Genomic DNA, 70,301 nt, shown 5'->3' with positions numbered 1-70,301 from the left:
GGTTTACAAACACCTTTTCCCTTCAGTTCCCCACAACAGACAACTACTATACAATATAGCAGTTTATAAAAAGGGAAGATAATACATAAAGAAAGGTTAAAAATGCTTCAGCAGTAAAACTTAATAACTTCTCAAAAAGTCAACATTTAAAAAGCATTAAATACCACTGTCTATTTTACAAAAAACAAAATGAGACACGAAAGCAATAAAACTATTAAAACTGTTAAAATATAAAACAAAAAAACAAGATTAAGAGATGTAACATAAAAGCTACTAACCAAAAAACATGAAATTCTTGGACCTATCTTTCAAAGATAGTAAGCATAATCTCTCAGGTCTTAAGTTGGACCTAATTAGTCTGGATGGTTCAGTAATAACAGATTACGCAGCAGAATTTACCTTCTGGTCGGGAGACAGAATGAGTACCATTGACTAATAATATCTAAAAACATGATGCAGAGCTCAGTAGAATATGAGGTATCCTGTTTCTATGACAGTGACCATTTTCTACTTATCGTACGCTGTCCCATCCCTACTAAACCACTCCGCTTATTACAGCGATATGAAGGCACATCGAACAATGAAAACTGCATTTCTAGAGTTTAATGGAATATGAAGACAGATAAAGTTATCTTTTCGGCTCTCAGTCCTTCATTAACAGGACGGAGGAGTTCCTATTGAGCGATGAAAATTCTATGTCTGTTTGTACCTTTGATACCCTTGTAGAGAGTTTCCATTGAACAGTCTCCAGTCTGATATTCCCTTCACATATCTGAAGACATGGCTCTGGAAAGCTCATCTGTAACCACTATGCCACTATTCCCAAAGGTCAGTTCTCTCCCATACTCAGCGCACATTCCAAACCACAGGTTCTTGACACCCATCTCTCCATACCCATGCCCTCATTTGCCACCACAACCTCCCACACAACACACACGTTCAACCACATGCCCTTACAGACTGGGCAGCTCCTTCTCTTCCTCTTCCCACCGCCAAGCTCTAGTACCTGGTGTATTCCTAGATACAACGGGCTTTGCCCCTAGTATCCCAGGAAGGCTGAAAGCAGCTTGTGTACTGATGGTTCTAGGTAGATAACTACAGCAGCAGTGAACCGAGTAGAGCAGAAGGTTACCACCATTTGGCAGACAGCACACTGTGTCAAGTGCAGCAAGAACTCACAACAAGCTTCTATGAAAAGAAAGCGTTTTATTGAGAAGTTACTTCAGACACCTAAACTAGAGAAGTCAATTCTGCCAACTGTTACATTTGCAGACTCTTTTCAAGAGGGTTCTCCCGCCCAAAACTTGAAGGTTCCCAAGGGAGGGGGGAGAGGAGCACCAGGTGCAATAACCAGGGAGTGTTACTTCTCGCACGTCCTTGGGCAGCCCGGCGCCCACTGACAAGATAACTACTTTTGTTACACAGAGCAGGCCTTGCTGGCCGGTTCAAAAGACAAATAGTTCATAGCAAATCATGATAGCAGGGTACAGCAGACAAGTTTCGTTTTCAGGCAGACAGCTAAAAATATAGAGGGTCGAGGTTACATAGAGACCCAAAAGCTAAAGGTAAAATGCAGGCTAAGCAAACATGGAGAAACCCAGGCCAATCTAATAATTCATGGCAACGAACAGGCACTGATCCTGACACACTGGCTATAAGTTTTACATATCAGCAAGCTGAAGTGTTTCTTACTTTCCTTGCAGCCAAAGCAAAGTTTTATATGATATGGTCCATATGGTCAGAGTGGAGGTTAGAACCACATAAGATCTCAACAAGGAATTTGGCCCTGGGTTGAGTGTAAAGTTAAAGGTCAAATATGTTATGGGGTAAATCCTCCAGAGCTTGTGCACCACAAATACAAAAACTCTGGGGTTTTTTGGCATACAGGTGTAACGGCCAGCCACTGGCTATAAGTTTTACATATCAGCAAGTTGACGTGTTTCTTACTTTACATCACTGCCTACTGAAGATGACTCTCACAGTCTTTTCAGGACGAACAATTATAGACTCAGCAGTATGCCAGAAATACTGTGAAGACTTATTGCTAGGTGGTCACACAGCACATTTCAAGTCATTGCATACACCACCTCCAGGATCCTTATGACACCCCTGTTAAGTAGGCCAATGTCATGCTCACCATATTGTAAATGAGGGATGCGGTATGAATTATTTTGAAATATTGATTTTAATTTGCTTTGCTGCCTGCTTGGTTTTATGCTGCTTGGGAGGAGACCTTGTCAGAACATAGATTCAGGTCCGTGGCCATGTTGGTCTGAACCAGAAGAAGAAAATTTGAGTCCAGTGAATAAAACTGTGTGTGTCTTAAAAGTGCCGCTGGGCTCATTCGTGGCAGAACACTTAGCATTTCTTTTACTTTCCTCCCCCTTTTTTGTTACCTTTCTCCTTTACGAATAGCTTTGAGAATAAAGCCACCCCCCACATTTTTCACCTCATAGGTCACACACATATCAGTAAAACATGTACACCATAAGTACAAAAAACTTGGATCTAATGTATTTCAGCCTATAAGATCTTCATTAGAGTCCAATACAATAACACACAGTTATAAATCCTTATCCATGGGTTGTGCTGAGCTCAAATCTGTCCCAATCAGCTTCACTGGCCGCCACCGCCAAGGACGCACTGGACCCACAGCCACCTAACAGGTAGGAGGGCAGCTGCCCGTAGCCTCCACAGTGCCCACTGGCCGTGATGCACCTCAGACCCTCCGCCTTCGGGGCTGGGAGGTGGCTGAGCGGGCGGGAGGCCTATCCATGCCTCCAGTGGCCTGATTCTCGCCCCCCCCCTTTCTGCCGCTACTACCCACTGCTTTTAACACTGCAGCAGGCTTCGAGGCTACTGTATATTAGCAGCTTCTCAGTGGAACAGGATTCCTCAGGAGGTGGTGGGTTCTGAGTCTTTGGAAATTTTTAAACAGAGGCTGGATAGCCATCTGACGGAGAGGCTGATGCTGTGAAGGTTCAAGGGGGTGGCAGGTGACAGTGGATGAGCAATAAGGTTGGGAGTGTCCTGCATAGTGCAGGAGGTTGGACTAGATGACCCAGGAGGTCCCTTCCAACTCTATTATTCTATGACTAGTAATCAAGCCCGCTGTAGTCACAATACAGCGGGTGCTAGGCAAGGGGGTGCCCGGTCTTTATACCCTGTTGTTTACTACCCAAAGGAGCCTCAAAGAGGTTTACAAACACCTTTTCCATTCGTCACTCCACAATAGTCAACCTGTGAGGTATGTGGGGTTGTGAAAGATCTGAGGGAACTGGGAATGGGCTGCAGTGACCCAGCAGGTCTCAGGTGTCTCAAAGCATTTTCCAATCGTCTTCCCTTTCTCTCCCCATAGCAGACTCCACATGAGGGAGGTGGGGGAGCAAGCCTCACAGGGAAGCTGGCAAACTGTGCACTCTCTGTGTACAGCAGTCTTGACCTTAGTAAGGTTTTTTATACTGTTTTTTTATTTGCCAGGCCGAGGTTATTTGCCAGGCCAATAAGTAATTTCAGTTACTATGTGTCTCCAGACATTTACTTGTTCTCTATTTACAGTTTCAGGCTGTAAATATTTATTTAGATCTTCCTGCACGTTCCAGACTCACAGGACTGATGCCGGTCTGCCTGTCTGCGCCCCAGAATACAAACAGTTGCTGGTAAGGGCTGGCCATAACCCATAGGCCAGGAGGGACACCCCTGCACCACTCTCTACCAACTGCAGGCAAAAATGGCTCATTTGAAGGCTGGACTCTGAGGCATTGTACGATTTTGAAGTCCCACCTCCAAACCTCCGGGAATATTTCCAACCCAGAGGTAGCCAACCTCCAGGTGGGGCCTAGAGAGATCCTGGAATTGCAGCTCACCTGCAAAGCATAAAGATCAGCTCCCCAGGCAGAAAGGACTACTTTGGGCAGGGTTATGGTAGAGAAGAAACATTTAATGCCTCCCACACAGGTTCAGATGAAACAGGAGACAAAAGAAACTCTGCAACAGCATCCAGTTTCGTCTGCAAAATAATGCTGTGCAGTAGGCCTCAAATGTGCAGAGAGTTGCAGAGAGGCTTGGCTGTGTCTAACCCCCGGCCAGAGCAGTATTTAAAGTGAGAAGGGGCTTTTAGGCCTCCCTGTCAGCCAACTGTTTGGCGGACATGACAGTTAAGGCAGCCTTGGGGCGAAAAGGGCTGGCCTCTGTCCAAGCCTCTGTTCTCATCCCCCTTGGCAGCCCTACCAACATCCTCTCCCTGCGGTGGTCAGGGGCAGACTGGCAGTGATGTCTCCAGATTTTGATCCCGGACTCAGCCCACCCCAACACCCCTTACTGTTTTATTAAGAGGGACAGATTCCCTTTTCACTGTTGTCAACACACTGTTTGGGATACTTGTTGGATAAACATTGTTTAATGGTTGCCCCCCCCCATTCCTTCATATAGTTTTTCAACAATATTCTGTTTTAAAGAGGTGGCAGTTTGAAGGGGGATCTGCCACATCTCTTTTTGCAAGGCCAGATCCTCTACAGAGGTGCTGTGTTTTTCAATGAGTCGGCAGGCAGAAATTCTACTTGTGTGGTTGCCTTGCTGATGTCCCAATAAGCAAGAGGGTGCCCTCCTGAATTTTAGGCTTTCTAGCATCTTTTAGAAGCACAAGAGGCCACGGGGGCGGGGGGCGGGGGAAGATGTGGTAACTTAACTTACCAAATAAAAGCTGATTCACTTTTTTAAACTGAGGTTGCCATGTTGTTCCTCTGGTCTTGCTCCTGCGCAGGTAAAATTTGGCCTGATGGGTAAGGTGGACCTGAAGCAAGTCTGAGTGCTGTTTAAGGCACAGCAGCCACGCAGGGCATGGGAGTGGTTGGTCCCTAGGCTTCCCACACCTGGACAGGAGCAAGGGAGGAAGCGCCTTCGTGTGTGTGAAACTGACTTCCTCTAACCATGACAGGAAATGACTGTCAGGTAGTTCCTGGAAGGATGACGCATGCTGCCTTTCCGTGCTTTTGCAAGGGAAGTCAAAGCTGTTGCAAGTCAGTGTGTGGTTCTCTTTGGGAAGAGAGGCAAAGAAGAGCACTTTAGGTGCAATCAGGCTTCGGCCTAGTTCCCCTGCCCAGCCTAGCCCTGAGTGGCCTCACCTTGGCAAGCGTCCCATGCATGCCCAGTCAGGTTGAAACAAACACACAAATCTGCCTTGTACTGGATCAGACCACGGGCCGGTCAAGGCCTAGCCAGCCAGGGCCCTCTAGGGCAGGGGTAGTCAAACGAGAATGAGACGAGAATGCTGGAAGGGAAGGGAGCATGTGAAGGGTGGGCGCTACTCAAACAAGAGCTATTGCATGCTCAATCAATGCCTATCCCAGAAAGACGAAAACACTGCAGGAGCTCTAAGAAGCCTATTTGGATGAACAGAGAACTTCAAGAGGAACTAAGAAAGAAAAGGAAAATGTTCAGGAAATGGAGGGAAGGACAGAGTTCTAAAGAAGAGTACCTACAGGTTACTAGGCACTGTAGATCATTCATCAGATAGGCCAAAGCTGAGAGTGAGCTAAGATTGGCCAGGGAAGCCCATTGTAACAAGAAAAGATTTTTCAGTTATGTGAGGAGCAAACGTAAAGTAAAGGAGGCAATAGGCCCACTGTTGGGTGCGGATGGACAAACTCTAACGAAAGATGCAGAGAAAGCAGAAAGGCTTAGTGCCTATTTTACATCTGTTTTTTCCCACAGGTCAAAGTGTTTAGGCACATCTAGAGATGGCTGTAGCCAAAGGATAGTGTCTGGGTGGCAGGTTAACATGGATAGAGAGGTTGTCGAGAGGCATTTAGCTGCACTGGATGAGTTCAAATCCCCTGGTCCAGATGAAATGCACTCGAGAGTACTCAAAGAACTTTCCAGAGAACTTGCACAGCCCTTGTCCATCATCTTCGGAACCTCTTTAAGGACTGGAGATGTCCCGGAGGACTGGAAAAGAGCAAACGTTATTCCGATCTTCAAAAAAGGGAGGAAGGATGACCCGGGAAACTACAGACCAGTGAGTCTGACCTCTGTTGTGGGGAAGATAATGGAGCAGATATTAAAGGGAGCGATCTGCAAACATCTGGAGGACAATTTGGTGATCCAAGGAAGTCAGCATGGATTTGTTCCAACAGGTCCTGCCAGACCAACCTAGTTTCCTTTTTTGACCAAGTAACAGGTTTGCTGGATCGGGGAAATTTGGTTGATGTCATTTACTTGGATTTTAGTAAAGCTTTTGACAAGGTTCCCCATGATGTTCTGATGGATAAATTGAAGGACTGCAATCTGGATTTTCAGATCGTTAGGTGGATAGGGAATTGGTTAGAGAACCGCACTCAAAGAGTTGTTGTCAATGGTTTTTCATCAGACTGGAGAGAGGTGAGTAGCGGGGTACCTCAGGGTTCGGTGCTCGGCCCGGTACTTTTTAACATATTTATTAATGATCTAGATGAGGGGGTGGAGGGACTACTCATCAAGTTTGCAGATGACACCAAATTGGGAGGACTGGCAAATACTCCGGAAGATAGAGACAGAGTTCAACGAGATCTGAACACAATGGAAAAATGGGCAAATGAGAACAAGATGCAATTTAATAAAGATAAGTGTAAAGTTCTGCATCTGGGTCAGAAAAATGAAAAGCATGCCTACTGGATGGGGGATACGCTTCTAGGTAGCACTGTGTGTGAACGAGACCTTGGGGTACTTGTAGATTGTAAACTAAACATGAGCAGGCAGTGTGATGCAGCGGTAAAAAAGGCAAATGCCATTTTGGGCTGTATCAACAGAGGCATCACATCAAAATCACAAGATGTCATAGTCCCATTGTATACGGCACTGGTCAGACCACACCTGGAGTACTGTGTGCAGTTCTGGAGGCCTCACTTCAAGAAGGACGTAGATAAAATTGAAAGGGTACAGAGGAGAGCGACGAAGATGATCTGGGGCCAAGGGACCAAGCCCTATGAAGATAGGTTGAGGGACTTGGGAATGTTCAGCCTGGAGAAAAGGAGGTTGAGAGGGGACATGATAGCCCTCTTTAAGTATTTGAAAGGTTGTCACTTGGAGGAGGGCAGGATGCTGTTTCTGCTGGCTGCAGAGGAGAGGACACGCAGTAATGGGTTTAAACTTCAAGTACAACGATATAGGCTAGATATCAGGAAAAAGATTTTCACAGTCAGAGTAGTTCAGCAGTGGAATAGGCTGCCTAAGGAGGTGGTGAACGCCCCTTCACTGGAAGTCTTCAAGCAAAGGTTGGATACACACTTTTTTTGGATGCTTCAGGATGGTTAGGGCTGATCCTGCATTGAGCAGGGGGTTGGACTAGATGGCCTGTATGGCCCCTTCCAACTCTATGATTCTATGATTCTATGATTCCTGGTCCCCCCCCCCCCCCTTCTCTCTGGTTCTCAGACGTTCCATCTCCTTGCCCGCCACTCTTTCCTCTCTCGCAGTCGTCCCACAGCTTCCCTCCAAGGGCTCACACGCTGGCTCCGCTCCTGCAACTGAGTGGGGAGGTGTGCGTTTTCCTTCCCCTCCCCTCTCACTCTCCAGAGTGGCCCCGGTTTCTTTCCTAAGTCCGGGGACATCCCTATTTCTTTTCTCCTGTCTTCTATGTCAGCCCCAGTCTCTATTCTTCCATTTGAAGTTGCTCCCACCATTTTAGAGACCACTTGTCCGTGGTTTGCACCAGCGTGGCTCTGTCCCTCATTGTGTTTTCCAGCCGTTTCTCCTGCAGGCACCCACGTCCCCGGACACAAAGGCATTGTAAAGGCATTCAGGTAATGCAAATGAAAAGAGAAAGGCCCACAGCAAAAATGAATGAAGCAAAAAGAGACACAGCGAAAACACCGGGGTGGGGCAGGGAAACAAGAAACAAAAAGGACATATTTCTATATCCCTGATAAAGTAATCGACTGAACAAACCTCCTCAGCATTTTAATAATTCTAAAGTGGTACAAAGAATGCTGAACTATTTTGCTGTAAAGCATATGCATCTCATATTCTTGTCTCCATGATCTGGAATGAAGAATTGTACCACTGTCCTGTGTACTAGGTGGTCCCTGATTGGCTGGGATAATCTGTTTGCTTATGCCAAGTCGAAGAAGAAAGGAACAGCTCTTGCTTGTCTCTGGTAATGTCATCTATAGTCAAGTATGAGTGGCTACAAAGTGTTGTGCCATTGTCTTGTCCATTATGTGGTCCCTGATTGGCTGGGATCACCCGTGTCCTTCTGCCAAGGTGACGAAAAAAGCAACAGCTGGGTGAAAAATTATAGTGAGGAATCAACAACGATGGGATTTTAAAAATCGAATATAGGGAGCAGCCTCTATTCTGTTAAAATGGCTAATAAAAAAATCCCAAACTTGAAACTGGAGAATGTGGACATTTCTCCTTGGGATTCTATTTCTTTAGAGGAACTTGTTGGTTCTTCTTAGGCCCAGCTCCCCACTGCAAGTCTCACATCATGACTGAATAATCGTAGTCTATGCCTCGGGTGGTGGTGTGGCCCGATGGCGGGCTGTACTCCCAGTTGGAGATGCTTGGCTGGTGTCCGTCACTCCTGTGCCGTCTATGCCAAAGCCTAGAAAGCTCGCTTCGGAACTTGACACCCACAAAGGCGTACACCAAAGGGTTGAGGCAGCAATGGATCAGACCCAGGGTCTGCGTGAACAGCAGTCCATAATCCAGTGCCTTTTCCCAGGCACAATTTCGCCCCAAATGACGTTGCCGGTGCAGGGTATCCAGGAGGAGGAAGATGTGGAAGGGGGCCCAGGAGACAACGAAAAGGACTAAAATTACCACCAGCAGGCGCAAGGCCGGCAGCTTGCCGAACAGACGGGCATGCCAAAGCCGGATGAAGATTCGGCCATAGCAGAAGAACATGACCAGGAGCGGCAACAGGAAGCCAAGGAAGAAAGAGGTGAGTCGCAATCCCAGGCGCCAAGATTCAGCTTCTTGGGCCTCGAAGCCAAGATGGCAGACGTACTGTCCTGCCTGAGGGATAAAGGACACGGTGCGGAAGTGCACCTCCACAGCCGAGAGGCCCAAGCAGATCCCCCAGACCACAGCAGAAGCCAAGTAAGTATGGAAAAGCTTCCAACGGTGGTACAGCTGCATGCCATAGATGATCGCCAGGTAGCGTTCCACGCTGATGCAGGCCAGGAGGAAGATGGTGCTATAGCTGTTCATGGATGTCAGGGTCCCCATGAGCTTGCAGAGGCCCTCTCCAAAGATCCAGCCCCAGGTGAATTGGGTAGCCCAGAAGGGGAGAGACATCACCAGAAGGAGATCGGCCACAGCCAACTGGAAGAGGTAACAGTCAGCCAGGAGCCAAGGGCACCGACGTCTACCCAAAACCATCACAACCAGCCCATTGCCGACCAAGCCTACCACAAAGACCATGGACAAGACTATAGGGCTGAAGATGCGAGTAAAGTTGCCCACCTCACTTCGAGGACATGGATACGTGTTGGGGTCAATGTAATCGTAACCAGTGGAATCCTGGGGACAAGAGAGACATGAGTTACTGGTGAATCTCAACAAGGAACAAGCCACTGACAAATTCCCAAATCCTAGTCCAGCACTTCAACCCAGCATGTCCCAACATGTTTGTTTTATATTTTTACTAGTAATTAAGCCCACTGCAGGCTGAATGCAGCAGGCGCTAGCGGGGCGAGGGAGTCGCACGGGTCGTGGCGGGACAGGGACGGGAGGCGAGGGGCAGCTCGTCCAGTGTCCACCCTCCCCATGGCATACCGTTGCGTTGGCGGAGGAGGAGATGGGGCAGGTGAGGGTACAGCTGTTGAGGCTTTGGGGCCGTCGGCGACGCTGGAAGTCTCCGTGGAGGCGATGGGCCGAAGGCGGGTGGGCGGAGTGGCTGCGGGGGCGGCAGCCTGTTCGCGGGCCGTGGCGACAGGTAGAGTGACAGTGGGTGGCGGGGCGGGCCGGCCCCGGGCGTGTGGGCCGGGGCGAGTCGTTCTTCATGCGGGCGGCTGGCGGCGGCACGAGGATGATGGCGGGCGGCCATCCCTGGCCGTGTGTGAATCTGGAGGCGGCTGGAGGCCGGATGAGGATGACGGCGGGCGGCTCTGAGTGGTCGGGCGGGGAGGCACCGACAGCGTGGCTGGAAGGGCGCGGCTGGAAGGGCGGCGGCGGCGCACAATCGGGCGAGGTGGTAGGGGGGAAGCTCGCAATTGGTCCCTTGGCGCAGGACTGACAATCGGAGGGCCCAATCGGCAGGCACAAAGCGCCTGCCGATTCGGTCCTCCGATTGTCAGTCCAGAGGAAGGGGCCTATGGGCATCCTTCCTCATCACGGACAGGGCCCGCCTTGGGTGGCCTTACCGAATTATTTCATCCGTTCCGCTAGGAGCAGGTTAAAGATACCTCCCTTCCTTATGGCTCTGGGCAGTTTACATCAGCAGTCCCCAACCCCCGATCTGGAGACCAGTATCTGTCCGTGGATCAGTCAGTACCAGACTGCGGCTCCTCCTCGCCCGCCTCCCTGGCTGCTGCCTCAGGGGCTGCCCTGCCACTCTGCCGTTGGCTCACCTTTGGTGCTCTCCAGTGGTCACCATGGCTGGGGCTCCCCCTAGAGGTGGCACTGCACAGCTGCTGCTGGCAGCGCCCCCAGCGGGTGGCGGGAAGTCAGGGGCGCCGGTGGGAAGGCAAGTGGAGCAGGGGCCCAGGCAGCAGCGACGACATCCCTGAGCAAAAGACTACCCCCCCCCCCCCGGCCTCAGTAAACTTGTCAAGCGTTGACCGGTCCCTGGTGATAAAAAGTTTGTGGACAACTGGTTTACATAAAACCTCACAGGGTAATTACAAGGAACATCATAACAATCATAATATACCATATAACATATCAACTATGGAGGATCCAGGTAACTATCAACCTATCAGCTTGACATCTATAGTTGGCAAAATTTTGGAACATATCATTGAGCAGCTGGAAAAGGGGCTGTGATTTCTATGACTCAGCACAAGTTTCGCAGGAACAAGTAATGTCAGACAAACCCTATCTCTGTTTTCGAAAAAGTGACTACCTTACTGGATCAGAAGTAAACTGTGGACATAGTTTGTCTGGATTTCAGTAATGCTTTTGATAAGGTTCCACATGATATTCCTGCTGACAAGTTGGTAAAATGTGGTATGGATCCTAAGTCAGGTGAATCGATAACTGGTTCACATTGTACCCAAAGGGTAATTGTTAATGGTTCGGTATCAACTTTTAATGGTTAATGGTTCAGCATTATCAGGAAAAAAAATTCACAGTCAGAGTAGTTCAGCAGTGGAATAGGCTGCCTAAGGAGGTGGTGAGCTCCCCCTAACTGGCAATCTTCAAGCAAAGGTTGGATACACACTTTTCTTGGATGCTTTAGGATGCTTAGGGCTGATCCTGCGTTGAGCAGGGGGTTTGACTAGATGGCCTGTATGGCCCGTTCCAACTGCTGGTAAGGGCTGGCCATAGCCCATAGCCCAGGAGGGACACACCTGCACCACTCCCTCCCAACTGCAGGCAAAAATGGCTCCTTAAAGGCTTGACTCTGAGGCATTGTATGATTTTGAAGTCCCACCTCCAAACCTCCAGGAATATTTCCAACCTAGCATTTTCCAATCGTCTTCCCTTCCTCTCCCTGTAGCAGATTCCCGGTGAGGCAGGTGGGTAGAGAGCCTCACATGGAAGCTGGCAACCCTAAGAGGAAGACTCTCTGGGCACAGCAGTCTTGACCTGAGTAAGATTTTTTATACTGTTTTTTTATTTGCCAGGCCAAGGTTGAAAAATGTCATTTCAGTTACCATGCTTTCCAGCCATTTACTTGTTCACTATTTATAGTTTCAGGCTGTAAATATTTATTTAGATCTCTCTGTACTTTCCAGACTCACAGGACTCTCCAGCTTCCTGCCAGCTCTGTCAGTGTTCTGAGACGATTCACAGTTGGACATGAAAGTTAGGACAGCCTTGGGGCGAAAAGGGTTGGCGCAGCCTGTCCAAGCCTCTGTTCTCATCCCCCTTGGCGGCCCTACTGACATCCTCTCCCTGCGGTGGTCAGGAGCAAACTGGCAGCAATGCCTCCTGATTGCCCTGGAACTCTGGTCTGTCCTTGTGAGGGCCCAATCGGAAGACGCTTTGCGCCTTCCGATTGGCCCCTCTGCTTGTCAGTCTGGGGCCAAGGGGCCAATCCAGGAGTTTTGATCCCGGACTCAGCCCACCCCACGTGGAGAGAGCTACTGGGGAGAGTTGCTGCTGACCAGGTGAGGCTATTGTTCTGCCTGGGTGAGGTGATTGCTGGGTAATTGTTGGGAGGATTAAAAAGGGCTGCGCTCGCGAGCCTTTGGCACGAGACAACAAGGGCGAGAGACAAAGGGCTCTTGGCCTGTGGCCCTTAGCCTGGGGTTCTTGGCCGAGCAATTAGAATCAGTAGATTATATCAGTAGATTATATTTCCCTAGTACTTCCACTGCCTAGACATTACAATGGACCTCCAGGACACTCATCCCATCATCTGCAGTGAGTGTGACATGATTGCCTTCCTCCCAGAAGACAAGATGGACTACAGCTGCCCCAAGTGTAAGCTGGTAAGACTTTTGGAGGAAAAGATTAGGGGATTAGAAAACAGAATTATTACTCTGACCCAAAGTAAGAAAGGGGAGGAGTTCATAGTCCAGAGCTCTGCAACTTGGAATAAAGAGAATACAACCAGTCCTGAAGAGGATAAGGAGATTGACCACAATAGGGAGCCTCTGCAGGCAGTTCGGAAAAAGACTGAACGGCGAAGGGTGAGAGTTCTCGGGGCCTTTGGAGCTCCAGAATAGATTTCAGGCCCTTGCAGAGGAGGTGCAAGGGTCAACAAGGGAAGAGGTCCCAAAACAAAGTCTAAGACAAAGGGAAGAGGCCAAGGGGACAGAAGGAAATGGAGTTGAGAAGAAAAAAAAAAGGAGAGTACTGGTAATTGGAGACTCCCTGCTAAGAGGAATGGATCGCCATGTGGCTGGGTCCGACCCCTTAACCCGAGAGGTGTGTTGCTTGCCAGAGGCGAAAATTAAAGATGTTTAATTTTGCCCAAACTCCTCAAATCTACAGATCGCTACCCATTTGTGATGGTCCATGTGGGAACGAATGACATGTCCCTGAATACCATCGCTCCTATTAAAAAAGACTATCAAGATCTGGGGAGGAAGTTCAAGCAAATGGGGGCACAAGTGGTATTCTCTTCAACCTTGGCTGTCAAGGGAAGAGGAATGCGTCGGGAGAGGAAGATAATGGAGGTGAATCACTGGCTGCGTAGTTGGTGCCGGCAGGAGAGATTTGGTTTCTGGGACCATGGGATAGGCTTTGGTAGCCTGGAGAACAGGAGGTTGAGAGGGGACATGATAGCCCTCTTTAAGTATTTGAAAGGTTGTCACTTGGAGGAGGGCAGGATGCTGTTTCTGCTGGCTGCAGAGGAGAGGACACGCAGTAATGGGTTTAAACTTCAACGATATAGGCTAGATATCAGGAAAAAGTTTTTCACAGTCAGAGTAGTTCAGCAGTGGAATAGGCTGCCTAAGGAGGTGGTGAGCTCCCCCTCACTGGCAGTCTTCAAGCAAAGGTTGGATAAACACTTTTCTTGGATGCTTTAGGATGCTTAGGGCTGATCCTGCGTTGAGCAGCGGGTTGGACTAGATGGCCTGTATGGCCCCTTCCAACTCCATGATTCTATGATTCTATGATTCTATGATTTCAATTTTGTTCAACATAGCAACTTTAATGGAGCCTTTAGGTAGGTCATATTCAGTTGTGTAAGGGTGTCAGAGGGGGACCAGTGGATTTTGTTTGGTTGGTCGGCCTCAAGCAAATGTCTGGTGGAGGAGCTCCCTTTTGCAGGCCCTGCAAAATTGTGGGAGAACCCCTGAAACATTCTTCAGGCTTTGAGAAACCCCAGAAGTGGCATGATTGTGCAGAATAGGTTTGGGAAGCAGAGCTGTGTCCTCACTCACCTGGGGCCCCTCTCCTCCCTATCCACCCCAGGCCCATCATTGGCCATTTGGTTGACATGACCATATATGGTCATATCTCCTGATAAATGATTGAGAACTTTAAAAAATATATTTAAATTAATTAAATTCCACCTACTCAGGAAACCCTTCCAGGGTCATCAAGAAACCCCAGGGTTTCACGAAACCCTGGATGAGAAAGTCTGCTTTAACCACTACACTACACTGGCCTCTGAAGAATTAACTGGCGTTGGAGTGAGCAATTCATCATGCATGGACATTGGAGAGGGGTTGCAACATTCCTCTAATTGGGTATAGGTGTGATTATCTTGATTAGGACGCCTCTCTGCCTTAACCTGGATGCAGCCCTCTGCTCCCTCCTCACTCTCATTTTGTCCCCTCCCTCTATTCGCATGGCCTTCCATGGATCCTCCCCCCTTACTTTGTCCTCTCCCCATCTTCACATGGCCTTCCACAGACTCCAGTCTCTCTCTGCAGGCCTCTCCTGTAGAGGCAATTCTCCCACACACCCCCACACACAAGCAGGCCATTAGGGATAGAGAAAGTACTCTTTTTGCCACATCATAGAAGAACTGGATTTACTTGAATAAATGCATTTTTTACTTTTTGCAGTATCCTTTTTTGGAGATATATTTATTGTATTCAGGATCACACTTCTAGGACTGGGCAAAACTCCTTTAGGTTAACCCAGGGGTAGTCAAACTGCGGCCCTCCAGATGTCCATGGACTACAATTCCCAGAAGCCCCTGCCAGCGAATGCTGGCAGGGGCTTCTGGGAATTGTAGTCCATGGACATCTGGAGGGCCGCAGTTTGACTACCCCTGGGTTAACCAAATAACCCCATAAATAAAATATTTTGTTGTTTTTCACATTCTACGAGATCTTGTCAACATCTTAGTTCAAAATTCTTGAATGTAGTACTCTTTAGATTTTGGAGGGCTGTTCATCAAAACCCTCACTCCGCCCCTAAGGCCAAATAATCTTGGATCCATTGGAGATGCCTTTGCTCTGCTTAGGCCTTGAGCTACAAAGAGAGGTTTGGTCTTCTCTAGTAGGCATTGCCAGTGTTTTGAACTGGCTTTGCTCCCATCCACAGCCTCACTTGTGTTAACAACCAGCAAAGTCATTACTTGCCTAATTTCAGAAGCAGAGGCCAGTCAAAGGCACGAGCCCTGTGAGGTTGCGATGGGAAATTCCTGGAGATTTATGGGTTGAGCCCAGGAACGACTGGGATTGGGGAGGAGAGGGCCTTCAATCATGTAGAACACCAAAGACAAGACCTTCTGGCATGCTGGGAGGGGTGGGGTATAAGTAGAAAAATAACTGACTAAATAAATAACTAAATAAATAGACCTTATGCTCTGCTTGAATTTTTTGGTCACACACAATCAGTATTACAAAGTTGAAGCTAGTCATTACCTGGGAGTCTAGTCTTCTTTTGCTGACATTAAAGAATCTGAATACAAGAACTTCTCTTCATGTTTAATGTTAACCTCTAGTAGGAACATAAGAATTCTTCTGTTTACTGTGAGATTTATCGAGACACAGTTTTCCCCCTGTTTGTATGCAGACCCTGGAGCTGCCAACTATCCAACCTGAAGACAAACCATTTGATTTGGGTTCCCTGCTTCTTCCTTTCCCCGCTTTGGCTCAGAATTGTGTTCCCTGCTCTATATCTCCCAAACAAGGAAGGGGAGTCACTTGAGGAAGACCATCTGTACACAAAGGTTGCTCTGGAGCAGGTGGATCAAATTTTATTCCTGAAATGGCTCCTGAATCTTTAACCGGCACAAAACAATTGAGAAGACCAAGTCTTCCCTGGCACGAGAGGTACAGTGAAGGGGGGCAACCTTAGCTTTGGATATGGTTGCCAGCCCTGGGTTGAGAAATTCCTGGAGATTTGGGGTTGAAGCCTAGGGAGGGTAGAATGCCATGATGTTCAGCCTCCAAGGCTGTCATTCTCTCCAGAGAGAACCAATCGCTGTCATCTAGAGATCACTTGGAATTCTGGGAGATCTCCAACCCCCCACCCACCGACCCACCTCCCATCCCCCGGAGCCTGGCAACCCAGGTTTTTGCATAGCAGCATGTTCAGAGGTGGAAGAGCAGAAATGGGTGACCAGTGGTTATCAACCTGGGGGTCGGGACTCCTGTGGGGGTCGAACAATCCTTTCACAGGGGTTGTGGCAGGTGGAGCAGCTTGGCTGGGGGGGCCCCGCCACTGTTGCCACTCCTCCTGAAGGCACCCGTCAATTTATAAACAATTTATACACAATCATGACCAACATGAGGAAGTGTATTAAAGGGCCATGGCATTAGGAAGGTTGAGAACCACTGGTCTAGCAGGAAGATAAATTCTGGTGGGCTCCTAAGAGCTGGAAGAACCTACCTCGTAGAGTTCTTTGGACAAATTGAACATGTTTGCTTCTGCTGCTACAGCCCCCGAGTCGTTTTTCAGTTTGCCTTAGGTGAGACAAGATGCCGCTCTCCCAAGGCCTGGGAGGGAATGAAAACAAAAATGTGCAGTGATGTAAGAACCAGCCCTCGCTGTTAGGAAAGCTTCCAAGAAGGGGAAGCAGAGAGAGGACAGCCTGCCTGTTGCCACCGTTTCTACGTGCTTTTTAAAAATAAAGTTAGACCTGCTCATATGCTTTGAAGGGAAACTCAACACTGGGAACCTGAGAGCCACCTCTGCACTGCCATGCCATGCTAAGATCTGTGGCAGCTGCTGCTTAGAGATCCAAAAGGCAAAGGGGACACCTTATGCTTTTGAACTAGGGATAACATGCCATTAAGTCACAGCGGATTTATGGAGACCCTGTAGGGCAGGGGTGGCCAAACTGTGCCAGCTGGCAGGGGCTCATGGAAATTGTAGTCTATGGATGTAGAAGAAGAAGAAGAAGAAGAGTTGGTTCTTATATGCCGCTTTTCCCTACCCGAAGGAGGCTCAAAGCGGCTTACAGTCGCCTTCCCATTCCTCTCCCCACAACAGACACCCTGTGGGGTGGGTGAGGCTGAGAGAGCCCTGATATCACTGCCCGGTCAGAACAGTTTTATCAGTGCCGTGGCGAGCCCAAGGTCACCCAGCTGGCTGCATGTGGGGGAGCGCAGAATCGAACCTGGCATGCCAGATTAGAAGTCCGCACTCCTAACCACTACACCAAACTGGCTCTCCATGTAGTCTATGGAGAGCCACAGTTTGGCCACCCCTGCATAGAGTCCACCCTCCAAAGCAGGCATTTTCTCCAGGGGGGAGGGGCTGATCTTTGCAGTCTAGAGAGAAGCTGCAATTCCGGATGCCCTGGTCTCACTTGGAGGCTGGTAGATGATGGCTCTGTTGCAGAAAAGTGGACTATGCAAATAATACATAACAAATAGATTAGCTAGCTTAGAATTAAGAGGGAGCCGGAGATGCCCTGCCCCCACTGGCAGGAGCTCATGGAAATTGTAGCCCATGGACATCAGGAGAGACACATTTTGGCCAGCCCCACTCTGTGGCATTGTACCCTACTGAGGTCACTGTCCTCCCCAGGCTCCGTCCCCAAGTTGTATCTATGAATTTATGCACGTATGTATGTATGGATGGATGGATGTATTTATATTTAAACTTGTATATCACCACTCCCAGGAAGCTGGCACATCACGGTTCACAAAAGAATGAAAACAGTATACAACAAAGTCACATCATCTTTAAACCGACTAAATAAAACGCTAAGGGCTGGTGGGGAGGAGTTAGGGCGGGCTCTGTCCGGGGTAAAAACTTGGAGGAGTGAATCAGGAGCCGCAAAGCGGATCCTGATTCGCTCCTCCGAGTGTCAATCCTGGACCAAGGAAGCAATGGGGAGGCGCGCAAAGCGCGCCTCCCCATTGCCTCCTTGCCCGCCAAGGCCTCCGCCTCAATGCGGGGAAAGGAGCAGGGCCCTGCTCCTTTCTACCCGCACACCCACACAACTTTGCCTTCTCCCGGCCGCTGGAGCGGCTGCGCCACCTCGCTGCCGCCGCGCTGCCGCTCTAGCGGCCGGGAGAAGGATGCCGCCAACATCGACGCCGAGACAACGCACCCGCCACCCCCACCAAACCACCGCCGCCAACACTCCTACGCTACCCACCCACGCCTCGCCACCAACCTTCAACGCTTTCTCCCCTCTTTTGTGACTTCGCCGCCTCACCAGCCTCCCAAGACGCCCCAAGATGGCCGCCGCGGCAACGCCCGGGTAGCTTCTTACTGCGGGAGGTCAGGGAGAGGGAATCTCTCCCGATGCGCGGGCGCGGCCCGCGGGGGTGCTGGCCCCAGCCCTGCTGCGCAACCACACCTCACCGCCCACACAGAACCCTGTAGCAGTCCCCCTGGGGACGGCTAAACCCTTCTAGCGCCCATTTTATTTTCCTGTAAAATGGGATTTAAATCTAGTCTGTAAACCGCCCGTGGTGCCGCGGGCGGCGCCATGGACTAAATAAGACAGTAAGAGGTTCTGGGGCGGGATGTGTCCGGGATGAGGAAGGGTCCAAATTGGACCCTTCCTCATGACAGACAATCAGAGGGACCAATCAGCAGGCGCTTCGCGCCTGCCGATTGGTCCCTCTGATTCCCGCCGCCAGCAACTGCGAGCCGCGCACAGCGCGGCTCGCAGTTGCTCCTTTGCCGCTGGCCTGAAGCAGCGTCAGGCCAGGGGAAGGCTCCAGAGAGCCTCGGGTGGGGGGGTGGCCCGGCCCGCCTTCCCCTGGGAACTGCGATGGCCGAAGACCAGCAGAGAGCAACCAGGACCAGCGCAAGGTTGGTAAGTGGACCTAGGGTTCTGACTGGCCTTGTGAGGGAGGACCGCGGCGCCGCTTCTCGGGGGGGGGGTTCTGAGAGAGGGGGTGGGTGGGTGGCTGAGAGTGTGTCCCTTACCCTTCCCCCTTCTCCCCTTTCAAACCCCCTCCAAAGACTGCAGGTATTCCCCCCCCAAACCCACACTCACTGCTAGCGCCCATTGCATTTAGAACTGCAATGGGCTTGATTACTAGTTAATAATAATCCTTAAAACAATCCCCAGCATCAGACAAAATGGCAATATATACATTTTAACATTAAAAACCTTATCACGATTTGAACCATTGGGACTGGTCCAGATGTCAGCTGTGATTGGCAGTTCAGTGGAATAACACAGGGTTCCTGGTGCAGTCTAATACCGTGCACAGGAACTGGGGGGGGGACATCCCAGGATCACCACCCAACCCTAATGGAACGTCTGGTAGAAGAGCTCGTTTCGCAGGCCCTATGGAGTTCAGACAGTCTCGTCAGGGCCCTCAGCTCTGCTAGGAACTCATTTCACCAGGTAGGGGCCAGGACCAGAAAGGCCCTGGCCCTGGTTCAGGCCAGATGTGTTTCCCAGGATCCCAGGGCTCTCAGCAAATTCATACCCACAGAGAGCAGTGCCCTGCAGCATGGCAGAATACTGGAGGAGTCTGACAAAATCTTTTTGTACAGCCAGAAAACAGCACAGTTGTCCATTTCACCCCATCAAGGCAGAGAAGACGCACTTCCTGATCCTGCCCCCTTTGACCCAGCCACAGGACCTCCATTTTCAAGGGGTTGAGTTTCAGGCAACTCTTCTTGACCCATCCAGCTACTGCTTCCAAACAACTGGCAAATGTTTCGGGGGGGGGACGACATCTGGCCAGCCAACCATCGGGATATAGAGCTGGGTGTCATCTGCTTACTGATGACAACCCATTTCAGAATTCTAGACCAATTGGGCAAGAGAGCGTATATAGATGGTAAACAAGGTGGGAGAGTGTCCTTACCCTTGTGGCACATTGCACGGTATTGCAAAGGGATCGGACATCTCATCTTCCACCGTAACCCTCTGACCTGTTCTCAAGATAGGGGGCCAGCCACTTAAGGGCTGTTCCCCCTATCCCTGTGTCAGCGAGGTGATGGACCAAAAGCTCATGGTAGACCACACCAAATGCATCCAAAAGATCTAAAAGCATGACAATGGCTGACCTGCCTTGGTCTATTTGGCACCGGAGATCATCCATCAGGATGACCAGCACAGTTACCACCCCATGGCCAGGACGGAAACCCAACTGGTATGGGTCCAGGGCCCAAGTTTCTTCCAAAAATGTCAGGAGCTGGTCCACCCTTTCAACTATACTGGTTGGTAGCTGGCGGAATCCCACGGGTCCAGAGATGGTTTCTTCCAAAGAGGGCAAAGCACCACCACCTTGAGTTGCTGAAGGAACTCTCCCAAAGAAAGGGAAAGCTTCACAATCTCTCTCAGGGGATCACCTATCTGCCAGTCTTGAGCAACCGGGATGGACAGGGATCAATAGAGCAAGTGGTTGCCCTCACTAACCTCAGCAGTTTGTCCACTTTGGACATAGAGAGCTGCCTGAAGCCATCAAACCTAGTCCCCCACAACGGCCATGGAGCTTCCAGTTCACATTCTGTATCAAGCATGGCAATAAGCTCATGGTGGACCAACCTTATCTGCCAAATAGCCCACTTAAGCCTCACAGCCTAAATCCAATTTACTACTATTTTGGTGCCCTACATTGAGGGCAGTCAGAATCCTAAATAATTGGGCCAGGTGAGAGCTGGTGGATGTGATTTCTGCCGAATAATAATCACACTTCATGGCATTCACTGCCATCTCATACACCCTCATAAGTGCGCAATGAGATGTTCTTGCTGCCTTGTGGTGAGCCTTCCGCCTCACTCACTCTAGCCATCTAACCGCCCTAGAATCATAGAATCATAGAATCATAGAGTTGGAAGGGGCCATACAGGCCATCTAGTCCAACCCCCTGCTCAACACAAGATTAGCCCTAAGCATCCTAAAGCATCCAAGAAAAGTGTGTATCCAACCTTTGCTTGAAGATTTCCAGTGAGGGGGCGCTCACCACCACCTTAGGCCGCCTATTCCACTGCTGAACGACTCTGACTGTGAAAATTTTTTTCCTGATATCTAGCCTATATCGTTGTACTTGAAGTTTAAACCCATTACTGCGTGTCCTCTCCTCTGCAGCCAATTGGAACAGCATCCTGCCCTCCTCCAAGTGACAACCTTTCAAATACTTAAAGAGGGCTATCATGTCCCCTCTCAACCTTCTGTTCTCCAGGCTGAACATTCCCAAGTCCCTCAACCTATCTTCATAGGGCTTGGTCCCTTGGCCCCAGATCATCTTCGTCGCTCTCCTCTGTACCCTTTCAATTTTATCTACGTCCTTCTTGAAGTGAGGCCTCCAGAACTGCACACAGTACTCCAGGTGTGGTCTGACCTGTGCCGTATACAATGGGACTATGACATCTTGTGATTTTGATGTGATGCCCCTATTGATACAGCCCAAAATGGCATTTGCCTTTTTTACCACTGCATCACACTGCCTGCTCATGTTTAGTTTACAATCCACAAGTACCCCAAGGTCTCGTTCACACACAGTGTTACCTAGAAGTGTATCCCCCATCCAGTAGGCATGCTTTTCATTTTTCTGACCCAGATGCAGAACTTTACACTTATCTTTATTAAATTGCATCTTGTTCTCATTTGCCCATTTTTCCATTGTGTTCAGATCTCGTTGAACTCTGTCTCTATCTTCCGGAGTATTTGCCAGTCCTCCCAATGTGGTGTCACCTGCAAACTTGATGAGTAGTCCCTCCACCCCCTCATCTAGATCATTAATAAATATGTTAAAAAGTCCCGGGCCGAGCACCGAGCCCTGAGGTACCCCGCTACTCACCTCCCTCCAGTCTGATGAAACACCATTGACAACAACTCTTTGAGTGTGGTTCTCTAACCAATTCCCTATCCACCTAACGATCTGAAAATCCAGATTGCAGTCCTTCAACTTATCCATCAGAACATCATGGGGAACCTTGTCAAAAGCTTTACTAAAATCCAAGTAAATGACATCAACCGAATTTCCCCGATCCAGCAAACCTGTTACTTGGTCAAAAAAGGAAACCAGGTTGGTCTGGCAGGACCTGTTGGAGACAAATCCATGCTGACTTCCTTGGATCACCAAATTGTCCTCCAGATTTAATATCTGCTCCAGTATCTTCCCCACAACAGGGGTCAGACTCACTGGTCTGTAGTTTCCTGGGTCATCTTTCCTCCCTTTTTTGAAAATCGGAATAACGTTTGCTCTCTTCCAGTCCTCCGAGACATCTCCAGTCCTTAAAGAGGTTCCGAAGATGATGGACAAGGGCTGTGCAAGTTCTCTGGAAAGTTCTTTGAGCACTCTCGGGTGCATTTCATCCGGACCAGGGGATTTGAACTCATCCAGTGCAGCTAAATGCCTCTCGACAACCTCTCTATCCATGTTAACCTGCCACCCAGACACTGTCCTTTGGCTACAGCCATCTCTAGATGTGCCTAAACACTTTGACCTGTGGAAAAAAACAGATGCAAAATAGGCACTAAGCCTTTCTGCTTTCTCTGCATCTTCCGTTAGAGTTTGTCCATCCGCACCCAACAGTGGGCCTATTGCCTCCTTTGCTTTACGTTTGCTCCTCACATAACTGAAAAATCTTTTCTTGTTACAATGGGCTTCCCTGGCCAATCTTAGCTCACTCTCAGCTTTGGCCCTCTTCCTCTACCTAAGCTCCAAGGAGAACCAAGGAACCTGTTTCGTGTAAGGGCAGAGAGGTCCTTCAGGAGCAATCTCATCAATAGCTGCCCACATGTGGGTCTGCCAATCATCCACCAAGTGAGTTACCAGAGGGCATTGGGTCCCACAGAGCACTCAGGAATCTCTCAGATTCCATAAGTCTCTGTGGGCAGACTAAAATATTTCCATCACCCAAACAAGGAGGGGGTGGCATCCTTAGCTGAGCCTTCAGGGTATGGTGGTCTGATCATGGAACGATCTTGTTAGCCGCCAAGTCCACCTCAATCCCTAAACCAAAGATCACATCCAGGGTATAGCCAGCCTGATGAGTGGGTCCAGCAACATATTGCGAGAACCCCGGTGTTGCCATGGCTGACATTAGGTCCAGGCCAAGTCCTGGAGCCGATGAATCTGCATGGGCATTGAAGTCCCCCAGAACTAATAGCCTGGGGAACTGCAACGTCCAGGCAGCCATCACCTCCAGCAGGCCCAGCAGCACATCAGATGGAGCCGTGGGTGAGCGGTACAGCACCCAGATGGCCACGTTCTTGACTGATTTCCATGTAAGGCTGACACATTCCACCGCTGCCATTGATGGTGCTGGGAGAGCCATGAAGGGAAAGGTATTCTGGACTAGGCTCACTGCCCCCCTACCATGGAGCTGGGGCTGGTGAATGGCTGAGAACCAGGGTGGCGTCAGTTTTTTCAAGGTGACATTTTTGCCTTTGCAGACCCAGGTCTCAGACACGCATGCCAGGTCTACCTCATGCCCGCAAAGTAGTCTTGCAGGGTTGAGGACTTGTTCTTAATTGAGCTGGCATTGCAGAGCATCAGCCCCGGGATGGAGGTTTGAAGGGCAGCATGTGCATCAACCAGGCCACTGACTGTGATCCCACAGTCAGGGCCCCCTCAGACCTACGTGCAGCGCTGCCCCCCTATTATCGAACCTCCTCCCACCGCCATACCTCCCTTGGCCCAGAACTGCTGTAATTTCCTCACCAGGAAGGGCTCCATCCCCTGTTCCCCCTCCCCTGCCAATCCACGTTCTCTGCATGGCAATCACTTCCAGAGGTCCACAATCACCGAACCCAATGGAACCTTGCACAACTAACCTACCCCACTAGAAATGCAGTGCCCTAACTATAGCTTAAGAAAGGCTATACCCTTCCTACTAGCCCTACTAGCCTACCTGAACTAACCTACCTAGCTGTCAACACAGTTTCCACCCTAAAATGTCCATCGCATCCCACCCCAACAACCCTCCCTACCCAGAAACTACTCCCTACCCACCCACTCTTGCACCTAACAACTAGTGAAGATGCTATCTTTGAAGAGGGAGATTCCACCACATCCCACCTTCCGGGGCTCTCTGGTGTTCCTTCCACCCTGCACTAAATTAAAGCTAAACTAGCTGCTCTGCTCAGATGTTACTCTCAATCAAATTGATCACTTTCCCAGAAGCACACAAAACTCCCAGGGAGCAGGCTGGATGTTGGCTTTGCAATTAGATCTTCTGTAGTCCTTCTGATTGGAGCTCCCACCAGAGGGTGCTGGCCCACCAGCATCTCTCGTTCCATGCCTCCTAGTCTGCAGTTGAACCTCAATGATCACTGGCCACAGCACGCACTGCACTGCAGGCTGGAGCCGGTCCGGTTGAGAAGCAAGTGGCTGGCAAAGGGGTCCTGACAAAGAAGGGGCTACTAAGCCCCCTCTCCCCATGTCACCCCCTCTGACTCCTCCAATCACACCACTAATTCTCGCCAGCTCCCAGTGTAAACGGTGAGCCCAAGCAGCCTCCGGTATCTGCCGGTCTGGACCCCTCAGGCTCTGCCACTACCGAAGTGGGGCAGCCCTAGCCCCAGGCACCAGCCAGCAATGTCCAAGAGCTCCAGGGATACACTCACCAAAGTGCAATCTTCTGTGGGCACCAGAAACCGCCCAAGAAGCTGGGGGGGAGGGGGGGAGTAATCCCGATACTTGCTGTCCCATCCAGGGTTACCTGAACCTCTTCGGTATGGGGGGGAAGGGCATTGGAGGAGATGGAAAGGACCGGGGGGGGGGGGCAAAGTAATATTCCGGGCAGCATCTCTCCAGTCCTGGCCCACCTCCTAGCAGCCACCCCTGTAGAGGACTGTCACGCTACCTCCTGGCTGTACCATCCAGCCAGGGGCCGTCTGCATGCAAGTCTGCGGTCTCCCAACCACTGGGAGGGTCTGCTGACCACGTCTGTCGCCTCTGTCTCCTTCCCCGTCTCTTCCACTCCGGGGTCTTCAGTAGCTGTCAGGTGTCCGTTCCCAGATGTTAGTGGGACTCCCCAAGGTTTGCAGAAATTTTATACGGCATCCCTCTGTGGATCTCAGCTTTTAACAAAAACTTGGAAAAGTTACCATCTGCCTTTTTCCGGCAGATTTTGGGAACTCCAAATTGTGTCCCTTACTCCTCCTTATGTCTCGAAATCGGCCATAATCTTCTCGAAACTAAGGCTTGGATTTCTACCTTCAAATATTGGCTAAATGCATTTTAGGGTTCGATCTATTGGCCTGTTTATTGAGAGACTCTTTTAAATTTAAATGGTTCTCTACCATCCTGACTACACTCCAACAAATTGGCATTGACTACAATTACATCTTATCTTTAACCGCTCCTGCGGTTAAATAAAGCCCTAAGGGCTAATGGGGAGGAGTTAGGGCGGGCTCTGTCCGTGATAAAAACTCGGAGGGGCGAATCAGGAGCCGCAAAGCGGCTCCTGATTTGCCCCTCCAAGTGCCACTCAAGGGCCAAGCGGCCAATGGGGAGGCGCGCGAAGCGCCTTCCCATTGGCCCCTCACCAGGACAGACCAAAATTCCATTCACCCAGCCCAGTCTGGCTGTCAGTCTGCTCCTGACCACCGCAGGGAAAGGAGGTTAGTAGGGCTGCCAAGGGGGATGAGAACAGAGGCTGCACCTGAAGGCATTCCTTTTGAGGGGGGGAACTTTCCCCTTCTGCCAAACAGTTGGCTGACAGGGAGGCCACAGAAAAGCCCCTTCTCACTTAAAATACTGCTCTGGCCAGGGGTTAGACACAGTCAAGCCATGTGTCTTTCTTCTTTGCAACTCTCTGCAGATTTGAGGTAACTGCACAGCATTATTCTACAGAAGAAACTGGCTCTTTTGTCTCCTGTTTCATCTGCACAACAACCCTGTGCAGTAGGCCTCAAGTCTTTTAATTCAACAACCTGTGTGGGAAGCCTTAAATGTTTCTTCTCTACCACAACCCTGTCCAAAGTAGCCTTTTCTGCCTGGGGAGCTGATCTTTATACTCTGCAGGTGAGCTGTAATTCCAGGAGCTCTCTAGGCCCCATCTGGAGGTTGGCTACCCCTGGGATGGAAATATTCCTGGAGGTTTGGAGGTGGGACTTCAAAATTGTACAATGCCACAGAGTCCAGCCTTCAAAGGAGCCATTTTTGCCTCTAGCTGGGAGGGAGTGGTGCAGGTATGTCCCTCCTGGCCTATGGATTATGGCCAGCCCTTACCAGCAACTGTTTGTATTCTGGGGCGCAGACAGGCAGACCAGCATCAGTCCTGTGAGTCTGGAAAGTGCAGGAAGATCTAAATAAATATTTACAGCTTGAAACTGTAAATAGATAACAAGTAAACGTCTGGAGACACATGGTAACTGAAATGACTTATTGGCCTGGCAAATAATCTTGGCCTTGCAAATAAAAAAACAGATTAAAAAACCTAAGATCAAGACTGCTGTGCACAGAGAGTCTTCCTCTTAGGGTTGCCAGCTTCCCTATGAGGCTCGCTACCCCACCTCCCTCATGGGGAGTCTGCTATGGGGAGAGAAAGGGAAGACAATTGGAACATGCTTTGAGACACCTGAGGCCTGCTGGGTCACTGCAGCCCATTCCTAGTTCTCTCAGATCTCTCACAACCCCACATACCTCACAGGTTGACTATTGTGGAGAGACGAATGGAAAAGGTGTTTGTAAACCGCTTTGAGACTCCTTTGGGTAGTAAGCAAGAGGGTACAAAAATCCGTTCTTCTAAGGAGCAACCATTAAAGAAGCATGTGGGCACATAACATTTTACCAACAGTGAAAAAATGGAAAAGAAGGAACAGGGTGGACACCTGTGTACTGTGACTACCCCATGTGTATTAGGGCAGAGGGGCATTTCGGTGAATGTGGCCTAATTCACACAAGAAGGGAAATGACACAGAACTGGGAGGAATTGGTTGCCATGTAATCCTCCCCTAAGAAGAGCCTCCAGTCTGATTTTCCCTTCACATGTCTGAGGACATGGCTTTGGAAAGCTCATCTGTAACTACTATGCCAAAATTCCCAAAGGTCAGTCCTCTCCCACACTCAACGAACATTCCACACTACAGGTTCTTGACACCCATCTCTCCACACCCATGCCCTCATTTGCCACCACGCCACCACAACCTCCCACACAACACACACATTCAACCCCATGCCCTTACAGACTGGGCAACTCCTCCCCTTCCTCTTCCCACTGCCAAGCTCTAGCACCCGTTGTATTTTTTGCAATTTCGTATTCTGCCAATTTTTGTTGAGCGATAAGGATGCCAATGTCACCTTTATTACGGCTGAATTTTTGTCTTCAGTTTTTAAACTTAAACTGCTTGATGTATCCTGATTATCTTTGTTCATTTTGCTAATTTGCTTTATGCCAATAAAGGTATTGTGTATTGTTGTGGTTTGCAGAATAAAAATGGGGGGGGGTTCCCGTCCTCCTCCCCCTAAAAAAATAGGAATGGGTGGGGCCCAAAGCTCTGGTGTCTATCCTTGCTGCCATCTAGGAGTTTCCCAAACCAGAGCTGGCAACCCACCCACATGCATCCTCTACCAGTGACCAGGGGAGACCAGGGTGTAAACTGCACAGAGCTTTTATTCCAACCCCAGAATGCGATTTCCGTTTGGATTTGGGGCGATTTAAAATTTCCTTCTGCAGCAAGAAGGATTGATCCGGAGTGACCCTACCTTTATTGTGCAATATCTTAGAGTGCTTTTAAACCTCAATATTTAAAGGCTGTTATGAATCTGGGCTCTCCTCCATGGTAGAGGACCCATGATTGGCCACAGGTGATCACGTGACAAGCTTGCCTCTAATTTCTCTCAACTTCTTTCGGTCCTGGATTTTTTCTCCCTTCTCTGCCTTTTTTGATCATCTCCCCCCTTCCTCCTTTTCCCGGCTTGGCTTCTATCCCCCCCCCCCTTCAAGAAAAGAAAGAAAGAGGCTTGGCTTCCCCCCCCCCTTCTGAACTACCCTAACCAGGTGCAGAAGACTTTCCTGTTTCAATGGGAGGGGGGAGAGGAAGACCCGAGTTCAAAGCGATCTGAATTCAACAGGATTGACAATGGAATAAACAAAGTAAGTGCAGACTCTGCCCTGGAAGCCCTATCCCAGGCAGTCCCCCCTCCCCCCACATGAGTAGGGGCCAGACCTCCTCTAGTTTCAACAAGATTCTGACCTTTGGTGCTTCACCCTCCTGGAGAGACCAGACAATCACTGACCCTCCCTTGACCGATCCCTAGTCATATCTCCTGTTGTCTACAACATGGCACCTGTTGTCTTCTCTTTCTTCCTTTCCAAAAATCCCCAGTAAAGGAGGGTGAAGGGAAGAATTCCAAGAAGAATGCCCTGGAAGCTGTGGAGCCAGGTGGCCCCTGCAGTTTCAGCTGCAGACTGACAAAGGGACAGACTTCTTTGCAGAATAAATGCTTGAAGTCTGAAATTCACCGTGAGAGGATGGAGCAATGACCAGAGGCATAAGTCAGCTTTAAAGGGTGATGTGTTCCTGTCCAGTTCTTGCGAGAGCACTGCATGGGCTGCTGACGGGGGACTTTTCCAACTCTCATGCTAGTTAGGAGAGAGCCAGCATGGTGTCATGGTTCAGAGCTGTGGTCTCTAATCAGGAGAACCAGGTTTGATTCCCCACTCCTCCTTCGCATGCAGACAGCTGGGGGGCCTTGGGCCAGTCAGTTCTTTCAGAGCTCTCCCAGCCCCACCTGCCTCACAGGATGTCTGTTGTAGGGATGGAAGGGAAGGCCATTGTAAGCTGCTTGAAGACACATGAGGCCTGCTGGGTGACCTTGGGCTATTTGCCAACCTCTCCTACCTCACAAGGTGTCTGTGGTAGGGCTGAGAGAGCTCTAGCAGGGCCGCTCTGTGAGAATAGCTCTAACAAGACTGTGACTAGTCCAAGGTCACCCAGCTGACTCCATACGGAGGAGCGGGGAATCAAACCTAGCTCACCAGATTAGAAGCTGCTGCTCTTACCCACAACACCGTGCTGGCTCATGTGGACCAGGCAGACATAGTTCAACTGCACCTAGAAGAAAGCTTTTCGGGGGGGAGGGGAGTCTAAGGGTTTCAAAGCAGACTTGTGATGTCATCTTCTGATCCTTTGTTTTGTAGGCTTTCCAGGTCCTCAGTGAGGTGGATTGCAGGGAAGCACGGGAAAAGGCTAATACTCTCATGAGACGATAAGACGGAGCTCAACTAGCCGGCTGCCTTGCGTAGCCCAAACAGCAGGCCTTGGGCCCTGAGACAGCCCTGAGCACCAAAATAGTGATCCACCTCCCTCCGGTGCAGTTTGGCCGGGAGAAAAAACCCTTCCTTCACACAGAGGCATCCCGAGCGAAATGGATTCTGCTTTATTTCCACATAGATTTCAGTGTTGCTTATGTTTTCCCACCGTGGCTGATCCCAGTCAGTTTGTCTCAAGCGCCTTCACTGAGCCTCCCTCCCAGGTTTTCTCCCGTCCCACGCTTGAAAAAGCCGTCATGCCCAGTTGGGCTCTGAAGCCAGTTTATGTCCCGAGTTAAAGAAATCAGCCTTCTCTCAGTGACTGATGTGAGCCAATCCATATTTCTTATCCTTGGCGCAGGCGTTGCCGAAATGCGGTCAGCCAGTGCCCCAAAGCAGGGCAATTCATCCATTGCTCAGAGCAGGCTTCTCAACCAGGGCTTGGTGGAAGCCTGGGGTTTTACGAAGGCCCTGGAAGAGTTTTGCCGATTGGGTGGGAGTTAATTCATTTTTATTATTTTAAAAAACAAAAATGTATCAGGTGATACGACCACATATGGTTATGTTGCCCCCCCCCCCATAAAAGGCCAGTGTTAGGTCTGGAGGGGGTGGGAAGGTGAGGGGCCACACCCATACATATCCTTGCTGGCTGAGGCCCATTGCATGTGGTAGAGACTGGAGTCCAGAGAGGTAAATCGTCTCATGTTAACTTAACTGCAGGATGCGGTGTGGTGGAGTCTCATAAGCCTGCTCTGGCCATTTCTGCAGGCTCCCATGGGTGAAGAAGAGCCAACTGGTAGCCAGGCCAGACTGCAGTTATGGCTCTGATCACAAATCATCTGAAAATATTTCTGTGCCACCACTTCTTGTGCTGTGCGAGTGTCCTGGTGAAGTCACCTCTAGTGGGAGTGTCTGAGCGATGTCAGTTCATGTAGCTTCTAGGGGCATGGAAAGTGTGGCATCTGGACATCAATCCCAGGGTTTCTTGAAGCCTGAAAAATATGTCAGGGCTTTCTCAACAGTAAAAAGGTTGAGAAAGGCTGTTCTAAATTGACGATTATCCTGTTAGCACACTGGAGGGGCTTCCAGAGTGGCCCCCAGTCACTCAATATGAAGTAAAATCACTTATTAATCAGTTAAAGGGAGGCAAAGCCTGAATGGGATCCTCCCTGAACTTCTAAAGAATAATGAAGAATGGTGGATCCCAGTATTAGCAACTCTTTTTACATTTATTAATTCCTCAGGTCATATTCCTATCAGTTGGCTGACAGTGGTGGTTGTACCCTTTTATAAGACTGGCAAACGAAGCCTATTGAGCAGGGGTAGTCAAACTGCGGCCCTCCAGATGTCCATGGACTACAATTCCCAGGAGCCCCCTGCCAGCATTCGCTGGCAGGGGGCTCCTGGGAATTGTAGTCCATGGACATCTGGAGGGCCGCAGTTTGACTACCCCTGCTATTGAGTATCCCCAGCAAGTTATACGCTGAGCATCTACTAGAGAAGCTCTCGAGTTGGATCGAGCAGGAAGGGCTGACAGGGTCCAATCAAGCTAGTTTCAGAGAAGGTGCCTCCTCCATCAATCATTGCTTGACTATTCAACACCTAGCAGCGACTCTGTCCTTGTGCCAGCGGAAGGATAGAGTCAGACAAACATGTGCTTCTGTTCTGCCCCATTTATGATGCCATCAGATGTTAACTTCAGCCAATTTTGAACACCTACCCAAGATCTTCCCCAAAGGACAAAGTCAAGGTGCTGCTTCAAGGCGAAGACAGGCAAATAACTCTCTGCACAACTAAATTTTGCACTGTTGCCATGAAATTGTGTACTATGTATGTGGATCAGGAAATTTCTCTCTGATCCAAATTCAAAAGTATAAAGAGCCAATTGTCACTGGCAACTTAAACTATGTTTTAAATGTTGAATGTAACAGCTTAAAGTTTTTATGTTGTCAGATCTTTTAAAATTTTCATAGTACTATTACTGTTTTTTCTCTTTTTAAATTGTCTTAGTTTTTAATTGCTTGTATTTTAATTTTGGTCTGAATGACTATAAATAAATATTGATTGATTGACTACAGGGGGCAGGGCTATGAATCGTTCCATGCAGAAAGCATTGCAGCATAGGTTTTCAACAGACTATATTCAATGTAGAACAACGATTGTAGTATAATACAGAGGTCTAAACTGGTTGTTTTTTAAACTGTTTTATTTGGCTCCGTGCAAAATACCTCCTGGCTGAAATTCGCCATATATGCTTTCTGTGTGTGAGTTGGAGGTAGCTTCCCATCATGTTTCGCTCTCTTCCCCTTCTAAAAAATGCGTTTTTTTCACAAAATGGTGCCTGCTTGCATCTGTTTTCATTGTGCCCCTTATGTCACCATTCTACGCCCTCAATCGCCTTACCCCTCCCTCCAAAAGTGTACCGAATGTAATTTTTTAAAAAGTAGGTTATCACATTACAATGCTACTGTGCAAGACTGCTTTTTAAAAAACTTGGAAACAGTGTTGTAATGTGAGCACGCCTCTTTTTTTTAAAGGCAGATATTTTGGAACAGATGGAGGGAGGGGGAGGGAGGGAGGATGGCGATGGGGAAAGGGGCAAGCCCAAATCTCCCAAAATGGAAGGGGCGGGGCGGGGTGGGGGTGGTGAGCCAAATGCACACGTCTCCCCGTTGGGCAATCCTGAAGTAGATTCTGCCTTGTCAGAGGGGCTGTGCCTGGAAAGGTGGATTTTGGTGCAGAAACAGACAGAAAGATCATCCCTTTGAAAATGCAGATCCAAGCGATAACACTGACAGCGCTAGAGGAGCCGTCTGACTTGGCTGATGGGAATTGAGGATGTGGCTCTACTGGATTCACAGAGCAGTTATAAGGAAGGGTATTTATTTGTGTGTTTGTTTGTTTGTTTATTTAATATTTTCTATTTATTTCCCGCCACTTCCGAGACCGGCTCGTGGCGGGTTACAAGTCTCATAAAACCCCGTTCAAACCCCCACTAAAAGACATAAAAACCCCAACATGGCAGGAAAATCCCCACCCAATGCCCACTACCCAGAGGGGCGAGGAAGGACGTCAGAATCGATACACTGTTCACACCCAGGGGTGGGGGCATCAATCTGTCTTGCCGACCCTAGCCTCAGTCGTAAACCTGGCGGAAGAGCCCCATTTTGCAGGAGAAGGCATCGAGTGCTGCAGTGGTTCTCAACCTGGGGGTTGATCAATCCCCTGGGAAGTCGATTGACCCTTTCAGGTGGGTTGCTGAGGCTGCTGCCACTGTGGCAGCAGCGGCCTTGGCGACCCAAAGGGGAAGGTTGAGAACTGCTGGTTTATCTGCTTCTACAGTGATGGTGGCGGCAACCCAAAGGGGGTTGTAGGGTTGTGAGCTCCAGTGCGCTGCTGATCATGGAAGGCCAAGGTGGCCACCGCTGTCGAGTGGAGGAGGGGGTGCTGGTGCCGGCGGTGTTCCAGCCAGTGCCCACACACAGGTGCCACCCTCCCCTCCATGCCGTGGCACTGGCTGCCTTGGCCTTCCATGATCACCAGCATGCAACCCTACAGCCCACTTTGGCAGCGGGGGTCACGGCAGCGGGAAGGTTGAGAACCGCTGCAGTAGTGCTTCCTGTTTTTTGGTAGTAAGTTAGAGGTCCCTGGGGAATACTGGTTGTGGCAGAATGCCACTTGGCTATTTCAAAAGGACACACACACCCCTTCTGTGCTATGGAGAGAAGGAGGAGGGGCCGCTAATTCCCCATTCACCTTCCCTTTAAATATTCATTGGCCTGGTCAGGAAGCAGGTACCTGGAATAGGGTAGGTGGCCTTTCCCCAAGGATTCCTAGGAGGGGGCAGGAAAGAATGTATGATGCTGAGAGCCAGCTTGGTGTAGTGGTTAGGAGTGCGAACTTCTAATCTGGCAAGATGGGTTTGATTCTGCGCTCCTTCTCCACGTGCAGCCAGGTGGGTGACCTTCGGCTCACCACAGCACTGATAAATTTGTTCTGACTGAGCAGGAATATCATGGCTCTCTCAGCCTCACTTTCCTCACAGGATGTCTGTTGTGGGGAGATGAAAGGGAAGGCAATTGTAAGCCACTCTTGTGCTTGGTGAAAATGATAAAACCCCTGGAGGGCAGTGTTTGTGGCCTGGGCCTCCAAAGATAATGAGGAGTCCAAGATCACTCTCAGGCTCCTGATGGTGACTGAGGTTGTTAACAGAACCCTGTCAAGGGGCATGAGTTGTAACAACTTGCCTGGGTCGTGCTGACCCTGCCAGAGCACCTCCATCTTAGACAGATTCAACTTCAGCTTACTCTGTGTGAGCCAGTCCCTTACCACCTCCAGGCAGCTAGTCGATATACTCAGGGATGTAGATGGATGACCATGTATTAACAGATAGAGATGGGTGTCATCCATGTATTGGGGACACCTAGCCTGAAGCTCCAGATTACCAGGGCAAGGGGGCATATGTACATGTTAAACAACATCAGGGATAAAGTTGCTCCCTGTAGAATCCCACAAGTTAGTGCTGGGATGGCCCTATTGCCACCCTCTGTCCCCAATTTTGGAGAGAGGACTGTAGCCACTTTAGGGCACTGCCCTGTATATCCAAGTCGGCTAGGCATCTAGTGAGTAGCCTATGCTGCACCATGTCAAATGCTGCTGTAAGATCTAAAGGAATCAGCGCTGATCCACCTAGATCAGATTTGTTAACATTCCATTTATGGTCATGTCAACCTGCTTCCTCCCCCGAATGGCCAATGATGGGCCTGGATGGGGTGGAGATGGGACGGGCCTTGGGTGGGCGTGTCCACAGTTGTGCTTCCCAGCCATATTCTGCATGATCATCCCACTTCTGGGGTTTTTCAAAGCCTGAAGAATGTTTCTCAACAAAAAAGTTGAGAAAGGCTAATGTGGAGGAACAATGACCAGTGGTAAAGCTAGCTTACCTTCTGTATCGTATTGTCTTTGTTTCTGGTGTTTTCCAAATAGTGGCCAAAATGGCGGGACGTCTCCCACCTGCAACAAACCTTTCCTTGTTCCTTCAAAACTTTGACTTGGGTTTGTTCAATACTTTCCAGACAGCAAACAAAAATGTTTGGAGCAGGAATGTCCAAAACAGGAAACGTCACTTCACAAATGTATTTAGTAGACAAGTTCTGAAGGGTGTGTGTGTGTGTGTGGTTTCAAAAATCTGAGGCTAGAATAAGAGGGTTTTTTTAACTTATTTATTCAAGAAAAAAGAAGAGAAAATACAAAACTTACACTACGTTGCAAAACTACTATTGCAAAATTCGTTAAGCTGCCATTCTACAAAACATAAAAATATATCTTGCTTTAACAACTTCCAAGAAAAAAACTATTCTTTTACATCACCATAGGGCCACATATAATTTTACATCTTCATAGCATCACATACCAATTTTTCAAAAAAAGTTTCCATTTACAGTCTATAAATCAGTTGTCTCTGTTTCATTTTTAGTGATCAATATAATCTAAGAACTGGTTTTTCATACCCCGCTTTTTAACTCCCGAAAGGAGTCTGAGAGTGGCTTACAATCACTCACCTTTTCTCACCATAGACACCCTGTGAGGTAGGTGAGGCTGAGAGAATTGTTCTTAACCATTACACCAAGCGAGATTGAGATAAAATAAATTCATCAGCTGCTTTCAGAACCAAAGTGGAATTCTTGATCAGGCTTATCAGAGTCCCGCGTAAGAAGTCTCTGTGCTCTCTGACCATGTGGAGTCTCTCCGATGGCTCGACAGGCGGGCGTGTCTCTTCAGGAACTTGTGGCTCACACAGCCAATATGGTTCAACAGTTCCAGGAATCGGTTCCGGAACTTGATCCCAACAAAGGCATAGAGGAGAGGGTTGAGGCAACAGTGGAGAAACCCCAAGCTCATTGTGACAGTCTCTGCCATGTCTATCTTGGTCACTCCCTCGCAACTCTGCTCCAAAACTCTGAAATTGATGAGGGTGTCGACAAGCATCACCAAGTGGTAGGGAGTCCAGCAGAGGAAGAAGACGGCCACCACGGCCAGGATGACCCTGAGAGCTTTCTGCTTCTGGAAACCTTTGGATTTCAGCAGCTTGAAGATGATGTGGGTGTAGCAGTAAGCCATGGCCAACAATGGGAGGAAGAAAGCCACCACTTGGTTGAAGATGCGTAGAGCGATCTTCCAGCTGGAATCAAAGTTGAGAGAACATGAGGTGATCTTTTGGCGGGAATCGAACTCAGCTTCCAGGAAGAATAAATCCGGCACCGTGAGGAGAATGCAGAAGGCCCAGATGGCCAAGGAGCTGAGGAGGATCCTGGAGGACTTGGACCTGTTGTACATGCGGACGACGTAAACAATGGAGAGATACCGATCAAAGCTGATGCAGACCAGGAAGAAGATGCTGGAGTAGAAATTGATCTTGAAGATACTGCCAACGACTTTGCAGACGTAGTCCCCAAAGACCCAGCTGTGGACGGCTTGGGCTGCCCAAAATGGGAGTGTGCTCACCAGCAGGATGTCCGCAATGGCCAGGTTGAAGATGAAGACATCTGTCCCAGGGAGGGACTCCTTGGCGCGCAGCAATACAGCTATCACCATGCCGTTCCCACACAGCCCCAGGAGGAAAACCAGGGCATAGAAACACGGCAGGAAGTTCCTCTCAAAGGCTTGGATGGTATAGAAGTCACAGGGCTGGACCAGGCAGCACTCTTCAGTCTCGTTGTAGTCGGACTCATAACCGCTGTAGTAACCGGAGAAGTTGCCGTAGAGGGAGAGCTCTTTGGAGTCCAAGCTCTGTTTGGAGTCGTCATGGCCCTGGGGGAGAACATTGATGATTGTGGTGGAGAGATATTTCCAGCCATCAAAATTAAGGTGGCCAACTCCAAGTCGGAAAGAAAAGAGAGCCTAGGGGTCAGCTTTATCATTGTACAAAGTCGTGAAAGTTTATCGGAGGGAGCAGAGCATTCGCTCCCTCCCCTATGCTAGGGCACAACTTGGGGTCATGGTTAAGAGCAGCTGCTTCTAGTCTAGAGCACCAGGTTTGATTTCCCACTCCTCCTCTTCCTCAGCCCCACCTACCTCTCAGGGTGTCTGTTGTAGGGGGAGGAAGGGAAGGTGATTTTGTAAGCCGCTGTGAGGCTCCTTTGGGCAGTGAACAGCAAGTTATAAAAACCGGGGGCCGTTCCGCATTTGTCCAAAATAGCACAATGGTTACTAATTGAAATCGCTACAGTTTTGCCGTTATGCACAACGTCATTGACAATCTGCAACACTCCTGAAACCGATCCGCAAAAAGCGCTTCGTTGTAGCGCTTTCAGGGAAATCCCAAAAAGTGGATTCACCCTCCGGAAAGCGCTACACTCCTGCAACCAATCTGCAACACTAGCGGGAAAGTTCTGTGCGTTACCATTGTTGCAGTTTCTGCAAAGTCCTGGCCCCTAGCTCTCTCTTCTGATCTTCCGGCGAAGCGATTGCCATTTTTTTTCTCCGAGCGAGCGGAGATCAACGCACCGGCAAGCCTTCGTTTACCCAGTGAGGCTTCCCCGGCTGCAGTCCCTCTGTTTAAAGTCACCAAGCACAAGCAACACAGAGGCCCGTTTGCTGGTTTATTTTCCCTTCATTTTTCACACTGTTTTCGGCCGAAAATCACGCCCGTGAGGGGGGGGGGTTCCACTCGGGGGGAGCGTGGCAACGATGAAACGGCAGCTCAAACACCACCTGCTAGCTGGATGGGTCTCTCCGTTGCAACGAATCAATGCATATTCGTTGCAATGGGTGTGTTTTTTTTTTAAACCTTCCTTAAAGGGAAAGGGGCTGTTTGGGAGCATGATAACAGCCGCCCATTGGCTGCTTGATGGCCAGGGGCAGGACACAGCTCGGCAATAGCGCTTCCTGGCTAGCGATTTTTGCCGAGACCGGAGACCTGTGGGAAACGATAGAAACGCAACTGGATTCCACTACAAAGGCAGGTATGCATAACGACGAATTCCACTATTTAAATTGGCGATTTTTCGTTCCACAAACAATTTGCAACATGGATCCCGGTGCGGAATGGCCCCTGCTCTTCTTCTTTTTCTAATGAGAACTTCATAAAAAGGAATAGAACTTAATTGCTATGGGAAGGCTCAGCATAACTTGAACTCTCTGATCCCACTGACGAAGCTTTCACAGCAAAACCAGTTGAGGCTTTGTCTTGCAATATAAATCTGTGCCCTAGCATCTTTTTTCCGCTGGTGGTGGCCCTGCCAACTCCAGGCTGGGAATGGCTGGAGGACTTGGGGGTGGGAACGGTGGGGTTTGGGGAAGGGGAGAGACCTCAGTGTTGAACGATGCAAGGGCTGTCGTGAGCACAATTTGACTGAGTAAGTAGAATGTCCTGCAGGGGGACATTGAAGGAGATGTGGAATATTAAACCGCTCCTGCGGAGCAGATTAAATAAAAGGGTAAGGGCTGTTGGGGAGGAGTTAGGGCGGGCCCTGTCCGGGATAAAAACTCGGAGGGCCCAATCAGAAGCCCTGTCCATCCAAGGCCAAGTTGCCAATAGATTGAGCTGGCAGCCCACAGGGTGAGTCCTCCCGCCCGGGTCCTCCTCCCCTTTCAGAAAGAAGACGCGTCAAAGACGCGCCATTCCTGCTCCTTTCCCACCCTGGGAACGCGGCGAGGCTGCTCCTAGGGCCGGGAGACGGCCCCAGGATGAGGCGCAGTGAGGCAGGTGGGCGGACACCTTCTCCCGGCCCCAGGAGCAGCCTCACCACATTGCAGACACAGTGAGGCTGCTCCTGGGGCCGGGAGAAGGACCCACGACGAGGCACGGTGGGGGGGATGCCACCGCCTACTCCCGGCCCCAGGAGTAGCCTCGCCGCCTCGCAGGCATTGGCTGCTTGGCCCGGCCTTGCCTGGCCCAGCTGGTAGCTCACCATGCAGATTGAGCTGGTAGCCCGCACGGTGAGTCCAATGGCCAGGGTCCTCCTCCCTCTTCAGAAAGGAGCAGGGACGCTGTGTCCCTGCTCCTTTCCTGCCCCGGGAATCCTGGCGAGGGGGGGGGGCGCTGTTGGTCGAGGCGTTCTCCCAGCCCAAGGAACAGCCTCGCCTCGTCGCAGACACGGGAATCCTGGGGCCGGGAGAAGGCCCCGGCATGAGCCGCGGTGGGGGGGGTAGGCCACCGCCTTTTCCCAGCCCCTTTTCCCAGCCTTGCAGATGCGGCGAGGCTGCTCCTGTGGCCAGGAGAAGGCCCCGGGACGATGCAGGGTGGGGGGGGTGGGCCGCCACCTTTTCCCGGCCCCAGGCACAGCCTCGCCGCATCACGGCAAATCAAAAACTGACAGGCCTGTTTTGTTTTCTTTTGCTCCAAGAGAATCTATGAGAGAAGTGGCAGTTCCCGCAGTGTTTACACACATCTCTTCTCTCATCTCTCTTTGGCCAAAGTTTTTTTTCCATTTCCAAGGGTGAAAGAGGCCTTAGGAGAGCTCACAAGCAGAGGCGGAAGCCGGCAGCCCCACCCACACCCTTTCTATAGTCTTACCAGGTGGTGCTAGTTAGCTTCATGCCACAAAATATCAGGTAGAAAAAAATCAGCAGTAGAATCAACTGCCAGCCCGGCGTCGTGGTTAAGAGTGGCGGCTTTTAATCTGGGGAGCCGGGTTTGATTCCCCGGTCCCCTACATGCAGTCAGCTGAGTGACACGGGTCTAGTCACAGCCCTGATAATGCTGTTCTCACAGAGCAGTCCTGTCACAACTCTCTCAGCCTTACCTCCCTCCCTGGGTGTCTGTTGTGGGGAGAAGGAAGGAAGGGGATTGTATGCCACTTTGAGGCTCCTTCAGGCAGTGAAAAGTGGAGTACACAAACCAACTTTTCTTCTAAGGAGGTGGTGAGCTTCCCCCCCCCCCCCGGTGGTCTTTAAGCAGTGGCTGGACTAGGGATGTGCGCTTTGACTTGGTGATTGCCGAGGCGGCCAAACGGAGTCAAAGTGCACATCCCTGGGCTGGACAGCTACTTATCCTGGATGCTTGAGGTTGATCCTGCATTGAGCAAGGGGATGGATAAGATGGCCTGCATGACCCCTTTTCACTCTAGGATTCTATTTAAAAAGAACAAATCCACCTTCAAGCACCCATTTCTACTCATTAAGCCTTTGTCTATCGAGATCCAACTGGTAAGCTTATGCTCACCTATAGTTTTGTTGCATAGCTGTGCTGGTCTGCAAAAGAGCTAGATTTGAACTCGGGATAACCTTAGAGACCAATGAGCTTTTCAGGGGAGAAGTGTTCAAGAGTCACAGCTTGGTACATGGCAAGGAGAGCCTTGACACCCAAGAGTTTTTACCCCCAAAAAGTCCTGTATGTTTAACCACTCCTGCGGTATTAAATAAAAGGGTAAGGCCACCTGGGGAGGAGTTAAGGCGGGCCCTGTCCAGGATAAAAACTCAGAGGGCCCAATCAGGAGCCGCAAAGTGGCTCCTGATTGGGCCCTCCGAGTGTCCATCCAGGGCCAAGCAGCCAATGGGGAGGTGCGCAAAGCGCCTTCCTATTGGCCCCTCATCAGGACAGACCAAAATTCCATTCACCCAGCCCAGTCTGGCTGCCAGTATGCTACTGACCACCGCAGGGAGAGGAGGTCAGCAGGGCTGCCAAGGAGAATGAGAACACAAGCTGCACCAGCCCTTTTTGCCCCAAGGCTGTCCTAACTGTCATGTCCAACTGTGAATTGCCTCAGAACCCTGACAGAGCTGCCAGGAGGCTGCAGAGTGCTCCCCCCCTGTTTCATCTGCACAACAATCCTGTGAAGTAGGCCTCAACATTCAACCCCATGCCCTTACAGACTGGACAACTCCTCCCCTTCCTCTTCCCACTGCCAAGCTCTAGCGCCCGTTGTATTCTTGGAGACAACGGGCTTTGCCCCTAGTATAGTATATTTCCAATCTAGTCTATTTTGTGACTTTTCTCACCCTCTTGCACCTGACAGTTGGCAATTTCCCAAATTTTCTGAACCTCTTCTCATACAGCTATGGTTGCCAAGGGTGGAGCCTGAGGACGGAGGGGTCTGGGACATAAGGCCATAGAGTCCAACCCCCAAAGTGGCCATTTCTTCAGGGGAACAACGGATCTCTGTTGCCGTCAGCTAGAAGCTGCTACCCCTGTGTATAATGCCCAGTGTGGATTCTGCCTTTGCTAGAACCTCCTCATTTGGGCTGTTGTGCCGTTCTGCTCAGAAACACCAACAAGAACCTCAGAAGAGACTTTCTGGGTCAGATCAGGGAGGGTCCTAGTCTAGCCTCCCATCTCCTACAGGGGCCAGCCAGTCCCTCTGGAGGGCCAGCAACAGGGCAGAGAGGCCAAGGCCTTCCTTGATAAGAATACAAGAAGAGCCCTGCTGGGTCAGACCATAGAGAGTCCCTCTAGTCCAACATCCTGCTTCAAACAGGGGCCAACCAATTCCTCTGGAGGTCCAACCACAGGGCAGAGAGGCTGAGGCCTTCCCCTGATGTTGCCTCCTGCATATGGGCTTCAGAGATTGACTGCCTCTAAATCTGGAGGTTCCCTTCTGTCACCACGGCTAGTTGTTTAGCCATTGGTAGACGTATCCTCTGTTAATCTCTCTAATCCCCTTGTAAAGCTCTTTGTTCCTGTGGCCATCAGTACTTCCAGAGAAAATACTTGGCCCGGTACTTTTTAACATATTTATTAATGAACTAGATGAGGCGGTGGAGGGACTACTAATCAAGTTTGCAGATGACACCAGTTGGGAGGACTGGCAAATACTCCAGAAGATAGAGACAGAGTTCAACGAGATCTGAACACAATGGAAAAATGGGCAAATGAGAACAAGATGCAATTTAATAAAGATAAGTGTAAAGTTCTGTATCTGGGTCAGAAAAATGAAAAGCATGCCTACTGGATGGGGGATACGCTTCTAGGTAACACTGTGTGTGAACGAGACCTTGGGGTACTTGTGGATTGTAAACTAAACATGAGCAGGCAGTGTGATGCAGCGGTAAAAAAGGCAAATGCCATTTTGGGCTGTGTCAACAGAGGCATCACATCAAAATCACAAGATGTCATAGTCCCATTGTATACGGCACTGGTCAGACCACACCTGGAGTACTGTGTGCAGTTCTGGAGGCCTCACTTCAAGAAGGACGTCGATAAAATTGAAAGGGTACAGAGGAGAGAGACAAAGATGATCTGGGGCCAAGGGACCAAGCCCTATGAAGATAGGTTGAGGGACTTGGGAATGTTCAGCCTGGAGAAAAGGAGGTTGAGAGGGGACATGATATTTAAGTATTTGAAAGGTTGTCACTTGGAGGAGGGCAGGATGCTGTGATGCTGTGGCCAGTGATGGGCCTGGAGGGTCCCCGGGTGGGCGTGTTCACAGCTCTGCTTCCCAACCATTTTCTGCACCATCACTCCACTTCTGGGGTTTCTCAAAACCTGAAGAATGCTTAAGGGGTTTTCTCAACAATAAAAATGGTTGAGAACGGGTGTTTTAGAACTTGATCCAGAGAAAAAGTGTATCAATTTCTTTATCAAAGCTTCATCCTATCCTTTCTCCAAGGTTCGGCGGAGGGGAACAATTAAATGAATTCTTAAGGATACACTAATTACAAATGCCCAGACGTGGTTGGCCCAAGCTAGCCTGATCTTGTCAGATGTCGGAATCTCAGCAGGGTTGGTCCTGCTTAGGACTTGGGTGGCAGATTGCCAGGCAGTCCAAAGTTGCTAAGCAGAGGCAAGCAATGCCAAGTAGGGTTAAGCACTTTGGAGTGGTTCGGCTGCTTTGGCCTTGGCTGCCTCTGGCTTTGATGATCGCCGAAGCAGCTGAACTGCGATGGAGCACACAACCCTAATGCCAAGTCAACTTTCTTGGTCTCCAGCTTTGAAAACCCTACAAGGCCATCATAGGTTTATTGACCTGAAAACACCCTCTTGGCATGTAAACCTCTTGGGGTGGTTTAGAATCATCTTTACACCGCCCGTGGCGCCGCGGGCGCCACGGACTAAATAAAACAGTAAGCCCTTGGAAGGCGGGCTGTGTCCGGGATGAGGAAGGGTGCCGATTGGCCCCTTCCTCATGACAGACTATCGGAGGGACCAATCGGCAGGCGCGAAGCGCCTGCCGATTGGTCCCTCCGATTCCTTGCCGGAGCAACTGCGAGCCGCGCGTAGCGCAGCTCGCAGTTGCTCCAAGCCAGCCGGCCTCTAAGAACCTCTAAGCCAGTGGTCCCCAACCTTTATTAGGCTGGGGACCGGCAGGGCATCGGGCCGCGCCCGTGGGGGCCGCGCCCGTGGGGGCCGCCCCCGCGGGGGCCGCGCCCACGCATCGGGCCACGCCCGCGAGCCGCGCCCGCGGATCGGGCCGCGCCCGCGGGCCGCGCCCGCGGATCGGGCCGCGCCCGCGGGCCGCGCCCGCGGATCGGGCCGCGCCCACCACCAGCACCCGCGGATCGGGCCGCGCCCGCCGGCCGCGCCCGCGGATCGGGCCGCGCCCGCCGCCCGCGCCCGCGGATCGGGCCGCGCCCGCCGCCCGCGCCCGCGGATCGGGCCGCGCCCGCCGCCCGCGCCCGCGGATCGGGCCGCGCCCGCCGCCCGCGCCCGCGGATCGGGCCGCGCCCGCCGCCCGCGCCCGCGGATCGGGCCGCGCCCGCCGCCCGCGCCCGCGGATCGGGCCGCGCCCGCCGCCCGCGCCCGCGGATCGGGCTGCGCCCGCTGGCCGCGCCCGCGGATCGGGCCGCACCCGCCGGCCGCGCCCGCCGGGCCGCACCCGCGGGCCGCGCCCGCCGCCGCCCAGGGAGCCCCCGGCCTCTACAAACGCATCGCCGGCACAAGAAGATGGCCGCCGGCAAGAAGACCGCGCCAGGGAGCCGCCCGCCGAAGGAGCTGCCCACCGCAAAGGAGCTGCCCGCCGAGAAGGAGCCACCCAAGGAGCTGCCCGCCGCGAAGGAGCTGCCCGACGTCGCTACAGCCCTCTCACCGGTAAGCTACCTTTCCTCACCCTGCCCTCGCCAGTCCCTCGCTCTCCACCCCCCTGCTAGGGCACATTGTATTTGGAATACAATGGGCTTTTTTACTAGTAGACTCATAAAGTTGGAAGGGACCTCTTGGGTCATTTAGTACAACCCCCTGTACTATGCAGGGCACTCACATCCCTATCGCTCATCTACTGTAACCTGCCACCCCTTTGCCTTCACAGAATCAGCCTCTCCGTCAGATGGCTATCCAGCCTCTGTTTAAAGATTTCCAAAGATGGAGAACCCACCACCTCCCGAGGAAGCCTGTTCCACTGAGAAACCGCTCTCACTGTCAGGAACTTCTTCCCGATGTTTAGATGGAATTTCTGTTGAATTAATTTCATGCCATTGGTTCTGGTATGTCCCTCTGGGGCAAGAGAGAACAACTCTGCTCCATGCTCCATATGGCAGCTTTTGAAATACTTGAAGTTTGTCCCTCTCAGTCGTCTCCTCTCTAGGCTAAACAGACCAAGCTCCCCCAACCTTTCCTCATACATCTTGGTCTCCAAACCCCTCACCATCTTTGTTGCCCTCCTCTGGACACACTCCAGTTTGTCTACAACATGAACAATGAAGGATAATCCTAAAATAATTGAATTAAACCATTAAAAATGAACCAGTTCAAGGTAGTGGCCAGGCTGGCCGACAGGACAGCTCTGCTCCCTTCTCAGTCTGGGATGGGAGAGAATTATGAAGGAGGGCCCGTTGGTTGGTTGGTTGGTTGGTTGGTTGACTTAGGGATTTTTATACTTCCCCTCTTGGACTCAGCTGTCTATGGGTGGGGTTCTGTTAGCTCATTCCAAATGTTTTATTTCAAACAGAGGCATATATGTGGAGGGATATATTGGATTCGGAAAGATGGAGTAGACCTTAAACTACAGCAATCGGAATCCAGATCATGAAAACAGCATGTGGGCAAGGCATTAATGATGATAGAATAAAATAAATCTGTGATCAGGCTTCAAAATAACCATTCACCTATTTCATACACATAAATTCCATGTAATACCTTGTTGGACCAAGCTAGCCTGATCCCGTTAGATATCGGAACCTAAGCAGGGTTCGCCCTGCTTAGGAGTTGGATGGGAGACCACCAGGGAAGCCATGGAACAGCATGGGGTCGGGGTGAAGAGTGGCGGCCTCTAATCTGGAGATCCAGATTCATTTCCCCACTCCTCCTCCACATGTGGCCAGCTAAATGACCTTGGGCCAGTTCCAGTTCTCTCAGAGTCCTCTGCCGTCCACCTAGATCACAGAATGTCTGTTGTGGGGAGGGGAAGAGTGGGGGTCGACTGCAAGGCCACTTTGAAACTCCTTCGGGTAGTAGGAAACAGGGTAACAAAAAACAGTGGCCATTCCGCACGAGTTCAAAGTAGCAGAAGGCTTACAAATGGTAAACGCTACTAATTTGCCGTTCTGTATGACGTCGCACACAATCTGCAACACTCCTGCAAGACTAGCGCTAAAATCGCTTCGTTGTAGCGATTTCCGGGGAATCCAGAAAAGTGGATTCACCCTCAGAAAATCGTTACACTCCTGCCAACAACCTGCAACACTTGCGAAAAAGACGTCTGCGTTCTCAATGTAGCGGCTGCAACAAAGTCCCTCCCCCTGGCTCTCTCCTCCGAACACAAGCACAACACAGCCCCCTGTTTGCAAATTCCCTTTATTTTCAGCCGAAAATCGCACCTGTACGGGAGGGGGGATTTTTTTTCCACTCGGGGGGGGGGGGCGTGGTAACGATGATTCGCCAGCTCACATGCCAGCCAGATGGGTCTCTACATTAGGAAGAATCAAGGCATATTCGTTGCAACGTGTGTATGTGTGTGTTTTTTTTTAACCTGTGCTTAAAGGGAAAGGGGCTTTTCGGGAGCATGACAACAACCGCCCATTGGCTGTTCGTTTGATTGACGGCCAGGGGCGGGAACAAGCACAGAAAAAAATCGCTTCCTTTCTAGCAATTCCTGCGAGACCGGAAACCTGAGGGGAACGAATGAAACGCTACTGGATTCTACTATAAATGAAGGCATGCAGAACACCGAGATTCCACTATTTAAAATAGCGATATTGCTTTGTGAAACCAATTGGCAACATTGGTCCTTGTACAGAAAGGCCCCAGTTCTCTTTTTGTTTTAAGGAAACAGAAGAAGAAGAAGAAGAAGAAGAAGAAGAAGAAGAAGAAGAAGAAGAAGAAGAAGAAGAGTTGGCTTTCACACCCTACTTTTCACTGCCTGAAGAAGTCACAAAGTGGCTTACAGTTGCCTTTTCTGCCTCTCCCCACAGGGTATCTGTCACCCTGTTAGGTGGGTGAGGCTGAGAGAGCCCTGATAGGACTACTCAGTCAGAACAGCAGCACTATCAGGTCTGTGACTAGCACAAGGAAACCCAGCTGGCTGCGTGTGGAGGAGGAGCAGGAAATCAAACCTGGCTCCCCAAATTAGAAGCTGTTGCTGCTCTTAACCACAACACCACACTAGCTCTCCAAACCTTGCTAGCTCATCAAAACCACAAACTCATAAAACAAACTAATCCCCCCCCCCCAAAAAAAAAACCTCTTTAAAACGCTTTCAAGCCTTTGAGCTACTTTGGTTGATGCTAAGGGATGAACCAGCTCTCCTACCCCACCCCCACCCTCATCTACTTTTTCTAACTTGGAGTGTGTCTAGAAGAGGGCAACAAAGATGGGGAGGGGTTTGGAGCCCAAGACGTGTGAGGAAAGGCTGGGGGAGCTTGGTCTGTTTAGCCTGGAGAGGAGACGACTGAGAGGGGATCTGATAACCAAATACTTGAAGGGCTGTCATAGAGACGATGAAGAAGAGTTGTTCTCTCTTGCCCCAGAGGGACAGACCAGAACGAATGGGATGAAATTAATTCAAAAGAAATTCCATCTAAACATCAAGAAGAAGTTCCTGACAGTTAAAGAGGTTTCTCAGTGAAACAGGCTTCCTCGGGAGGTGGTCAGTTCTCCATCTTTGGACATTTTTAAACAGCGGCTAGATAGCCATCTGACAGAGAGACTGATTCTGTGAAGGTTCAAGGAGGTTCAAGGCAGGTTATAGTGGATGAGCAATAGGGTTAGAATAATAGAATCCTAGAGTTGGAAGGGACCTCCTGGGTCATCTAGTTCAAACCCCTGCACTCACAACTAACAAGTTGTGAGTGCCTTCATAGTGCAGGGGGTTGGACTAAATGACCGAGGAGGTCCCTTCCAACTCTATGATTCTATGATTCGGGGAGTAAGCTCCATTCAGGCCAATGGCTCTTGCTCCCAAGGAAACACGCAGCAGTCAGATCAGCCAGAAGGAATCGCCTGTTCTAAAAGGCCATGGGTTCAATCCACCTGTCTTTAGCCTGCTCAAGAAAGGCTCTGGTTCAAGGCCACTTGTAGAGTTGCCAACTCCAGGTAGGGGAGATTCGTGGGGAAAGAGCCCAGGGGGTGTTTTGTGTGGGGATGGGCGAGAGCTCAGCTGAGATGTGATGCTGTAAAGCCAGTCTCCAAAGAAGAAAAGTTGTTTTTTATACCCGCATTTCTCTCCCCAAAGGAGTCCCAAAGCGGCTGACAATCCCCTTCCCTTCCTTTCCCCACAATGGACACCCTGGGAGGTAGGTGGGGCTGAGAGAGCTCTGAGAGAAACTGCTCTGTAAGAACAGTACTATCAGGACTGTGACGAGCCTGAGGTCACCCATCTGGCTGCATGTGGATGCTCCGGGAATCAAACCCGGCTTGCTAGATTAGAAGTCGCTGCTCTTAACCATGACACTGTAGTCCACTGAGGTGCCTGCCCTCCACAGGCCCCACCCCCGGATAGGGCTGCCAGCCTCCAGGTAAGATCTGAGGATCCCCCGGAATTGCAGCTCATCTGCAGCCTGTGGAGGTCAGTTCCCCTGGGGAAAACAAGGTGGGTGGACTCCAGAGAACTACGCCCAGCGGAGGTCCCTGTCCTCACCTGGCTATGCTACCTCCCCTTCCCCTGCCAGCAGCCACGAGGAGCACCTGGCAATGCCCGCCAGAGCCCAGCCGGATTTCCCCAGCCATCCTCAGAAGGACCACAGAGCCCCAAACGTACCATACTGTTCCCCATGGCGTGGTGCAGCAGGGAAGCCGTGAAGAGGCCCTGGAGAGACAGGCGGCCTTTCACCAGGCGAGACCTTCACTGAGCATTCAGCAGGAAGTGTAGCGATGTTTTCACACACACACAGGTACATGTGACAAGAGGCCCAGAGCACCACAGCTCTCGGGCAGCATCAGTCCAAAATCATGGGGGAGGGGGGAACAGCACCAGGACAGCTGGAGGAGGAAGACTCTGAGCCTGAGCAGAATGCCTCCCTCTCCTCAGCACCAGCAAGGGCTCCCAGCACACCCCTCTCTGGGGCAGGCTGGAGAACTGGGGCTGCCTCTTTGGAAAGCAAAAGCCTCTCTGACTCAGAGGGAGAAAGGGACCGGCTTCCTTGGGAGCTCAGGAGCACCCGCCTTCCTGGGGGTGGGGTGGGGTGGGGGCTGCCCACTGCCTTTGCTGAAATCTGCTTCCTTCTTGAATTTCTGATTAAATGGGATTGATGATCTCTGGGTACAGCATGGAGAACTTCCAGTATTACAAATAGGGCTGCGCGGTCCAGCATGGTTCGGCCGCTTCAGAGATGAATGTCAGTGGTAGTCAAACTGCGGCCCTCCAGATGTCCATGGACTACAATTCCCAGGAGCCCCCTGCCAGCATTCGCTGGCAGGGGGCTCCTGGGAATTGTAGTCCATGGACATCTGGAGGGCCGCAGTTTGACTACCCCTGATCCAAACCTTGATGATCACCGAAACAGCCGAACTGTGCCGGAGCGCGCAACCCTAATGTGGTCTCCCAAAAGCAGAGATCTCAGCCACACCAGTAACAGGAAGGCTGCAATTTTGGGAGGGACTTCAGGAGGACACGAATGCCCTAGAGTCAGCCCATCCTCCGAAGCATCCATTTTCTCCGAGGAAGCTAATCTCTGTCATTTGAGGATCTGTTGTAGTGCAAAGGGATCTTCAGGCCCCACCAGAGATTGGCAAGGCTAACCTCCAAAGGGACCTGTTATGTTTCTGCACACAGGGCAATGGGGAGGGTAGCCACATCCAGGTCGGGAAACTGCAGGAGATTTTGGGAGGAAGCCTGGGGAGGTCAGGGAACTCAGTGAGATCGTAGGCCACCCTCCAAAGCACCCATTGTCCTGCCAGGGGTACTGATCTCTGTTGTCTGGAGACGAGCTGGAATTCCAGGGGATTCTCCAGGGCCCACCTGGAGGCTGGCATCCCTGGTGGCAATGCTAGAGACTCCCCCATCCATGGCTCCCATTCTCTCCAGGGGAACTGATCTCTCTCGTCTGGAGATGAGCCAGAATTTCCGGTGTTGCCACCTGTTCTCTTTCCTAGTTTTAAAAAAAGGTAAAGGTATCCCCTGTGCAAGCACCGGGTCATGTCTGACCCTTGGGGTGACGCCCTCCAGCGTTTTCATGGCAGACTCAATACGGGGTGGTTTGCCAGTGCCTTCCCCAGTCATTACCGTTTTACCCCCCAGCAGCAAGCTGGGTCCTCATTTTACCGACCTTGGAAGGATGGAAGGCTGAGTCAACCTTGAGCCGGCTGCTGGGATCGAACTCCCACCTCATGGGCAGGCAGCTTCAGACAGCATTTCTGCAGCTTTCCACTCTGCCCCACAAGAGGCTCCTTTCCTAGTTTACCTGCTGGTTTATTTGAGAGCACTGAAGAGCATGTAGACAGACAAACGGAGGTGGGAGCAGAGCCAATAAACCCTGACTGCCATCTGGAACAAAGCAGGCCATACAACAGAGAAACGAAACTCTGGTTTTGAAGAAGTGCAACTTTCTTCTCCTCGAGCTGAATGAGCAAGATGGGCAATGAATGACTCACCGGGCACACAAATTATTAGAATCATAGAATCATAGAGTTGGAAGGGGCCATAGAGGCCATCTAGTCCAACCCCCTGCTCAACGCAGGATCAGCCCTAAGCATCCTAAAGCATCCAAGAAAAGTGTGTATCCAACCTTTGCTTGAAGACTGCCAGTGAGGGGGAGCTCACCACCTCCTTAGGCAGCCTATTCCACTGCTGAACTACTCTGACTGTGAAAATGTTTTTCCTGATATCTAGCCTATATCGTTGTACTTGAAGTTTAAACCCATTACTGCGTGTCCTCTCCTCTGCAGCCAGCAGAAACAGCATCCTGCCCTCCTCCACGTGACAACCTTTCAAATACTTAAAGAGGGCTATCATGTCCCCTCTCAACCTCCTTTTCTCCAGGCTGAACATTCCCAAGTCCCTCAACCTATCTTCATAGGGCTTGGTCCCTTGGCCCCAGATCATCTTCGTCGCTCTCCTCTGTACCCTTTCAATTTTATCTACGTCCTTCTTGAAGTGAGGCCTCCAGAACTGCACACAGTACTCCAGGTGTGGTCTGACCAGTGCCGTATACAATGGGACTATGACATCTTGTGATTTTGATGTGATGCCTCTGTTGATACAGCCCAAAATGGCATTTGCCATTTGCGCTGCTGGCCACCTCGGGCTTTGATGATCGCCGAAGCGGCCGAACCGTGCCGGAGCGCACCACCCTAGATCTCATCAGCTCTCAGAAGCTAAGCAAGATCAGCCCTGGCTAGTGTTTGGATGGCAGGCAATGGCAGAGGCACAGAGGCAGGCAATGGCAGACCACCTCCATTCATCTGCCTTGACTAGGATGCTCCCGCTTAGCCCCATTTCATCATCTCTCGGAAGCTAAGCAGGGGAAGCCCTGGTCTTACTTGTATGGGAGCCCACTGAGGAAGTCCAGGGCTGCTACACAGGCAGGCAATCACCATCCAACCCCGAAGTCGCTTGCTTTGACGTGGGTGGCTCCTGCTAGCCTGGCCTCATCAGCTCTTGGAAGCTCAGGAGGGTACGTCTTGGCTTTTATTTGAATGGGAGACCACTAAAGCAGACCACCCCTGGATAGCTCCTGCCTTAAGAACCCCCTGGGGCCACCATAAGTCCACTGTGACCCGATGGCAAAAGAAGAAAAACAGAGTACAGGGAGGTGGCTTCACGTACCACAATCCCCTTTTGTATTTCCCTGTGTCCACGATCCGAATCACAGCTGTGTGCTCCATTCACCGACTGCTGGAGACCCGTGTTTTTTTCTGGTGTTGGGTTTCACTTTTGGCCAGGATTTGAACTTGGGTCTCTGCAGCCCAGGGCTTCAACCAGTGAATCACATCAGCACTTTTGACCTCTCTGGTTTCACTGGCACTGGCGGAAGTTTTATTCCTGGCAGCTGGTGTGCTGTCTCTCCTGACCTTCTGAGCCAGTGCCAGAGACTCGAATACAAAACCAGATTGTTGGTCTCTCAAGGTCAGCACTGTCTGGGTAGACTGGCGATCTCCAGGGACTCAAGGGGAGAGAGGCAGCATGGTGTATTGGTTAAGGAGCTGCGGACTCCAATTTGGAGAAATGGGTTAGATTCCCCACTCTTCTACATGCAACCAGCTAGGTGGACCTTGGGCTAGACACAGTTCTCATGGAGCAGTTCTCTCAGAGTTCTCTCAGCCCCACCTACCTTGCAGGATTTCTGTAGTGAGGAGAGGAAGGGAAAGGTGTTTGTCAGCCACTTTGGGGCTCCTTCTGGTAGTGAAAAGCACAGTATAAAAAAACAGCTCTTCTCCACCTCCTCCTCCTTCTTTCTTTCTTTCTTTCTTCTTCTTCTTCTTCTTCTTCTTCTTCTTCTTCTTCTTCTTCTTCTTCTTCTTCTTCTTCTTCTTCTTCTTCTTCTTCTTCTTCTTCTTCATCCAAAGCATTTGCTCTGTCCCTTAGCCCTGGCAGCCTTTCTCCCTAAACGGAACATCTCTGAAGAAACCAAAGGCAAGAGTTGTCCTCATCTCCTTTATCATTTCTCGGCATCTTCACACCTGTTGGCAGAACTCCAGAGCACAACAGGAAGACGAAAGCGTTGCTGGTGCCATATGGAGGTTTCGTTTCACACCTTTGCTCGCTACTGAGGTGACTGGCAGGTTTGGGGTTTTTTCTCTCCCCCCCTTTTTTTTGTCGCTTCACACTTTGCTTACTTAGCAAACAGGGGAAACTGTGTCAGAACTTGGTTTTAAATAAAATAACCAACGGGGAAAAGGGCACTGGGTAAGCAAGAAAATGTTGCACGCTCAGAGCTCCTGTTTGGACTCCAGAATCAAGCCCACAGCAAGCGTGAGCAGCCCTAGGAGGAATGTCCATTTCCACTGCGGCTGGATCCCGTATGCTCCCCCTGTGCTCCCCCTGTGCCCTCTCTGCCACGGAGCACACAGGACACCGAAACGGAGGGGCTCTTTTAAGATGAGCCAGGTCACAAAAATGCGATTCCCTCAGTCGGGTTTGCAGCTGCTGACAGCTTGTGCAGAATTAGAATTACACTTGGCTAGTCCTAAAGGGGCAAGAAATATGCCTGCAGGGGAGGGCAGTGAGCAAAGAGAAATGAGCCAAAGAGCAGTATCAGTTCAGACTCACACAGCAGGACACTGAGTCCTCCAAAGAACAGCCACAGCCTCAATCCACTTCCCTTCCCCTACCATTCTCTTCTGTTCCCCTGCCACAAAACTATCACCGCTTCACCCCAACCTAACTAAAGCATAAAATCTATCCTCACAGGAACTGAATTCTTCTGATGAGACATTGCTCTACCACAAAGACTTCTCAGTGGCAATCGAGAGAAGACCACAGTGAGTCCTGACTGTAACGATCAAACACTCGTACCCACAACAGGACACTGTCATACACAAACAACATGCACTTCTACCAAGCCAGCCACTAGCTGGCACCCATTGCATTTCAGCACACAACGGGCTTTACTATTAGTATATTAAATAAAATGAATGTACTGATATTTTTGGGGGTGGAGCCCCGAGTGGACAGGATTTAGGGAGGAACCTCAGCACAACTGAAGCGTTTTCTACACAGCTGACCATTTGCAACTAATGAGATCATTGCCGAGGTCGAGCGAGTCTCTCTTCCAAGTTCTTAGCTCCATTATAATTGTCCTCATAATGAGACAATTAGAATCATAGAATGATAGAGTTGGAAGGGGCCATACAGGCCATCTAGTCCAACCCCCTGCTCAATGCAGGATTAGCCCTAAGCATCCTAAAGCATCCAAGAAAAGTGTGTATCCAACCTTTGTTTGAAGACTGCCAGTGAGGGGGAGCTCACCACCTCCTTAGGCAGCCTATTCCACTGCTGAACTACTCTGACTGAAATTTTTTTTCCTGATATCTAGCCTAACAGAAACAGCATCCTGCCCTCCTCCAAGTGACAACCTTTCAAATACTTAGAGGGCTATCATGTCCCCTCTCAACCTCCTTTTCTCCAGGCTGAACATTCCCAAGTCCCTCAACCTATCTTCATAGGGCTTGGTCCCTTGGCCCCAGATCATCCTTGTCGCTCTCCTCTGTACCCTTTCAATTTTATCGACGTCCTTCTTGAAGTGAGGCCTCCAGAACTGCACACAGTACTCCAGGTGTGGTCTGACCAGTGCCGTATACAATGGGACTATGACATCTTGTGATTTTGATGTGATGCCCCTGTTGATACAGCCCAAAATGGCATTCGCCTTTTTTACCGCTGCATCAGACTGCCTGCTCATGTTTAGTTTACAATCCACAAGTACCCCAAGGTCTCATTCACACACAGTGTTACCTAGAAGCGTATTCCCCATCCAGTAGGCATGCTTTTCATTTTTCTGACCCAGATGCAGAACTTTACACTTATCTTTATTAAATTGCATCTTGTTCTCATTTGCCCATTTTTCCATTATGTTCAGAATTCTGCAGCCAGCTGGGTGATCTTGGGCTCCCCATGGCACTGATGAAACTGTTCAGACAGAGCAGGAATATCAGGGCTCTCTCAGCCTCACCCACCTCACAGGGTGTCTGTTGTGGGGAGAGGAAAGGGAAGGCGAATGTAAGCCACTCTGAGCCTCCTTCAGGTAGAGAAAAGTGGCATATAAGAACCAACTCTTCTTCTTCTACTTACTGTGGCTTTGAAGGTGATAAGGGGCCCAATTAGTAACACCTGCAAGATTAGTAACACCTGCACGTGTGCAGGGCAGCGTGTGCGTGCACAGATGTGCACATGCTCATGTACACAACAGTCGGGCATCATAGAGATGGTCATTGCAATGGCTCTGCTGCTCCCACCCGCCACCCCCACCTGCCACCGCCTACCGCTGCCCTGCCACTGCTGCCCCACCGCCACTGCTTGTTGCCACTATCGCTTGCTACTGCCTCCGGCCGCTGCCACAACTCCAACCAACTTGGGGGCCCCGAAGAAGCGGCCAGGCGACCCCTAGGCTGAGAACCACTGTTCTACGCCAAAAGCCAGCTTGGTGTAGTGGTTAGGCACGCAGATTTCTAATCTGGCGAGCCGGGATTGATTCCCCACAACTCCTCCACATGCAGCCAGCTGGGTGACCTTGGACTCGCCACAGCACTGATAAAGCTGTTCTGAGCGAGCAGTGATATCAGGGTTCTCTCAGCCTCACCCACCTCACAGGGTGTCTGTTGTGGGGAGAGGAAAGGGTAGGCGACTGTAAGCCGCTTTGAGCCTCCTTCGGGTAGAGAAAAGCAGCATATTAGAACCAACCCTTCTTCAGTAATATCTCACTCACCCTCCCCTCCCTCACAGGGTGTCTGTTGTGTCTGTTGTGTGGAGAGGAAAGAGAAGGCAAATGTAAGCCACTTTGAGACTCCTTCGGGTGGAGAAAAGCGGCACATAAGAAACAACTCTTCTTCTTTCCTCCATCATATGGCTCATTCACGATTCCTCCCCCAGCCCAGTTGACTCTCTTCATAAGCATATGCCTTTCCAGTTTCCGCCAGGACTCCAGTGACCACTGCAACAGAAGGGAAAGCCAAAGGACTATGCATTCCATTTACAAGAGTATGTGTTGTATGCTAAGTGGGCGTGAATCACACCCACGTGTTGATATATGTTCAGAGGGGAAGGAATGGTTTTCTGCAGTCCTTGATGACCGTTCAGACAGCATCATCCTATTGTGCACAGGGATTTCCTCACACCATGTGGTTGCCAACGTGGTAAATACTGGAAAATAGCTAAAAGAGCAGAAACAAATTGTAAACATGGAGATTATATGTAAAAGGCCAAGAAACCCATCAGGGGCTAAACAATAAAACCCAAGCTTGTGTGTATGTGTTTATACCCAGGAATAGATAACTTCTCATAGTCACTCTACTCACAAGAAGAATCTTAACTCCTAATAAAGAACGACATAAAAAACACATAATAAAGATCAAACACCACGGTGTTGCTATTACAAATGGTAATTAGGAATTTCCCTTTAAATGGCTAATTTAATCTTGATTAGCAACCTTAATTACTATCCTTGATTAACCTTGATTAGCAAGTAGAAACATAACATAAAATCATTCACAGATAAGGATATACTATGGAATTGTAATTTATTCCTTCCATGGATCATTAAGCAGGCTAGGAGCATCTTGAAATGTACCATTGATGTAAGAGTAAGTACCATTATGTTTTGTTTTATACAACTCTTATAACAAATACATCGTTCTAATCAAGTTATTTTTCATTATAGAATTAGTTCATTTTTTGAAGAATTCTTCTAAGTCGTTATTTATTTCCTTGAAGAACTGGATAATATTAGAATCATAGAATCATTGAATCATAGAGTTGGAAGGGACCATTCAGGCCATATAGTCCAACCCCCTGCTCAACGTAGGATCTGCCCAAAGCATCCTAAAGCATCCAAGAAAAGTGTGTATCCAACTTTTGCTTGAAGACTGCCAGTGAGGGGGAGCTCACCACCTCCTTAGGCAGCCTATTCCACTGCTGAACTACTCTGACTGTTATTTCAGTTGGGTAAGAATAAAATTTATGCACATGACTATTTTAAAATTATAAATTGCAATTTTTTGAGACTTTGTATTATTACATTGTTTCACCTCAATCATTTAGGTCCACTGTAGAAACTACCCTGAAAAATGGGGAACTACCAGATCCTCGTTTGGACTTCAATTGGAACTAACCTGTTGATGTGTTGTCTGATCTACTTTTTGTATTACACTTGTTTATTGTACACAAATTTACAGTAATGCTTGGTCATTACTTATGATTGCCTTTATGATACTTTCTAAATGGCTATGACTATTTTGCAGTTTTGGAGGTATTATTTACTGTAGTTTCAGAATCATGATTACACAGCCCCCTCTTTTTTCCTAGTATTTTCCATTTACTGTATATCCCAGTTTTTGTTTATTGGTGCCTCCCTGGTTGTAGACCTCCAAGCAAAGGTCACTTGGCTGCTTGGGAAGGTGGATTCTACCCTGCCAAGTTCCCCTCCTCTACGAACCACACCCGCTCTTTGCTGCGTCCCCCCACCACACACACACACACACACAAAAACCTCCATACGTTTTCCAAATGAGAGCCGACAAATAGCAACAATGCAGGGGAATCTGTAGCCATGATCGGAATACATGTGGAGATGATTCCCCATTTTTTCCTTGGGTTGGGAAATTCCTGGAGATTTGGGAGCGAAGCCTAGAGAGGGTGGGATTTGGGGAGGGACCTGAGCAGGATGCAATGCCAAAGCAGGCATTTTCTCTGGGGGGTCTGATCTCTGTAGACCGGAGATCTGTGGTTATTGTGGCCCCAGCAAGAGGCTGGCAGCCCTGGATATAGGTTCAGAATCTTGACGTGCTCATTAAATCAGACCTCATATCATTCCTGCTATTTCTCAAGGGGCCCCAAAATACAGCACAAACGATGTGTATGCGGGAAATCTTTGGTATTTTAGAGGAAGGAAATATAAAACCAGAGTTTCAAAATTACCGGGGAGGGGGGAATTGCTGGGTTTTCGTGTTTTTTCACTCCATCTCAAGCATTTACGGAAGAAGAAGTGAAACTCTGTGACTAAAGAAAAGGCCTCTGATTATTCATGCTGAACTCAACAACTTCATAAATAAGTTTCTATTTCCATATTATTAAACAATCTACATTTTAAATGCCATAGAAATTTCTCCCTGCAAATTCAAAATGAGGAAGACAACAGTGATGAAATTCTCACCTAGAATCATAGAATCAGTTGGAAGGGACCTCATGGGTCATCTAGTCCAACCCCCTGACTATGCAGGACACTCACAACCGTCTCGCTCATCCACTGTCACCTGCCACCCCCTTAAACCTTCACAGAATCAGCCTCTCCGTCAGAGGGCTATCCAGCCTCTGTTTAAAAATTTTCAAAGATGGATAACCCACCACCTCCCGAGGAAGCCTGTTCCACTGAGAAACCGCTCTAACTGTCAGGAACTTCTTCTGGATGCTTAGATGGACTTTCTTTTGCATTAATTTCATCCCATTCATTCTGGTCGGTCCATCCAGGGCAACAGAGAACAACTCTGCTCCATCCTCCATATGGCAGCCTTTTAAATACTTGAAGATGGTTATCAGATCCCCTCTCAGTCGTCTCCTCTCCAGGCTAAACAGACCAAGCTCCCCCAACCTTTCTTCATATGTCTTGGTCTCCAAAAACCCTCACCATCTTTGTTGCCCTCTTCTGGACATGCTCCAGTTTGTCTACATCCCTCTTCAACTGGGGTGCCCAAAACTGAACACAGTACTCCAAGTGAGGCTGAAACAGAGCAGAGTAAAGCGGTACCATCACCTCCCGTGATCTGGACACGATACTCTGATCCCCATTTGCCTTTTTAGCCACCAAGTCACACTGCTGACTCATGTTCAATGTATAGTCTACGCACATGCTACTGCCAAGACAAGTCTACCCCATCCTATATTGGTGTATTTGGTTTTCCCTACCTAAATGCAGAACTTTACATTTGTCCCTATTGAATTTCGTTTTATTCTGTTTAGACCACCTGAAACTACATATATTTCTTCACCATATGTTTAAACTGCACAGTCTTGGTAACAGGACTACATTACACAATAGGAGTTAAACTGAACCAGAATGCATCTGAATAAAAGGTGTGAGGTTGGAGTGGGGGGAAGCAGAGGCTGCAGCCTATCAGATGAGATATCTCTGTGTCTGCCGAGCTGTCACAAGTATCCCCCAGCGAGGAGGGTGTGCCAAGTTACGCACTGGCCCCTGCTGGCTGCCTAGGCCTGGAACAGCCAATTCAGACACAACCCTAGTCTCTATTTCTTCTGGAGTAAAAATATAAAAAAGGATTTTCTCTCAGTGTGATTCATTGGGTGTGGGCAAAAGACCCATAATTGGGCCGTTTGGCTATCAGGCTGGACATATTTTTTAATTCCAATTTTTTTTTTAAATTGTGCATAATATGAGTAATATAATTTCAAAAGCGAGGCAGACGTGCAGCCTTTGTAGGTCCTAACTGCTGGCATTTGGGGTTTTTTTGTTCCAGAACCGAAGTGTCAACCGGGGGTCTTCGTGTGGACAACGTCTGAAACAAGAAATTTTGTAAAATTGACATGCATTATTTCGAAATAGTTGGATATAATAGTTTTGCAAAACAAAAGAACCCTGTTCTGATGGCGAAGGTATTTTTATCGTACAGGACGATTTCTGGATTGGCGTGTTGGGCTGGAGGTTGGCAACCAAAACTCCCCAACCCACAGATTCCTCGCCGCTCGCAGAGCCCCTTCACGCATGCGCGGGCTTCCCGTCATCCCGCAGGGGAGGGCACTCTGTGATCACGTGACATGCAGGCGTCATGTGATCGGCCAAGATGGCGGCGCGCATGCTTCGTTTGGCCGCTGCAGCGTGAGAAGGGAGGTGGGTCAGGTAGGCTTGGGGACGGGAGGCGGGTGGAGAAGAGGATTCCGGTTGTGCAGTCTTGGGCCCTTTTGGCTGGGACGTGAGCGAAATCAGCAGGGCTGGCTTCCAGATCGGGCATAGGCTGGAGAAACTAAGAAACTAGCAGAAAGGCATGATCGCTGTTCTGCTGACGCAGGGCGGGGGGGAGGGAAACATGTTGGGAAAGATCTTGGAAGGAGGGGTGACCGAGAGAACTGTCTTTCCCACACACACTCTGCATGCTCTTGTTGTTTGGAATTAGACAGCCGCCGCTCGGAGGGTGCAGGTTTTGAAGAGCTGCTCAGCTTTGGGATTGTGGGTGGTTGTCCTCTGAAGCAAGTCGTTGATCATGGTCGATGTTTCCTCTATCCCTTTTCTGTCCGGCCCTGTTTGCTGTAGAACAGTAAAGTCTGCAAGCTGAGGTATCTGTGTTTTGCTACATGTGGCCAGGATTCTTTTGTTTCCAACATTCAGAGGTTGTCGGCAGTGGTTTAAACTGGGTTTTAAATTTTTAATTGGATCTTTAATAGAATGTTTTTTTAAAGGAAAATCTATTTAAAGATCATATTCGATTAAGATACATTATAGTCCAAAGGCTATTCATCATGGAATATGGATTAGTTTTTAATTATGTTGCTTGTGGCTGTATTTTCATGCAATGTCCAAAATGTTTGGTAAATGAATGCCATTAATCCATTGACAATGTCATGCTCTCCCAGAGGGCATTATTTTAGACATTTTTTCTTTCTGGTTTTGCAATCCTCAAAACTGTGAATTTGTGTCTGCAGAGATAACAGGTCTCCTCACAGGAAAAATGTTATAAAACAAGCATACTCAAGACACCTCAGCTCTCTGCAAATCTATGCACACAGAATCAACCTGTTATCTCTTCAGTGTTAAGTTTCAAGAAGTTTTGGGTAATATAAGATTTAAAACAACCAATCAAGGCGAGTAACATCAGATTTAAACAACCAATACAAAATTAGTTACATGAATAATATAATAAAATTCCATCAAATATAAGTTTAAATTTAGGTTTTAAAATAATATTAACAACCGCCTCCTTTTTGCGGTGGAATACATCTGGGTAAGGAGGAGATATTAACAAGTATGAGGAGGAAGCAGCAAGCAATACAAAGTGAATTATTTTGAGCAGAATACTCCAGAAATCTTACGATTTTTGTGAATGTATCCTCATGGATATTTAAGTAAATACACGAATACATATACTATATAATAAAATTTGAGTCTCATAAAGATTTATTCAAGTTGTGAGTACTGATCCCTTTTCCATTGTCTGAGGAAGTGTGTGTGTACATGAAAGCTCACACCTTGAATAAATCTTTTTGTGTTTTAAAGAAGCCAAATTTTGTTGTGCTACTTCAGACCAACACAGCTAGCCACTTGAATCTATACTATACAGTGTTTGTTATTGGTTTAGTTAAGGCTTTCTCACCCAGGGTTTTGTGAAACCCTCATGTTTCTTGACAGCCTTGGAAGGATTTCCTGAATGGGTGGGGGTTAATTAATATTAAATGTGTCATGAACCCCGATTCATGACCTTTTCATTTCCTGGGCCCTAGCAAGCCCAGCCGTCGTAACTCTATAAATCTCTCTGGCCTCCAAGACTGCCCCTACATTCCCAGTGCCAGCTAAGTTTCGCCTTCCCACATACCTTTTGGTCTCTCACCAGCCGGCCCTGGCCAAGGCCATAAAGCGATAAACCTGTCGGCAATGCTTCTGCCTCCCTTCCTTTCCCAGCGGGAGGGACTCCATGCGAACGTATCAATCTTACTGTAAGTGTCCTTGCGGAGACAGCTTTGAGTCTCAACAAAGTGTCAACTGCGTGATAAGATTCCGGGCCATCTGGTGGCCTGGGAACCAACCCCCCTCTGCTTCTTCCCCGCTTTCCCGCCAAATGCATCCCGTCCCCCCTCCCTTATTTGGTGAGCACTATAACTGCCTGGTTTGTTCTTTTGTACTTTGTTATTATCAAGATCTTTGCTTAGGAAGATCTTGGCCTACTTTAGCTTTCTGTGGACTTTGCCTAATAAAGCTCTTCTTGGAAATTTGCAACCGACTGTTGGATTTCAGATGTGCTTTCACTTGGGACTCCACAGGCTGGGCTCAGCCTGATTCCTGACAAATTGATAATAACCACTTTCTCCCTGTTAATCCATCCGCTGGAGAGCCTCGCCTCCCATGGCAGCGGCACCACCGGAGGACTCAGGGTCAGACTTCACTGAGCGGCCCCCAGCTGGGGGACAACAGCGAACGGTGATCCACCTCCCTCCCCAACCTTGGCACCGATGGCCTCGCCTGAACATGGCAGTGGCTCCGGGAGAGGACTCGGGGGGAAAACTCTTTTCTTTACCCGCCGGATGGGGGTGCGCAGACGGGCCTGCCGCGGCTAAGGCTCCATGCTGCAGTGGGCGCCGAAGGGGCTGCTGAGGACTGAATGCTCTCACCCCTAGAACGATCGCGAACAGCAATGCCAGGACCGGCTCGGCTGTTCACCCACAGGCCCGAGGATGCTGGGGGCCTGCCAGCCCACCTGCCAGTGGGGAGCTCGCCCTGGGACTGGCCCAACCCACCGGGTCCGGCCGAGGCACAGCGCGCACAGATGGCCACGGTAGGGGCCCCTGCCCCTTTACCCCTGAGGAAGCTGCCAGACCTCCAGGTACCCTGGGACCTGGAGGATGAAGTACTAGACCTCACCGGGATGGACTTTCGCGAAGAGGGGCCCCAGCGCCCGGTCAGAGCGGAGGAGTTGGAGGAGCTGATCCACTGCGTGATAGAGCAGCGAAAGGTGATTGCCCAGCTTAAAGGGGAAGCCCAGAATTACCAGAACTTCGGGGCCGTTCAGGCACCACCGGGGCGCTGGGAGTGGCAACAGACTACAGACTCCGGCCCCGCCACGCCAGCAGCGGCCGCTGCCCCGGCCCCACCGACAAGGCAGGAGTGTTCTGTCGGGAGACCAGGTGGGGTGACAGACCCGAGTGCCGTCGACCACGGGGGAGGGAGACCCAGAAGACCGCCCGCCGCCGGGGCATCTCCCCAAGCAGGGAGCTGCATCCCTAGCCCTGAGGAGAGTGATGATGATGATGAAGAGATCCTCGGCTATCCGGGAGGGGTGCGTTGGCCCCTCTTTGGACCGGGCAAATGGGGGGGAACCTGCCGGGCAACATACCCGGAGAGCGATGAGAGCTGCTCCGAGGGAGAGGAGGAGGATGTTTCCCCCTACTACGGCGCTGAGGACAGCGGAGACGAGAGCCTGGACGGTGGGAGGGAGGTCTGCAGAGCTATCTTCGGCCCAGAGAAATGGGTCAGATGGGAAGAGAGCCTGTGAGCCCAGAGCAACGAGAGCTACTCCGAGGGAGAGGAGGAGGATGTTTCCCCCTACTACGGCGCTGAGGACAGCGGAGACGAGAGCCTGGACGGCGGGAGAGAGGTCTGCAGAGCTATCCTCGGCCCAGAGAAATGGGACAGATGGGAAGAGAACCTGCGAGGCCAGAGCGACGAGAGCTACTCGGAGGAAGAGGAGGAGGATGTTTCCCCCCACTACGGCGCTCAGGACAGAGGAGACGAGAGCCTGGATGGCGGAAGAGAGGTCTGCAGAGCTATCCTCGGCCCAGAGAAATGGGTCAGATGGGAAGAGAGCCTGCGAGGCCAGAGCGACGAGAGCTACTCGGAGGAAGAGGAGGAGGATGTTTCCCCCCACTACGGCGCTGAGGACAGCGGAGACGAGAGCCTGGACGGCGGGAGAGAGGTCTGCAGAGCTATCCTCGGCCCAGAGAAATGGGACAGATGGGAAGAGAACCTGCGAGCCCAGAGCGACGAGAGCTACTCGGAGGAAGAGGAGGAGGATGTTTCCCCCCACTACGGCGCTGAGGACAGCGGAGACGAGAGCCTGGACGGCGGGAGAGAGGTCTGCAGAGCTATCTTCGGCCCAGAGAAATGGGTCAGATGGGAAGAGATCCTGCGAGGCCAGAGCGACGAGAGCTACTCGGAGGAAGAGGAGGAGGATGTTTCCCCCCACTACGGCGCTGAGGACAGCGGAGACGAGAGCCTGGACGGCGGGAGAGAGGTCTGCAGAGCTATCCTCGGCCCAGAGAAATGGGTCAGATGGGAAGAGAGCCTGCGAGGCCAGAGCGACGAGAGCTACTCGGAGGAAGAGGAGGAGGATGTTTCCCCCCACTACGGCGCTGAGGACAGCGGAGACGAGAGCCTGGACGGCGGGAGAGAGGTCTGCAGAGCTATCCTCGGCCCAGAGAAATGGGTCAGATGGGAAGAGAGCCTGCGAGGCCAGAGCGACGAGAGCTACCCCGAGGAAGAGGGGGAGGATGTTTCCCCCTACTACGGCGCTGAGGACAGCGGAGACGAGAGCCTGGACGGCGGGAGAGAGGTCTGCAGAGCTATCCTCGGCCCAGAGAAATGGGTCAGATGGGAAGAGAGCCTGCGAGGCCAGAGCGACGAGAGCTACTCCGAGGGAGAGGAGGAGGATGTTTCCCCCTACTACGGCGCTGAGGACAGCGGAGACGAGAGCCTGGACGGCGGGAGAGAGGTCTGCAGAGCTATCCTCGGCCCAGAGAAATGGGTCAGATGGGAAGAGAGCCTGCGAGGCCAGAGCGACGAGAGCTACCCCGAGGAAGAGGGGGAGGATGTTTCCCCCTACTACGGCGCTGAGGACAGCGGAGATGAGAGCCTGGACGGCGGGAGAGAGGTCTGCAGAGCTATCCTCGGCCCAGAGAAATGGGTCAGATGGGAAGAGAGCCTGTGAGCCCAGAGCGACGAGAGCTACTCCGAGGGAGAGGAGGAGGATGTTTCGCCCTACTACGGCGCTGAGGACAGCGGAGACGAGAGCCTGGACGGCGGGAGAGAGGTCTGCAGAGCTATCCTCGGCCCAGAGAAATGGGACAGATGGGAAGAGAGCCTGCGAGGCCAGAGCGACGAGAGCTACTCGGAGGAAGAGGAGGAGGATGTTTCCCCCCACTACGGCGCTGAGGACAGCGGAGACGAGAGCCTGGACGGCGGGAGAGAGGTCTGCAGAGCTATCCTCGGCCCAGAGAAATGGGACAGATGGGAAGAGAACCTGCGAGCCCAGAGCGACGAGAGCTACTCGGAGGAAGAGGAGGAGGATGTTTCCCCCCACTACGGCGCTGAGGACAGCGGAGACGAGAGCCTGGACGGCGGGAGAGAGGTCTGCAGAGCTATCCTCGGCCCAGAGAAATGGGTCAGATGGGAAGAGAGCCTGCGAGGCCAGAGCGACGAGAGCTACTCGGAGGAAGAGGAGGAGGATGTTTCCCCCCACTACGGCGCTGAGGACAGCGGAGACGAGAGCCTGGACGGCGGGAGAGAGGTGTACAGAGCTATCTTCGGCCCAGAGAAATGGGTCAAATGGGAAGAGAGCCTGTAAGCCCAGAGCGACGAGAGCTACCCCGAGGAAGAGGGGGAGGATGTTTCCCCCTACTACGGCGCTGAGGACAGCGGAGATGAGAGCCTGGACGGCAGGAGAGAGGTGCACAAAGCTATCTTCGGCCCAGAGAAAGGGGACACACAGGAGGGCCGCCGGCAAGCACAGTGGAGCGAAATGGCAGGAAGGCAAGCCGGGGAAATTAACCCAAATTCCCCTGTGACCCCCGTCAACACGGAACTGGTGAGTGCCTGCTCCCCTCACCCCAAGCCAGTTACTTCCAGTTGCCCAGAGGGGTCTTTAAAGACGCTGCCCAGGGGAGTGAGCCCCAACCGGGGGCTCCCTGGGGAAGTAAGAACTGTAGCGGATCCCTCCCCAGCCCCAGGGAAAGGCTTGGGGAAGGTGTGGAGGAGTGGAGCGGAAGGGACAGCCTCCGAAAATCCCGAAAAGGGGAGTGGGGGCGCCCCAACGCCCCCCTTGCCAGATCGCAGTAACTCCAATCACCCGGAGAAGTTAACCCCGAGGCTGTTGGGGGCACTCAGTGAGAAGGGGACTCGGGCCGCAGAATCCGAAGAATCGGGCCCCCCGGAGCCAAAGCCAGGAGGGGAGAAGACAGTCCACGCTGCCCCGGGTGTCCCCGTAGCACTGCCCGTGGCACCACCCGCTCCGACCCCAAAGCTCCCGGGCTCCGTCGCCGAGACGGGGCGGCCAACAAAAATCGCCCCCACCTTTGAAACTGGCATCGCATTGCACGACCCAGGCACGAAGGGGGCGAACCACTGGGCTTTGACTCGGAATGACAGGAAGGACTCAGGAAACGGAGGAGCCTCGAAGGAGAGACCTGCGAGCCGCCCGGTGAACCCCCCCAGCTCCACGGAATCGGTGAGTGGTCCCTCAGCCCCTCACGTCCCGACCGAGGTGGGCCCCAGTGGAATAGCCCCGTCCTCCGGACAGGTCGCTGTGGCGATGGGAGGAGTTAGGAAACTGCCCACCATCCACAGGATCCTGTGGGCCGCCTCTTCCCCAGCCCTGAGACTGGGCCTAATGACTGGGATTGGGGGTTGGGGGCGACCAGCAAACCTAGAGAGGCCCTGGACACAAGGTAGGACCGGAGGGTCGTACCTCCCGGATTGGGACTTGTCTATCCGGAGGGGAGGACCTGAAAACAGAACCTACGGGGGCCTCTGCCCCAGGTCACCTGAATGCAACTTAGAGACACAAGACGAGGACTGGGCAAATGCCGCTGCAATTCCGCCTGACAGACCCACAACTCACCAGCTGACTTTACCTGCTGGGAGTGTGTCGGGGAAAGCCCGTACCCCTGGAACAAAGAGGGAAGGGGACCGAGCCCTCGTCGCGCCCGCCAGCATCGGTGGCGGAGAACTAGGCATTCAACCAGGGGGGGTGTGCCTCCAGCCACGGCTTCGGGGCGACTCAGCCCACCCAGGAGGGATTCCCCCGCCACCCCGGGCCCTGAGCGCGGCTGAAAGGAGAAGTGCCCCAATTACGAACCTGCCCCCCCAGTTGGAGACACTTGGAGAAAGTACTGGTTGGATTAAAAAGGAACTATTTGCGGGTGACCTGAGAAAGCCCGCGAGCCAGGGTCTTATAGGCCCCAAAAACCCCACCACTCATTGCAAGGTCCAGCCTGTGCTCCCTCCGGAAGCTGGGAGACAAGCCAAGGGGGGCCGCCCAAACAAGTGAGCATTCCAGCTGATGACCAACCGAGCCCGGTGGGGGGGTTGCCTGCAAAACCCCGACCCTCGAGTTTGACTTGGCCACTGGAGAAGGAGAGGAGCAGACAAGCCGCCCTGCGCGGTCCCTCGCCCAGGCAGCACCTTGCTCCCGAGGAGAACCTTGGCTTTGCCCCGCATGCTTGCTCCTCCCCAGTTTTCATTGTGCTTTTCTGTTCCAGTGAAGTGGGGGGAGGGCTTAGGTTGCGGTCTGGCGTTGGCCTTTTGCTCGCGGGTGAAACCCTTTTCCCCCTGGGATTCTTCTTTGGCAAGTAATATGCTCTAGACCTGGTGGGGGTACCGAACTCTGACTCTGACTCTGCGTGGCTGCGAGGCCTTTGGGGGAAATCCCTGCTCTGGCGGGGGTGGGGCTGGCAGAGCTTCGGAACTTGACCTGGGAACTTTTAACTGAGACCCGATTGGGCCCTCCGCGGCCCCCGTTTGGATGATGACCTGACTGTTGGGGTGTGCACCTAATATCCTGTACCCCAGCCCCCCAGAAGACATGTGTAACCCTTTTATAATGCTCTAACTGTTATATTTGATGTTCCTTATTGCAGTGTAAACTGGGTTTTAGCTCCTAAGGATGTTGTCACTCTGACTGCTTATCTACATGTGTTCTCTAGTATTGTACATTTCTAATTGTCGTCCTAGATATTGTATGTTCTTAGCTTTGGTCCCAGAGATGGCCTGGGAAATGAATATAAGGGTAAGTTAGTCTTAAATGTGGGAGGGTGTCAGAACTGGGTCGGCTCTCCCGCAGGATGGTGATTTTTGAATGGATTTTCAACTTGGTCGCTATATATATGTCTTTCTTAACCGTTCAATGTTTAGCAGTGATCTTGGTCCGCTTGTTCCGATCCGAACCAAGGGAGAAGGGGAGGCCTTAAGGGGAGCCGAGTGTCGTGAACCCCGATTCATGACCTTTTCATTTCCTGGGCCCTAGCAAGCCCAGCCGTCGTAACTCTATAAATCTCTCTGGCCTCCAAGACTGCCCCTACATTCCCAGTGCCAGCTAAGTTTCGCCTTCCCACATACCTTTTGGTCTCTCACCAGCCGGCCCTGGCCAAGGCCATAAAGCGATAAACCTGTCGGCAATGCTTCTGCCTCCCTTCCTTTCCCAGCGGGAGGGACTCCATGCGAACGTATCAATCTTACTGTAAGTGTCCTTGCGGAGACAGCTTTGAGTCTCAACAAAGTGTCAACTGCGTGATAAGATTCCGGGCCATCTGGTGGCCTGGGAACCAACCCCCCTCTGCTTCTTCCCCGCTTTCCCGCCAAATGCATCCCGTCCCCCCTGCCTTATTTGGTGAGCACTATAACTGCCTGGTTTGTTCTTTTGTACTTTGTTATTATCAAGATCTTTGCTTAGGAAGATCTTGGCCTACTTTAGCTTTCTGTGGACTTTGCCTAATAAAGCTCTTCTTGGAAATTTGCAACCGACTGTTGGATTTCGGATGTGCTTTCACTTGGGACTCCACAGGCTGGGCTCAGCCTGATTCCTGACAAAATGTTTATCAGGAGATATGACCATGTCAACCTGCTCCAAACTCCCAAAATGGCCAATGATGGGCCTGGAGAAAGTGGAAAGGGGAGGAGCCCTGTCTGGGTGTCTCCACAGCTCTGCTTCCCAACCCTATTCTGCACCATTGCGCCACTTGGACCCATTATGCACGGGGGTTTTAGCGCACATTCGGGGTGGAATGGCGGCGACTAAAATCACCGATAACGCACGGAGCCGGCTGCAACCGGCCGCAGCTTCGGTGCATGCCGCCGAAAAAGCTGCGTCAGTGAAACGCGGAAGAAAGGGCAGCTTCCGGGTGACCGGGGCGCAACCAGAAGCGGCGCCTGGATCGCCGCGTGCATAATCGGTTACTCTGGGTTTTGCCGCCGTCGCGCCCCGCCCCATACATAACCGGTATGTGTCGCGTCTTCCCCCTCCACGTTTTCCATGTGACCCGAAATCGCCGTTTCGGCGGCCGTGCATAATGGGCCTTGGGGGGGTTTCTCGAAGCCTGAAGAATGTTTCAGGGATTTCTCAATGGTAAAAAAACTGAGAAAGGCTGGTTTAGTTAAATAAGAACAATTTAGATGGTTATTGTTAATGATTATTTTTCTCCTACCAGAAATGTACAACAGAAAAGTTGTCCAAATATGAACAATTAACCTAGAAAACGAGAGATAGTTCACCTTATAATGATTTTATAATTATCTATTTCAAGTGGTAAATAACTAATAATTAATTTTCTGATATAACTAAAATGAACCTGAAAGGTTATTATGCTAAAATAAGACCTTCTGGCTTGTAAATATTAAGGCCAGCAAGAATGAGTCTTAATGTAGAAAAAACAATGGTTTAAATTGAGTTTAACTGACTAGTAATTTGATTTAGAATCATAGAATCATAGAGTTGGAAGGGGCCATACAGGCCATCTAGTCCAACCCCCTGCTCAACACAGGATCAGCCCTAAGCATCCTAAAGCATCCAAGAAAAGTGTGTATCCAACATTTGCTTGAAGACTGCCAGTGAATTTAAAACTCATCCACCTTGATGCACAGTGAGCCAAAAGAACTCCTTGCCATTATATATAGCCACAAACTTAGGAGTATCCTGGGTGTTAGCTGTGGCCATCTGTTGGCTATCCCACTTTTCTGGCCTCAGCCAGAGCCCTGGCCTTTTCTGTCCTGGTTCCATCTCTGTGGAATGGTCTACCTGAAGAGGTGAGCCCTCGTTTCCTTCAGGAAGTGCTGTAAGGCTTTTGAGGGAGTTTGAGCTTTGTTGTGTTATTTTTGTTTGTTTATTAGATTTATAGGCCACTGCTCCTGGTCCAGCCAACTCAAGGTGGCTAATCCTTATCCATTGTTGTTCCTCTATATATTTCTGAAACAGCCTAGGGGTGGGATGTGTCCAGCTGTCCAAGTTGGAATAGGGCCAATCAGGGTACAGCCAGCTTTGTCCTGTTTGGCCCTGTCCCTTTGGCTCCTGCCCTCCCACCCTGGACTCTAGCCTCTTTGCTCTCAGATGCCCCAGTGCCTGGAGCCAGCAGCAGGTATGGGGAGAGGGCCCTGGACAAAGGATAGTGGTGGAGGGCTTGCTAACGAGGGCCTACTGGCCTGCTAGGCTGGGCCTGTTCATGAGGGCCTCCCAGCCTGCTGACTGTCTGCTAAGGAGCTCTGTCATGGCCCTGCTAACGAGCTGGCCAGCCCTTGCCCACCCCACTTGATCCGGCTGTGAGCTGCAGCCCAAAGCCACCTTAAGCTGCCTGGCCAGGGTCCAGGGGAGGGGTCCCTTTCAGAGCCCATTCTTAGGAACGGGCTTTGAAGCTAGTAACAGATATAAAATAAGTTAAAAATAATATCCAAAATTAAAACTCAGTACAGCTACCACCCCCACACTTAGTCCTCCCACCTGCCATATTTCTGGGTAAAATGTAAACATTGGAACATTTGGAATAGGAGCTCAACATCTTCCTAGCCTGGCCTCAGCTGAATGCCTGGCAGAAGAGCTCTGACTTGCACGCCCTGCTGAACCATGTCAAGGCCTTTAGCTTTTCCAAGAGCTGAATCCTCCAGGCAGGGGCCAGGACCAAAAGGCCCTAGCCTTTGGTGAGGCGAGTGAACGTCATGCAAGCCAGGGATCACCAACTTCTTGGAATTTGCAGAGTGAAGAGCCCTGCAAGGGGCATGGGGAGTTAGATGGTCCCTCAGATACTCTGGGCCCAGACTGTGAATGGCCTTGAAAGTCAAAACCTTGACCGTGAAAATGTTTCTATTATTATAAGCAACCTTGTGACACCAAGAAAGGTGGGTTATAAATATTTTCATTAATAAATAAGGAAGTTCTGATGAACTGCAGGGATATAACATCAAGTGAGGGATAAACCCTCTGCTTTCTGATTCTTGGTGTGGATCTGGGCCTCTTGGGGGCACACACAAGATTAAATGATTTGGCTTCACCAATGGGATGCATTCCGCCCCCCCCCAAGCCCAAGGGCATTATCTATATGTTTTCTGATGGGCAACAGCTCTAAGATGTAAGAGTTTCTCATCTGAAAGGATCCAGACATCTTCTCCGCACGCTCACATCGTGCAACCGTATATTCATTCTCAGTCTTTCTTGCCCTCTGTAGGTGATGTAAAGATGGCCACCTCAAGGAGCAACGCTGTGGTTGAAGGGGAAGCCTCAGAGACCGATTCAGAGGAAGAGGCTTACCTGTCCTCTGTGCCCTTGGCCTTGGTCCCCAGCCTTTCTGGGGTGAAAGTCCTAGGGGAGGCCTCTGAAACAGATGAGGAGGACGATGTGAACCCTGGCGGGCCAAAACCAGAACCCTGCTTACTCAGCCCAGACCTACCTCCACTGATCGTCTACCGGAATGAAGAGGTGGGGTCTCCCGTGGCAGTGGAGGAGAAGCCGGCCCTCCACATCAGGCACCGCGGCCGCTACAGCACCCTGCTGCAACAGAAGCTGATTGAGAGCAACGCCCGCCTGTACCACGATGTTAACAGCACCATCAGACAGGTCTACCAGACAGCCATCCGAGAGATCGGAGCCATCACCGGGCAGCTCAGCGACTCCCAAAACGGCATCATCAACACCTCGCACAGCATCCGACTCGTCCTGGAAGACCTGCAAGCCGTAGCCGACAAGATCGACATCATCACCAGCTGCAACCTGCTGCCCGATATCCAGATAGCGCTGCCGCCCTCGCATGCCTAGGCGAACCAAGAACGATAGGAAAGAGATCCATGTTCTCCTCGGAAGTCAAGAGCTCATGCAGCAGGACTTCTTAGGTGTTGACTCAGAGGCAAGCTATATGGCGCTAGCCAAGATCTGTTTCTTGTAACGACATGGCCTGTCTTCTTTCAATAAGAGAGATTTGAACTGCATAAAGCCGCTCTTGCTGTATTTCTGGCCCAGATGCATGTCATGCGGCACTTGCATTGTTGTCCCTAAAGGCTTACGTTTGGTGGATGCAGATTCCAGGCCAGCATATCTTGAGGGAGGGAAGCCCCTGGGGCTTGTAGAGGGGGGCTGTGTTGTCCAGTGTCACCAGAGAAGGGCATGTCTAGAGGCCATCTAGTCCAACCCCCTGCACAATGCAGGATCAGCTTAAGGCACCCTTAACAAGTGTTTGTCCAGCAGCTACTTGAAAGGGAGAGAGGCTCCCCACCTCCCTAGGAAGCCTGAATATGGAGTTTGA

The 70,301-nt window shown here is 50.7% G+C and overlaps 3 protein-coding genes across 5 annotated transcripts; 1 reads left to right on the top strand and 2 right to left on the bottom strand.

Annotated features, from left to right (window-relative positions):
* Nucleotides 1-7,956: 7,956 nt before the first annotated feature.
* Nucleotides 7,957-16,496, bottom strand: LOC143838956 (C-X-C chemokine receptor type 3-2-like). Its single transcript, XM_077340846.1, has 2 exons — nt 16,387-16,496; nt 7,957-9,501 (listed from the first exon to the last, which is right to left on the bottom strand). The coding sequence occupies exons 1-2, from the start codon at nt 16,414-16,416 to the stop codon at nt 8,458-8,460; spliced, it is 1,074 nt and encodes a 357-aa protein (XP_077196961.1). The 5' UTR covers nt 16,417-16,496; the 3' UTR covers nt 7,957-8,457.
* A 17,896-nt stretch (nt 16,497-34,392) lies between these two features.
* On the bottom strand, nt 34,393-47,276 carry LOC143838955 (C-X-C chemokine receptor type 3-like). The gene is made up of 2 exons (XM_077340845.1): nt 47,199-47,276; nt 34,393-35,940 (listed from the first exon to the last, which is right to left on the bottom strand). Exons 1-2 carry the CDS (start codon nt 47,211-47,213, stop codon nt 34,828-34,830), a joined length of 1,128 nt encoding a protein of 375 aa, XP_077196960.1. The 5' UTR covers nt 47,214-47,276; the 3' UTR covers nt 34,393-34,827.
* Nucleotides 47,277-57,833: 10,557 nt separating this feature from the next.
* Nucleotides 57,834-69,991, top strand: BLOC1S3 (biogenesis of lysosomal organelles complex 1 subunit 3). 3 transcript variants are annotated; one of them, XM_077336633.1, is made up of 2 exons: nt 57,834-57,933; nt 69,231-69,991. In XM_077336633.1, the coding sequence occupies exons 1-2, from the start codon at nt 57,861-57,863 to the stop codon at nt 69,815-69,817; spliced, it is 660 nt and encodes a 219-aa protein (XP_077192748.1). In that variant the 5' UTR covers nt 57,834-57,860; the 3' UTR covers nt 69,818-69,991. The 3 variants fall into 3 exon arrangements, with proteins under 3 accessions (XP_077192748.1, XP_077192746.1, XP_077192749.1); XM_077336631.1 differs by having other exon boundaries at nt 57,837-57,942; XM_077336634.1 differs by lacking the exon at nt 57,834-57,933 and adding an exon at nt 58,160-58,376.
* The last annotated feature ends 310 nt before the right edge of the window (nt 69,992-70,301 follow it).

The sequence above is a fragment of the Paroedura picta genome, chromosome 5, assembly GCF_049243985.1.
Source record: "Paroedura picta isolate Pp20150507F chromosome 5, Ppicta_v3.0, whole genome shotgun sequence".
In the NCBI taxonomy this organism is placed as follows: domain Eukaryota; kingdom Metazoa; phylum Chordata; class Lepidosauria; order Squamata; family Gekkonidae; genus Paroedura; species Paroedura picta.
The sequence above is the reverse complement of the archived record's forward strand: the minus strand, read 5'-3'. Positions and strand labels throughout refer to the sequence as shown.

Bases quoted from the DNA above. Each gene is read 5' to 3' on its own strand.
- LOC143838956 (XM_077340846.1), bottom strand. From the start codon at position 16,416: ATGTTCAATTTGTCCAAAGAACTCTACGAG. The intron at 9,502-16,386 runs GTAGGTTCTTCC...TCTTGTCCCCAG, and splicing joins TGTCCAAAGAACTCTACGAG to GATTCCACTGGTTACGATTA.
- BLOC1S3 (XM_077336631.1), top strand. From the start codon at position 57,861: ATGCAGGCGTCATGTGATCGGCCAAGATGGCGGCGCGCATGCTTCGTT. The intron at 57,943-69,230 runs GTAGGCTTGGGG...TGCCCTCTGTAG, and splicing joins TGAGAAGGGAGGTGGGTCAG to GTGATGTAAAGATGGCCACC.